Below are 72,089 nucleotides of genomic sequence, written 5' to 3'. Positions count from 1 at the left end.
CCCGAAGAACAGCACACACTTCGCGTTATTCTGCATCCAGCAGCGTAACGCTCACCGTTCCTGCAAGTCTGCATCCAGTCTTCTGCCACGCCCGCCTCGAGTCCAGAGCTCCTAGAAAAAGGGAGAAAGAAGGAGAAAACGTTAGAACAAGAGCAATACCTTACCTGAATTCCCGATCCATCGCGCCTTCGAGCTGGAAGAAAGTTATTTTATGCGTGTCGCCTCGCCTGCTGCAGCGCCGCACTCAACTCACCGGCCTTCGCAGATTCTTCACATTCCACCGCATCCTTCTGCATGTTCCCGCCGCACTCCGGCACCTAAGGGGAAGACAAGAACAGCAAGGTGAGTCAAGGGAATACACAGAGGCAATATTAGTTACCCCCATAGACTTACCTGATTTTACCACCGGGGGTACAATTCCTCTTCATGGGTCGGCGCAGCTTCCACTGCATCCTCGCCGAACCCCGGCCCCTAAGGGGAAACAAAAGGACAGCAAGGTGAAACAAAGGGTCAAACAAGGGGAAACCTCATCACCACAATAGATTTAATTGATTTTACCGCCGGAGGCATTATTCCCTGAGACTTCATACTTTATCTCAGTGCCTGAATAAGGGAGAAAGCAACAGGTTACATATTGACATTATTTTATCGAACTGTGTTGGATAATACAAATCCTCACCTGAATATTACCGGTTGCCACGAGGAACTCTTCGCTAGGGTCAAGCTGCAATCTGCAAGGAATCGGACAGAGTGAAAGTCAGACATTTGAACTCTTACGAACTACATACTTACGGGGTCTTGCCGGGAATCTCAGTGTCAATATTGTTCTGGAACTCACCAATTACTTCGAGCCAGTGAAGCAACTGGTTATCTACGCGCCCCTGCGCTCAATGCAGGATGAAGAGCTCATCTTTCAAAACCATCAGGTGAGACTATAAGAGGGGACATCAAAGGTGATCAGTGGGGAGTACAGCGGGAGTGGGGGGGGGTTAACGCTCAACTCCACGGGTGGTTAATTCCCTTTCTCCATGTGCAGAAGAATATTTCTACGGGCCAAGCAAACGAAGCAAGGTGGGCCAGTCCAGTCCGTCATCTCGCATCACATTGGTGGAGACCGCAGCTGTCCAGTTCACAGCTGCGGTCCTGTGGGACGCCCCTGTGGGAGCCAGGTGAGCGTAACAGAATGCAAAGCCTACCCACAAATTCCCACCCGGGTGTTATGGATACCTCAGAAACTGACCAATTGGCCCAATTACTAGCGGAACTGAGGGCTGAAGTGCATTCCGCCCGTCAAGAAACCAATGCTCTTAGGAGAGAACTGATTTTGTCAAAGGAGCAAACTGATGACCTTGCTAGGGAACTACTGCAAAGCCAGGCTGGAAAAGCACCCCTACCAGGTCCCGGGGGAAATCCAGCTCCTGTGTCATCGAGTAACCCTGTGCAAATAAACCTACCAGGAAATATTCCATTAGCTCTGCCCGAACGCTTTGCCGGAGATCCCAAAAGGTTTTCTTTGTTTATGAACCAATGCCGCTTGCACTTTTTATGCAGACCTGGAGCCTTCCCAAAAGATCAAGCCAAGGTAGCCTTCGTATTGTCATATCTCAGCGGCAGTGCAGCTGATTGGTCAATTCCACTAGTTACCCAGGATGACACAATTCTTCGGGATTTTCAGGGCTTTCAAACAAGCATGGAAAGACTATTTGCCCGGCACTCCCAAGGACAGGCCCTGGATTATGAACTTTTGTCCCTACGACAGGGTAACCAGGACCTTCTATCCAACATCGCGACCTTTAGTAAGTTGATAGTGGAAACTGGATGGCCTGAGGTAAAACGAATGACGTTATTTCATCGAGGGCTTCAAGGAGAACTCAAAGATGTCTTGGCTCAATTCGTGAACCCACCTCAAGACTGCGCTGAATATATAGACTTAGTGGTCCAGTTAGATCACAGACTTCAGAACAGAAAGGCTGATCGAGCCAAGTTTGAGAATCGGGTGTTGGTCAAAACCCACGCTAACCCCAAAGGAGCAGATGCTCAGAACCCATGCAAATCGGAGGGGTTAAAGGACCCTTAACCCAGAAGGAAAGAGAAAGGAGACAGCAAATGCAATTGTGTCTATATTGTGGAACTTCTGGGCATTTTCTACGGGATTGCCCTGTAAAACCACCCAAGAAGGTAGGAGCTGCTGATAAAAGCCATATGGAGTCAGACTCGGGAAATGACCACGCCCAACAAGCATAGCGGTCCGCTTTCCGAGCTTGAAGATGGATACTCAGACCTCGCATTTCATCATACCAATGGTCCTCGTAAATCCAAGGCAGCCATCACGTATGCACGCAGTAAGGGCATACATTGATAGCGGGGCCACAGGAAACTATGTGGACTATGAATTGGCTTTCAGGATGAATCTACCTCTCTGCCGAAAAACCACCGCAGATGTCATCACCACAGTCGATGGAACTGAAATTGCCTCTGGGCCTGTAACACATTCCACCGCAGAGATGACACTATTGGGTCAGGATGGGCATCGAGAAACTATTGTGTTTGATCTAATCAAAGACCCACAGTTCCAAATAATACTAGGGATACCTTGGTTAGAAACACATAATCCTTGTATTGATTGGTGAGAGAAGAGAATAACCTTCCCGGATTGTGCACAAACCTGTTACCCAAAGAAAAATCTGAACGTAGGCCTGGCCACAGTAACCACAGCAGTCGTGCAACTACCTCCAGAATACCAAAAATTCCAGGATGTCTTCCAAAAAGAACAGGCAAACACCTTACCACCTCACAGATCGTACGATTGTCAAATCTATCTCATACCCGGTGCACAACCCCCTTGTAGCAGGATCTATGCCCTTATGGAACCTGAGAACCTTCACCTACGACAATACATAGACCAGTACATTGCTAATGGCTTCATTCGCCCATCCAAGTCCCCTGCATCTTCAGCTTTGTTCTTTGTGCCCAAAAAGGAAGGTGACCTCAGAACGTGCATAGACTACCGCACATTGAACCAGATAACTGTTAAGAACCGATACCCATTGCCTCTGATCCCTGAACTACTAGACCAAGTGAAGGACGCTTGCATATACACTAAGTTGGATCTCTTGGGGGCATACCATCTGGTACGTGTAAAAGAGGGCGACGAATGGAAGACTGCTTTTCGCACTAAGTATGGGTTATTCGAATACCAGGTGATGCCATTCGGGTTGTGCAATGCACCAGCAGCCTTCCAATACTTCATGAACGATGTCCTTCGTGAACTCATTGACGTTTGTGTTGTCGTATATATCGATGATATTCTAGTATACTCCTCTTCAGAATCCGATCATGTGAAGCACGTCCGAGCAGTCCTTGAGAAATTGCGCCAGCACAAACTATATGTAAAACTGGAAAAATGTGTTTTTCATGCCACAGAAGTTGAATTCCTTGGGTTTATCCTGACCGAAAGAGGAGTCCAATTGGACTCACGAAAGGTGGACGCAATCCTTAAGTGGCCATCACCAAGTTCAGTTAAAGGAGTAGAAAGCATGCTCGGCTTTGCCAATTTCTACCGCAGATTCATCCCGGATTTTTCACATGTTGTACATCCCATCACAGCACTCTTGCGAACAAATAAACGCTTTATGTGGACTGAAGAAGCTGAAAATGCCTTCCAAGAGCTGAAAGCGAAATTCAGGTCTGCACCTGTATTAAAGCACCCGCGCCCTGAACTTCCATACATAGTGGAAACTGATGCATCCAGTCTAGCCATGGGAGCTGTCCTGTCTCAAAAGGACCCAGAAACTGGCCAGGTTCACCCAGTAACATTTTGGTCCAGAAAGTTCTTGGCACCCAAGTTAAACTATGCGTTTACCGACAAGGAGTTATTAGCCATTAAATCCGCCTTCAAGGCTTGGCGGCACCATCTTCTCGGTGCCAGGCATACCATTACTGTGATCACCGATCACCAGAACTTACAGTATTTAAAGACAGCCAAGGCCCAATCGTCACGCCAACTCCGATGGGCATTGTTCTTTGCCGAGTTCGATTTCGTGATAACCTATCGACCAGGTTGTAAGAATGGTAAAGCAGACGCCTTATCCCGAATAGGGATGGGAGAGGCAGAAGTGAACCCAGAACCAGTACCTATAATTTCCGAAAAAAGGATTCTTGGCATGACTACTCTACAGACACTTGAGGACATTCAGGTAAAGATCCAGCAACTCTTTGATCCTACAGCCCTGCAGGACTGGGTAAAGAAATACCCGGACTACTCTGTCACCAATGACCTGCCTTATTACCAAGGGTGGCTATTTCTGCCACACAAGGAACTACAAGAGCTAGTCATTTCCCGTTATCATGATACCCTAATGGAGGGGCACCCAGGTATTGCAAAAACTGAAGCTAAAATTAAGAGACAATTCTGGTAGCCCACCTGGCGAAAGGATATTAAATCATTTGTGATGTCTTGTGGCATTTGCGCCCAAAACAAAAGTCAAAAGAAAAAAACAGCTGGACTCTTACAACCTTTAGACATTCCGCCTACACCATGGCACACCTTATCGTTAGACTTTATTACTGATCTACCCCCATGCAATGGATTTAACACCATTCTAGTTATTGTGGATCTTTTTTCCAAGATGGCCCACTTTATTCCTTTAAAGGGATTACCTTCAGCTTCAATCCTGGCCAAGGAGTTCCTCGAAAACATTGTTCGCATACACAGATTTCCGTCCGTATTGGTCTCTGACCTGGGCAGTCAATTCATTTCACATTTTTGGAAAAAATGTTGTCAATTGGCGCAAATCGATGTGAGGTTATCGACCAGTCACCACCCCCAAACCGACGGTCAAACGGAGAGGACCAACCAGACTCTCGAACAATACCTGCGTTGTATGTTTCATCAGACTGAGAGTAATTGGAAAGACATGCTTTGGATCGCCGAATATGCATACAATAATTCAGTACATTCTGGAACTGGACAAATCCCCTTTTATACCTTATATGGGCATCATCCTTGAACCTCAGACCTTGACTCACCCCAACACGTAGAAATTCCCGCAGTGGACCATCTGCACGCTACGATTATACAAGCCTTTAAGGAAGCACTGCACATTTAAAACAGGGGAAAGAAAAATACAAGAAAGATGCTGATCGACATAGAAGTGATACTCCACAATACCAGATAGGGGACCAAGTATGGTTAGCCACAAAACATATACCTCTAAAGGGAACACTGACCTTTAACCCCAGATATTTGGGACCTTACTCCATTAAGGCCATTATCAACCCGGTGGCTGTCAAGTTGGACTTACCTGCTAATATGCAAATTCACCCCGTCTTTCTTGTGTCACTTTTGAAGCCAGTGCAACCAGGGACAAGACTAACCAAGCCACCAGACCCCATCCTTGTAGACGGGGAACCCGAATTTGAAGTGAAGAACATCCTGGACTCCAAGCTGATAAAATCAAAACTTTTTTATTTAATCGACTGGAAAGGTTACGGACCACAGGAAAGGTCATGGGAACCTAGTGACCACGTTCATGCACCCCGATTGGTGAAAAAATTCCACTGAAATTTCCCAGACAAACCGAAACCACACGGAAGAACGACTTTAGGAGGGGCCTCGGGGGGGAGTGCTATCATGATGCCTACCCCCGGGGACCCAGACCAAGTCCAGCAACCCCGGAAGCAGGCATCAAGTTATTCCAAGCAAGCCCAACAACCCCTGCTAGGGGCTATTTGGGTGCAGTCCTGGCGTCTTTGGCACCAGGCTCATAAGGAGAGTCAGTCCTGGTGCCATAGGCGCCAGACTCATAGATTAAAACTTACCTGATGCAGACCATGCTGCAAGCTTACCTGATGCAGACCATGCTGCAAGAGCTCCAAGCCAAAAGAGGCTTGGAAGGGACTACTTTACCTAGGGACTATTTTTTACTCGGGTGGGGCTGGGGAGGAATACTTACCTGGGACTACTTTGGGGGCTATTTAAACCACGCCCGAAGAGCAGCACACGCTTTGCGTTATTCTGCATCCAGCAGCGTAACGCTCACCATGCCTGCAAGTCTGCATCCAGTCTTCTGCCACGCCCGCCTCGAGTCCGGAGCTCCTAGAAAAAGGGAGAGAGAAGATGAAAAGGTTAGAACAAGAGCAATACCTTTGATCCTTACCTGAATTCCCGATCCATCGTGCCTTCGAGCTGGAAGAAAGAAGTTATTTTATGCGCGTCGCCTCGCAGCATCTTCACATTCCACCGCATCCTTCTGCATGTTCCGCCGCACTCTGGCACCTAAGGGGAAGACAAGAACAGCAAGGTGAGCCAAGGGAATACACAGAGGCATTATTAGTTACCCCCATAGATTTAACTGATTTTACCACCGGGGGTACTATTCCTCTTAACGGGTCGGCGCAGCTTACAATGCATCCTCGCCGAACCCCGTCCCCTAAGGGGAAACAAAAGGACAGCAAGGTGAAACAAAGGGACAAACAAGGGGAAACCTCATCACCACAATAGACTTACCTGATTTTCCCGCCGGAGGCATTATTCCCCGAGACTTCATACTTTCTCTCAGCGCCTGAATAAGGGAGAAAGCAACAGGTTACATATTGACATTATTTTATTGAACTGTGTTGGATAATACAAATTCTTACCTGAATATTACCAGTTGCCACGAGGAACTCTTTGCTAGTGTCAAGCTGCAACCTGCAAGGAATCGGACAGAGTGAAAGTCAGACATTTGAATTCTTACGAACTACATACTTACAGCGTCTTGCCGGGAATCTCAGAGTCAATATTGTTCTGGAACTCACCAATTCCTTCGAGCCAGTGAAGCAACTGGTTATCTAAGCGCCCCTGCGCTCAATGCAGGATGGAGAGCTCATCTTTCCAAACCATCAGGTGAGACTATAAGAGGGGACATGAAAGGTGATCAGTGGGGAGAACAGCGGAAGTGGGGGGGTTAACACTCAACTCCACGGGTGGTTAATTCCCTTTCTCCATTTGCAGAAGAATATTTCTACGGGCCAAGCAAACGAAGCTAGGTGGGCCAGTCCAGTCTGTCATCTCGGCACTACGCGTCACATTGGTGGAGACCGCAGCTTTCCAGTTCAGATCGACGCCCCTGTTGTAGCCAGGTGAGCGTAACAGCCAATGTATCCCACATGACATCAATTGAATCACAGGAATTGCTGTCACATGAGCCTTACACTTGATGATATCATATGTAAATGGAGCAATACCACTATACAGCAAAAATAAATTAGGTAAAAGGGTATTTTGTTAACCAACCATATATTAATTAGACTACTGTCTTGATATGTCCTGGGTGAAATCATTATATGCCAACAATGCACCCAGGAGACCAATCCAAGTTAAGGGGCACTGTCATCTTAAGCCATTCATTGCCTCATAGCAAATCTATATAGTCATCATATGCAAGGTGATACTTTACATGCTTTGGTACTGACATAATATGCAAAGTGTGCACCATTTGCACAGTTGAAGCCTGATGTTAACCTCAAGCCCATCTTATCTTTAGAGGCTTTTGACTAAATGTCTACTGCTCTGCGGTAGTTCATGGATGAGTAGTAGTTTCTAACTTCTTACTCAGCCCTACACTACTACAAACCAGCAGTGATCTCAATCATGAAGGTTAAACAGGTACAACAGGAATGATGATCCTTATAAAATCCATGATTTGCCGCAAGAGAACTGTAAGGAAATTGGGGCATGGAAGAGCCCATTAAGGCTGTTTTCAGGCCGCGGAACCCAGAAGACTTCAGTTCCCATTATTACATGGGGTTGTGGAGTGCAAGCGTGTGCACGTGGTCTTGCTCTATACAAACTCCTCCCCGGCCCCTACTGTTTGTTGGTCATTTTGGCACTCAAAGGCACAGGCCAGAGGAGAGCAGGACAGTGTACTAGAGGACCCGGGTGAGAGGAAGAGTGTGAGGTGTGAAGGAGGAGTCCCTGCTCTCATGGCAGGCATGGCAGGCATCAAAGAGACTGCGTATCGCCCCCCGTCAATGCAGGAACTTCACTACCTGGGGAGGTGGCATCCGGCCCTCCTAGGCCTCAGTTAAGTGCATTACTGGGCTTGTCTGTCAAAGGGAAGTCAGTTGGAAGTGAAACCACGGTGCTTACGCGCTGGGTGTGTGAGGAACGCTAATGCTATACAACAAATGCTGATCATTGAAAACTGTGTGGGGAGTATTGGGCGTTTTCCAGGTATACTCTGAGTGTGAACTTTGAGTTTCAGAGCACGCTATGTTTGTTTGTCATTGCTTGTACACGGCGGCTCATGGTAAGCCATACAGACCACGTGCCTAGTCTTTTGTATATCAAACTGTGGAAGCAACCCTTGGTTGAAAGCATTAGGAGTCTAAGGGAAGGAGGGGGTATGGGTAGAGGTACTATGAGGAAATATTCCTAATCAAGAAGGATGATGTTCTGTTGAGTAGGATTTCAGGTGGCAAAGAAGCCCAATTCAAGAGGGCTACTACTGTTGCTTATTGTTCATGTTGTTTTGTGCTTTTCCCTCTCAATCTCTGTATCCATCCATTTCACAAACCCTAACCCTCTCTCCGGTTAGCCTAAACACCCCCTTCCCTATCCACAACTTTTTCCTAACCCTCTTCGCCCCATTGGCTGCCTCGAGTTTACATGTTAGCACAAATTAGGAGCAGGTGCCAGCCAAGGCGGGAGGGGTCAACTACATTTGCGTTCTGTGTCCAGGAAGGAGTTGCGAGATACTCCAGGGTTGTTACAAGAACAGTAAAGGTGCAGGTGTGCTTTTATGAAAATGTGTACCTATACCAAATATCCCTTTTAATTTGCTCTTTGCTTGGTTTAGGTATTCAGGCAATAGTCATTCTAGTTGGTTGAGGAATATGCAACATTCTTCCAAAGTGAGATGCAGAGAGATATAGAAATCTACGTTTGGCTGCAGGCTTACATCAGTTAACTAACAATGTCCTCTTGTCCAATGTTTTGTGTGTTCCCAGAGCTGAAGTTGATACTGTGAGCTTGGTGAATGGATGTCCATTGGGCTCTGCTCTGAGTATGATCATAAAGTATGCACCCTTATCCAATGCATTGTAACTATGAATAATCTTTAGAATACACTACAAACTGATTCCTGTATCTACTGGCTCCAGTCTGGTCTCTCATGTTTGCTATTTTTCAATTCAATCATTTCCATTTGTGTATTGTAAGGGTGCAGAAGTAAGGAAGTAAGGCTAAGACCCAAAGGTGACATTGTGTTGGTTATGAACTTTGATCAACCAGGAAAAGGGTTAGAAAAACAGCCTCTATATCCCTAAAGCTAAGAGGGGTTTCCCTGACTCAAAGAAATATAATACAAATGTAAATATGTGAAAAACATTGTCAGTCACTGTCATGTGCAAACACCCTACTTCTGACCATAATAACTCAAATCTAATGTGCAAGGGTGGTATGTGCATAACTAAAGTGATAAAGACATTTCTTATCAACAGAACATTCCCAATGTCTCGGATTGTAAAAAAAACAAATGTTCCTTTTTCACATTGAAAAATTACAATGATTAGGGATTAGCCGATTTCCCCTGGATTTCCTTTTATCCTATTTGGTGAGCTAGGAGCTGCTTGTCTCGCCCTTATGTAGTTTCATTTACTTTAGATGCACAACAAATGTGAGGTCTTTGGAGGGCTGTCTGGTTATGTCAGGAAATGATAACGTATAGTCACTGTTAAACTTCACTTTTCCGCTTCTTGGGTCCCAGACCTCGGAGTTTCTGGAATGCTCTTCACTTTACTTTTAGACCTTCATATGGGTGTGAGTCTCAGACTCACAATGATGAATTATACCAGCTTGATGTACTATCCTGCTTAGCATATGGGTTCTTCTTGTTTATATCTTTTGCTTTCAGGGTCCCAGATGCTCTTTCCCTCTGACTCTCCTTCCCAGTATATATGCCCTTCTGGATTGTTTCTGTTTCTCTCAAGGTCTCTGACCCTCATATTCTCTGGCTCTCATATGGGTGTGGGTCCCGGACTTGCTATGCAGTCTCAAAATAGCTTGGTTTAATCTCCTGCCTAACATATATGTCCTTCTGGACAGTCTCAGTTTCTCTCAGAGTCCCAGACCCTCTTATTCTCTGGATCTCATATGGGTGTGGTTCCCAGACTCACAATGTTGTTTTGCAATAGCTGGGTTTACTGTACTGTCAAGCAAATATGTTCTTCTGGATTGTCAATGTTTCTCTCAGGTCCCCAGACATCTTATTCTCGGGATTTCATATGGGTGCTGGTCCCAGACTTGCACTAATGTTTCTGGCCGGCTAAGTCTACTCTCCTGCCAAGCATATACTTGTTTCTGTATCTGTCTGTATTTTCCAGGGACCCAGTCCTTCCTATATTGCATCCTGCACTTGTTCCCCGATTCCTCCCAGACCTCTAGCACCTCTCAGTCTGCCTGCATACCTGTTTGTGTGGTTTACATCTTCCGAGCTGCAGTGTTCAGCTGCAAGGTTCTGGTAGCGTTTTGGTGCTCTCTTGGGTCAGCGCGACTCCACCGGTCACTCATCCTTCCTCCAACCATGTTCAGGTAGCTCTTCCCCTTGTCAGCAGTGCTCTGCCAGTCAGTGGTTCATTGTTGAGCTGTAGTTCTTCTTTCCAGCAGCTCCACAGGCTTTGGGATTCCTGGAGGGTTACTCAGGCAGAAGACGAAGAAGCTCCTTCTCCATGGACTATCACTGTGCTCCCGTTCTCCACCTTGCTCTGTGTCGCCTGGTGTGCTCCATTGCTTGCCAGTCAGCGAGTCAACGGGTTTCCTTCTCAGAGGATGGCTCTCCCCATCTTGCTTTCCCTCTGCTATTTTGTATTCCCGTTGACCAATCAAATGCAGTGACAGACTAGATGGTTTTCTCTGGAGCACTAGCGTGTGCTTCATACTCCTAGTCATCTTCTTCTCAGTTCTTGCATTGGAACCATATAAAAAGCACATTGTGTTCTCTGACCCCATGGGAAAGTTCTCCACCTAGGGTAGAACGGAGGACATCATCAGATTCATCACAGTATTTATTAAGTATATTTGGTGCTTAAAGAAGCCAGCACACATCCAACACAATTAAGTCCTCTTTATTACCGAGAGGCCCTGCTGGTCTTCCACCGCCAATCCACCTCTTCTCTTTCACAACCCTCTCTCGTCAAACCCCGCTCCGCACCAAGCTCCCATATTCCAGCGTTGTACCTGATGGCAAGTGCAGGCAATAGCTACCACAGTATTCAAGGGAAAAAAAGGTTTGGAAAGCAAAGGAAAGGCACTAAGTATCTGTTTGTGTTTCTGTGTGTGGGGGCGGGGGGGCGTAGGGCTGTTTACAGCTACAAAATAGGCCAACAACTCTGTTAGATCATAATGTTAGTTCCACAGGAATATGGAAAGTAAAATTGAGCCATAGGGGAGCACACAATTACACTCACAAAGTTCAGGGTGGGGAGAAACATAGAAATAGATGTGATAAGGATGGGGCTATTTGAAGGTGATGAGTGATGTCTCTCCCAGAGTCCTTGAAAGGCTAACTAGATATAACGTGGAAATCCATTGACCTTGAGCAGTTTAGTGAGTCACAGGATCAAATATGCCATGGTTCAAGGATCCAAATACCGTTTTTGGGCAGACGAGCTAAATGCAGGTGTGGTACAAGGAAGGATAGCTAGATGGGAAGCAAGGGGATAGATGCACAAGCAGTGGTGCAAACGTCATTGCTGCCTAGTCACTTGCATACCACACCACATCCAACCAGGCATGGCAGCTTGTTGTCTCTGCAGCACCATGGGCTTTGTTGCTAGCCAAAAGGAAGAAGGAAGAGACATCTAAAATCGAGGTTTGCCTCCTGTAGTTCATGTTACTCTGGCCAGGGAAAATATTTCTAAAGTCCCATCTGGGTGGACTGGTTGTGCCCATGTGGACAATTAGAATATGTAAGGCAAATGTTATGTACATTCCCCCAATAAATGTCTTTGGTAACAAAACGCATGGAAGACTGTTACCTGCATCAATATACAGAATTATAGATGGATAGTTATAAACTGCGGTGATATATTCCACTGAGGGTTTCCAAGTGACATCTGATAGACAACCAGAGCTAAGCTCGATGTCAGTCAGAAAGCCAAGGTGACTTCCAACCCGTAGTAGAAAGCTATCAATCTATAGTGTTATGTTTGGGCCCCATGTGCTGCCCCTTTCACAACCACTGTGCTGTCCCTTATAAACCATAAATGCAAGAGGTTTAGACATTTAGAGGACAGGCCTGAGGGACTAAATACAATATGAAAATGATTGGGCCTCGTTACAAGTTTGACTGTGCTGGAAAGAAATGGCACAGTGATCCCATTACTTCCACTTTACCGTGTATTTCCAGTAATGCCACACTTTGGGTGTGAATGGAAGATTTACCTCATGTGGAAGTACCGCCAATGGCAAATACTCCAAATCTGCAGTGGAGTTTCATGAACTTCAGTAAGGGGCATCAACCCTGCCACCTCAGGCAGATTCACAGTGCAAGAAACAGTACATGAATGTGGCGGTTTTTCAACGGGGAAATACCGCCATTAATGAGGCCCACAGTTCTCTCCTCCCTCGTCTCAAAACAAATATATACTTCCTGGCAGAGATATGGAGTTTTAGGAAACCTATAACTCTATGGATATACGCAACTTTGTAATACGATTCAAGATAAGGAAAATAGAAATTAAAACAGCTGAACTTCAAGATCGGAGTGCTGTGACATCGGCCACGGCATCACCCTTTTATCAGAATGAAGGGTGTTCTAAGATACGGTTTTAAAGTCCAGCAACATTTCCTTGACAGTATTGTTCACTTTGCTTTACTCTTCTGCATTGGTAATTATGTATAGATAATGTTATCTGGGGTAAACCGTATCTGAGTGGTCAAAGTTTGCTCTGCACATTCGTTTTCCATTACATTCACACGACTGCAGTTAATTGTATCCTTGGCTTTAGCATGTATCCATGTGATTGGCTACAATGGAACATCAGTCTTCTATATTGTCCTGTCGCATGAATCGGTGTGCTCTTGCGATAAGACAGATTTAAATCGTGTTTAGTATTGATCTGTGTGTAATCAGCAGGTTTTAATAAGGGCCTCTTGCCAGTGAAATACAGGCCAGCACAATTGCAAATGAACCCATTAGATATATAGAATCAAAATATAATGGAACATATATGCTAGAATAATGACAGCATGTAAAACGCCATGTCCACTTGGAGGAGGCATAGATCATGGTGATCCGGCACACAATTAGGATTTAATTATACATGTACACATTTGAAAAATCAAGCCTAGTTTTAGGGTGTATTAATGTAATATTATTTAATTTGGTTTGATATCATTTGGCACTCTGCTGCATCTGAAACAGAGCATGGTAGCGTTGGTTAATAGGGAGAGAGGAACAATGCTAAATAGCTTTAATGTGTTGAACATGCAGTTCAGAAGCACCAAGGACCTGAGTGTGGGTGTCTTACTAGGTAGGTCATGTAAGGAGCACTTGTGGTACCTGTTTCCAGAAGGGATGTGTGTGTCTCCACAATGTGAGGATGCATTGTTTGGGACTGTGATATATTAGTTGGTTGGAGAGGTGTTGCACACCACAAAAACAACCCACCCTGTAAAGACACACATAGGACAGACAGTTTCACGAAGGAAAGGGATGCACTCTGGATAATGACAGGAAGGCAGTTGCTAAAGTAATCAGTCTTACTGTTCAAGGTTGCTTGGTTTCAGCACCAAGGGGGCAAAGGGTCGTAACTGTCTTTAGGGGCCTTCGGAGAAGGACCAGGCAGGCATAACCACAATGTACCTGGTGCTGAATAAGTTCTTGGTGCTTGACAGTGTCGGGGGGAAATTCTGCCGGGGTCGGCCGGGCCGTCCGCGGACCTCCAGGCAGGGAGGCCCCAACTCCTCCCGTGTATATCCCAGATGAGATGAGATAGAGTATGAGACGCACACAAGGAGCAAGGTGACTCTGCTGTTTATTAGACAAAACGGCAGGGATGGGTCAAGGAGCGTACGCGTTCGTCCTGACACACACACAATCGTGGGGCTCGCAGGCCCTTTTTACGGTATTATGACGCGCTACTTGCGTCACTTCAGAAAGTTAACAAAAAACCTATCGCCACTCTTAATTGGGTGTTCGAGTGGTAGGGTTAGTATAGCACACATATAGAAAATGATATTAGTGGACAAGGTGTAGTCAGGTGGTATATCTGGGTTGTCCCTACAATTAGATACATGAGAATTGTTACATGAAGACTCCTGAGGATTGGCTAAATTTGCTGGCGTCAGTGATAAGAGCCCCATGTTCTGATTGGTGCGCCCGTGAGCTTCCCAGCCTGGGACCACCGTCGTTCCCAGCTCTCGGTGTACCTGTAAGTTGTAACAATGTTTCACTATGGGTACATGCAGACAATGTGAGGACTTATTCATAGCTGGACGGGGGACCGCTCCCACTGTTGCAGATGTCCATTGAGCCTTTCAAGTGTATCTGCCAGTGTCTCGTAGCGAGGGATCCAGACGCCTCTGTTCTCCTGGGTTTGGCATCTCGTCAAGTTCGGCTTGGTCACGTGGGGAGGGACCGTGAAAGAGGCAGAATTCTGCACAATTAATATTGTTTTTCTACTGCGCGTCTGGTTTAATTTGTCGGGGTGACTTTAACGTTGGTGCGCGGAGTACGAGGTTGCAACATCGTGCCTTTGATGATTTGCTCTTGGAACGTAGGTTTGCAACATTGCAACCTTGGCTGGTTGCTTCGCCAAGCTCATTCTGCAGGATCAGCAACTGACTCTTGCCTTGTTAATGTCCACGGGAGCTCTTGTTTGAGGCCTCCTTGGGCCTGGTGCATAAGTTGTCCGTTTGGTGTACAGGTGCTTTAGGTTATAGGAGCATATAATTTCATGACCAGTATTGTCTTCATTATACTTCTCATGGCGATAACTGGTTTCAAGAGAAGCGTGAGCAAGCTAGTAGAAGAGTTCATGACGCGTCTTGCGTTTCTGCATTCTGAAAGCCTATGTAAAAATAATAAAGATGCACGTCCGTGAATATGCCTGTCGCCTACGTCATAGCACTGAGTATATTCTTCGTGTAGGTTGGTGTGGGAATGTCCAGTGTGTACATTTGTACAGATGTGCTTCCCGTTGTCTAGGTCGTCATGGCATCTCTAACGACGTGTAGATTTTAGTCTAGTTGATCCGTGCCGCAGGTGTCGGCATGGCCAGTGCGGGCTGCTGGGCAGGCAGATGGACACATCCGTATGTTCCTGTACCAGGGTATCTGGTCGTCTGGCAAATGGACAAACTCTTCTCGTGGCGGGTGTTTGGGTCGTGACCCTCTAGGCCAAGCGCGAGAGGCGAAGGACGGGAGCCTGGTCTTCCATTCTCCCACTTCAGTCCCCCCTCTGGTCGACTTGTCGACCACAAACATATCCTTCTCGTTATCTCCTCTTACTCGCCATATCTTAGTTATTCCTCCGAGATGTCCATAGTGGTTTACATGATCTTCAAAGGACCAATACATATATTCACAGGTACCTCCAGGAGTACAGTATACCCATCTTCCTATGTAGCTCCTGGGGTTTCTTGGGTTCTCGATCTTCACGGATGGTGGGTCTAGATGGTTGGTGATTATTTGGGTGCGCAGCTTCTCCCTCTCCTGTATTATTACACCTGTATGCTGGCCGTCATCTGTTGGCATCAAGGGGTGCATTCCCACCATTTCCAGCAACTCGTCAGTAGTGCGTGCCTTCCGTGCCTTTCAAAATCTAATTATGATCAGGGTAGCTCCAGCCAATATAGTACAGCCCACTATTATTTTCAGTCCATCTGACAGCCAAGATGGCATCCATGACCATAACAGTGAAAACCAGCTCTTATCCTTGTTCACACCGTTGCTTTCATCCATCATTTTGGAGTGCATCTGGGCCAATTGCGAAACTGCTTCTGTCAGTGTACCATTGTCAGCATCATTGGCAGGTATGAACGTGCAGCATGATTGTCCTATCTTTGCACAAACTCCTCCTTCCATTGCTGTGAGAAGGTCCAATACATATCTGTTCTGGAGTGCTACCATCCTTACAGCTCGCAGCTCCTCTTTTATTGCGTTGAACCCATTTACTGTAGAATTGATGGTCATCATTAGTTCCCATCTAGTTATTTGGAGCCATTTTGCGTTTGCGTAAGCCTGTAGTCCCGGGTGTATTATTGAGGAGAAGAACATTGCTGCTCTGCTAAATAGTCTGTGTTCTGGCGGTATTGATGTTAGTGCCGTTTCCGACCTTCCCCACAGGTAATTTCCTGCCAGCGGCTCTCCTTGTCTTTTTCTTCTATTTAGGACAGTGTCATTGCTGTTGGTCCTGTTCCCTTGCTCCTCCTGAAGTGGTGCAGATCTCTTTCTTCTCTTATCCCCTTCATCCATTCTAGGAAATTTCGCCACATTGACATGCTTCTTAGGTACCACTAGTGATGGCACATTGACGTGTACCATTGTGCACACACCATTCCACAGGGGAGGCAGCGTATGGTATGCCTTTTCTCCACAGGCCCAATAATGGTCCATTATTACTGCTGTTCCCACTCCCCCCTCAGGTAACTCCGTCACACTTGCACAATTGGTGTTATATCCTACGTCCACCTCTCCTTTATGCTGGTAGCATACCTTGGGCGCAGTCAACGGTAGTATCGTTATTGGGTCTTCATCTTCTTCTACCCACGTGAGCATTGGTACATACTTGATCCACGTCGTCCAACATCGGTGATTGTGTGTCTCGATGGTTGAGACAGTTTCTTTTGTTACCATGTTGCTGCCAATCACTCCTATCTCCCAGCTGTTGTCCAGATACACCTTTCCTGTTATCGTCAGTAGCGGCCTCTCCCAGCATCCTTGTTTACCCGGAACTTCAGTGGCGTACCAATCACATGGTAAATACTGCAGTGTTACTTTCTGTGTTTCTCCTTTTGCAGGGCCACTTGTTATATATTTGAATGCTTCAGCATGTAAACTGGTCTTGTGATAACTCAAGTAGGTCTTGAGGAAGTTGTTTTCATATGGGTATGAGTCTCGTGTTTTCCATGTCATGTGCACTACAGTTCCTTGGAATCTTCCTTTCGTCTGGAACAGTGCCAAGTATATTATGCACTGCGCTATCTTCTCATTTATTTCTGTGGCAACAAATGTTCGTGAAGCACTCATGGCGTATGGTATTAATGAGCAGACGTAGCAGCTATCCTCAGTTGTCTGCTTACCAATGCGGGTCATGTGTTGGTACCATATGTTGTTTGTGACGTGTGCTGAATCTTGTACATAATTATCAATACCTTTATTGTCTGAGTATGTGCTGCGTTTAACTCTATTTTGCTTGGGTGCAATGTTACTACTACCACCTGACGTAACACCTGTTGCAGCAAGGAACGGGGGTATATTAGGTTTGGGTGCAGCAATAAAATTGATAGCACAGCTGTACTGCCAGACAGAGGCAGCCAAAAATCCGGTGATCATCAAAATCCCTATTATTTTTATTACAACTGCTAATTTCACCGGCATTTTGCTCTTACCTTGCTGCAGTCCTGGCAGCGTATTCTTGCGACGTTAAAGTTGCCCGCCTAAAAATTCTCAGAAATGCTCGTTTTTAGATGTTAGTTTTGTTTTATTTAAGCTCTCCCTATCAAGTAGTCATTCAGTGCCCAGGCGAAGAGCTGCTCCCACGCTACTCTAAGTGATCGGTCTCTTAGGACCGGCAAGTATGGGCGGAGGTGAGGCATGTAATATTCTATGGCCAGGAGAAAGGCTGTGTAGTAGACACGTACCCTTCTTCTTTTTAGGTATGTTGGCCTTTTTATTTCGTATACAAATTGGTGTGACAATTCTTCTGGGTAATTATCGTCTGGGAGTACCATCTACGCCTGGACAGTGGATTTGTTCATTAGCTCTCTACTTAACAATACAATAATACGCAGTTCCTGTATGTGCGAGAGAAAAAAGAGAACATTCACGTGTTTACATGTGTATTTGTGCGGCCAGTGGCTTTCAGTTTAAGTTACAACTGTCCTTGGGAGTCAATGGGCGGGGGGGTTTTTTTGCGCTCAGATGGCGGAAGTATTTTTACTCTTTGAACGTGTGACCATGGGGTGGGCAGTGTAGGGATCACCCCTTTCTTCGTCAGTTGTTGTCTCTGGGGTGGCTGGGTAGTGAATTGGGTCGTTGTCTGTGGTAGAACTTCCTTCCGCCGTCGGGGATGTTGTTGCTGTTCTTCCAATGGACCTGTCGTTGGCGCTGGGGCGGGTCTGCAGTTTATATATCTTTACATCATGTAGGTGGTTCCAGGCATGCTTGTCCTTTAGTTTTACTGCTCTTGGTGATACGTCTTCTACCAGATGTGGGCCGGTGAACCTTTTGTCGTTCCACTTCCTATTGAAATTGCGAAGTAGCACGTGGTCACCTTTGGCAAGTTTGCACAAGTTCTCTTTTTCTAATTCTGTACTGGCGCCTTCTTCTTGATTTCTGGTGGACCCGCCCCGCTTGCGCTCGAGCTGTTGAGACACAAACACAACACTAGTAATCAAAGACGACACATATTGATACATTTCATCACCTAGTACACTCGCTGAACTTTCGTGGTCAGTGAATGCCCTTGACGTTGGCGTTAGGGGAAGGCGCATTTGACGTCCAGTAACCACCTCGTGTGGGGTGAGGTGGTGGTCGGACCCTGGCCTGTTCCTTAATTCGAATAAGGCTAACGGAAGGCAATACAACCAACTTTTCTTTGTTGTTTGTTGTATCTTTGCAACTGCCTCCTTCAATAAGCCATTCAGGCGTTCACATACACCGTTAGCCTGTGGGTGATATGCACATGCAAATTTGTGCTTTATGCTCAGCAGGGCTGTGATATGTTGGAACATTTCGTTTGCGAAATGCGGGCCGTTGTCTGATCTTAACACCTCGCACACTCCCCACCTGGGGAAGACCTCCCTTACTAGGAATTTGGCTGCTCTAAATGCATCTGGGTGTGAACAGGGCCCTGCTTCAATCCACCTAGAAAATGGGCATACTACTACAATCATATACCTATTACCTTGACATGTGTTGATCATATCAACATAGTCAATGTGAAGGTGCCGAAAAGGTCCTTCTGGCCGGGGTATGGTACCTCTTATCACTTTTAGGGTATGACCGGCCGTAAACTGTTGACATGTGAGACAATTGCTGATAAAATTTGACACATGACAATTCAACTCGGGACAGAACCAATCTTCTCTAATTCGTGCTGCAATTATTTCCTTGCCTGTATGGGCTGGGTGATGTAATTGGCTCAGGGCGGTATTTAAAAGTGCCAATGGTATTACAACTTTCCCAGTACCACCCTGGCGCCATAGTGCGTCGGTTGGTGACATTGTACATCCTCTTTTTACCCATATTTCCTTTTCGGTCATTGGTGCAGCCGCTTGTAATTCCATAATCTGTGTGGCTGGGAGATGGGTGTACCCTTCTCTTATTAACATCTCCCTAGCCATTCCCCTCCCTCTCCCTCTCTGTGAGTCTGTGGGGTTCCATATCTCACCAAAGTATGCAGCATATTTCGCATGTGCGTCTGCTGCTGCATTCCCTTTTGAGACGTGGTCTTCACCATTGGTGTGTGCGGTGCATTTTACTAGGGCTAGCTCTTGGGGGTCGTTTATTACTTCAATTAATTCAGCCAACAAGAGGGCATGTTGCACTGGAGTGCCATCAGCTCTCCTAAACCCTCTTCTTCTCCATTTTGATAGCCCTGAGTGGACAGTTGATGTAACATATGCACTGTCGGAATATATTGTTACACGTTTGTTAAAACTTTCCTTTAATGCTAATATTAGTGCAACTAGTTCTGCGGCTTGAGCAGAGTAATGCTGTGGTAACTGTACACACTTCATAGCCACACACACCGGCGCCTCCATCATTTTTACCACTGCTGCCCCAGTCCTCCGTATCCCATCTCCTTGATCAATAGTTGATGACCCATCAATAAACAAAAGCTCACCTCCCTCTAGTGCATTTTCTTCAACTTTTCTAGTACATGAATATATTTCATTTAGTTCGGTGCAGTCGTGGGCGTAATCTCCCTCCTCAATTATTTCTGCTAGGAACCTTGCAGGGTTAACAGTGCTACATCTAACAATCGCTAGTTCAGCCCTAGACAAAATGATCTCATAACCTGATGCCCTTTGTGTAGTTAGTGTGGACTTGGGTTTATTCAATATTGCAAATAGTGCATGTTCCACAAACAGTGTAGTTGGACACCCCATGGTTATCGCTGATGCTTTTTCTACTGCAAAAGCAGCTGCAGCGAGACCTTGTTCGCAAGGGAAGTGGCCTAACATCACGGGGTCTAAGTGACCGCTGTAAAAGGCTACTGGTTTATAGCCCATGCTTGTTTTTTGGGCCAATACTGCTTTCATTACTGCTGAGTCGCAATGTGAAAATATAAAAAAGCGTCGCTCATAGTCTGGGGATGCCAGTACTGGAGCTGTTGATATCGCGTCCTTCAATTCGTCAAATGCCTCCCTCATTTCCATAGTCCACCCCAACTTTTTCTCCCCTTTATTTGATTCCTTCAAACCCTCAAGCAGGGGTCCTATGTATGAACTGTAATCAAATACCCATGCTCTACAGTAGTTGCACAGCCCCAGAAATTGCTGCAGTTCTCTCACAGTCTGTGGCATGGGAGTGCTTGAGATGGCCTGTGCTCTTTGTGGTGCAATCTTTCTTCCATGTTGGGATATCAGTTGGTCAATGTAAAGTACCTGTTCCTGACAGTATTGTATTTTTTCCATGTCTACCTTGTACCCCTTTGCAGCCAATATAGTCAACATTTTTAAGGAGTCCTCTCTACATTTACTTTCATTTATACTGCAAATTATTATGTCATCCACATACTATAACACTGTGCTTTCCACCTCAACGTTACCTAAATCCATCTGTATTACTCTATTGAAAATTGAGGGTGATTCACAATACCCCTGTGGTAACCTGGTATGTTTCCATTTTGTATTTCGGTAAGTGAAACTTGTCAAATCTTGTGAGTCGGTGTGTAATGGTATTGAGAAAAATGCATTTTTAAGGTCTATTACTGTAAATCGTGATGCTTCTGCTGGGATTCCACACAATATTGTGGCCGGGTTTGCTGTTACTGGATATTCTGCTTCTACTATGTTGTTCAAGGGCCTGAGGTCCTGTATGAAGGGCCAAGACCCTCCTCTAGCCTTGCGCACTGGGTACACAGCCGTGTTACAAGGTGATTCTGAGGGGACCAATATGCCATTGTTTATAAGGGCCGTTATAGTTTCATATATGCCCTCATCTGCCTCTTTTGACAGTGGGTACTGCTTTACTCTTGGTAGTATGGCACCTTTTTTCAATTTTATCCGTACACCCCCTATGCTTTTTATGCATCCTACGTCATAAGGGCTAATGGTCCATAATGATTTGGGCACCTTTGACATATCCTCCTTAAAGAAAGGGACTGGGGTGCATGCAGGTGCCTCAAGTGCCATCGCAATTTTCTGTGCTATTTGTTTGTGAGCCACTCTTAGCCATATTTCTACACTCATCATGAACACCATTTCCCCCTCCTCCTTTTCTTCTGAGAACAGCTCCTCATCTGACACCTGGGTCAACCTACATCCTTCTGCTAGTGCTATCACTGCCCTCCATGCTCTTCCTTCTTTGTCTTGGGCGTGCACAGCAATATACTCAGCTGTTGCAATAATGCTCTCAATGTCCATTACAAACACCTTTCCTTCTTGTTCATTAACAGGTGTTTCTGGTCGGAACAGATAAGCTGCTGGCCTCCTACATATTTTCCCTTCTATCCCTGGCATCCATGCAAATGCCATGTCTGTTCCATACTGGAATAGCTCGCCATCTACTGGTTCCGCCCTAATCGCTGTCTGTCCGCAGTATGCTTGCATAATCTGTCGTGCTGCTAGCATGTTAATCCCTGGAGTAGAGCAAATTATACCATCCTCTGTAAAGGAGATTGTCATATTTAACCTATTCATTATGTCCCTCCCCAGTATATTTACTGGTGAGGCACTATAATACAAAAGTGGAACTGACAGATCATAATCTCCGATAGATAAAGGAACGTTATCAGTAAAAGGAACCAACCCTTTAGCCCCAGAAAATCCTTGGGTGTTCATGGCTTCGCCTGACATCTTAAATTTACCTTCCCTTATGCAAGACCGGGTTGCCCCGGTGTCAACAAGGAATGATAACTTTTTGTCACCTATCGTTACCTCTATGCGTGGCTCCTCCGCACTATTAGGTGTTACTGACAGGATGGGACACACCAAGGCCTTCTGTGGGCTGTCCTATTGGGGGTACAATGATTGGCCATTCCCTGTGTAAGGGTTGTGTCCCAAGACCGTCACCCTACCCAATTGCGTTTGTTCAGTTTGGGGTTGCTGTGTTAGCGCTACTTGTTGTTGTGGCAGTGAATATGTTTGTGGCTGTTGTTGCGTTATTTTTGTTGTTGTATGCCCTGCTGTTCTTGTGATGGCCTAGGTTGTGCCTGTTCATTCCATGCTGGTGTTCCTGGCCTGACCCTACACGTACGTGACATGTGTCCTAATAATCCACAACTCCAACACACGGGTGGTTCCCTACTCTGCCATGGGAAGCTCCCTGTGTTGTCCTGGTATACCGGTTGCCCTGTGGGGTAGGGATTTCGTCCCCCCACCTGCTGTTGGGTATTATATCCGTATCCTCTCCCTCTCATAAATCCTCCTCTCCCTCTGTTATAACTATAATACCCAGCTCCTTGCATTGGGTACCCTCCTCCCACGTTTGGTGCGTGTAATTGCAGTGGCGGCACTTGCTGTGTTATACTTTGTGGGGGTGCTATTTGAGCTGGATCTTGTGCAGCCACTACTTGTGTGGGGCTTTGGGCCATTGGTGTGGGCGTAGTTATTAGTGCCCCTTCCATAGTGTATTTAGTACGTTTTTTCTGTACTAGTTTGGCCTCTTCTGTTTTCCTGTCCTCTTCCTTTTGTTTCATTTTTCCTTGCCATATCCTGCAGTGATGTACTATAGTCAGCTGTATTTCTGGCCACGGTTTTGCTTCCATTCCCACTACTTTCTTTAGTTGTTTCTGAACTCCTTCTGGGAGCCCTTGTACTAGTATATGATAAAATATGGCTGGTGTTTTATCCCATTGTTCTCTAGTTTCCATGCGCCACTTCTCTTGAATATCCTGGATATAATCAACAGGATCCTCATTCTCACGCATCTTACGGGAAGTAATTGCTCCTATGTCTGATGTGTCTGGGTACTGTACTCTCAGTGCCTGCCATAGCGCATGCCTGCAGTTTGCAAATGGCGCCCCATCATGCGATGTGTTCGTTATTGTTACCCCATGGAATCCTGCTCTCTTCCAGATGTCGTCCGCTCTATCCCCTAATATTGATATTAACAGGCCCTTCACATCTCCTACTGCTAGTTTCTGTCCTGCGGTGTGTTTTTCCATTTCATATATCCACTTACCCGCACCTCCACTTAGTGATGGGAGCCTACATTTTATATTTTCTTTATCCGTATGCTTCCAAGGTACATACTGCGGTCTAACCCCTCCTCTCTCCAACAGTGGCATTAAGTTGTGTCTTGTGTCACCCTTTACTCTCCATAATATTGAGTCCTCACACCCCTCCTCTTCCCCCGTTTCCTTTACCACTTCAAATTCTTCCTTACTACCCCTGCTCCTACCTCCCTCTTCTTCCTTTCCCCTTTTTTCGTCATTTCCTGTGTTTAATATGGGTATGTTTATTTGTCTGTCTTGCCTGCGGCTAGGGAGGTCTCTAAGCCGACATGCATAGGGAGTCAATTCGTCCATGAAGGGCGCAAGCTTTATTGTGCGCAGCGAGCGTGTGGCGGTTGAGCATGTAGGGTGCGATGGGGGAGGGCGTGATGGAGATGGTGATAGTGTGGCTTCATGGGTTTGTTTTTCCACTAGTTGGTGCACCCTCTCCTCACTTCGTTCTAGCTCCTCCCTTCTCTTACTGATCCATGGCGAGTCTATGTTTGTTCTAGTGAGGTACAGCTTATCTAAGCTTTCCCTTTCACTCTTTCTTCCTCCCCTCTCTACTCCTTCTTCCTCAAAAATCAGTCATAAATGGTATCCCCCACTCTGCCTTTTTCCCTTTTACTGTTACTGTTTCTAAGTCTATTAGCTCCATTTCTCCTCTTCCTTTGTTACCAACTGCTCCCCCTGGTGTCGATGTTGTTGCTACTTCTCTACTTCTATATACATCCCCCCATTTTTCACTCTCCCTATTACTCCCTTCTCTTTCCCCTTCACTCCTCTCCTCCATCTCCCTACTATTTTCCTCTCTTTTCCTTTTTAGTTCCTCCATTACTTCGTTGCTCATCTGTTCCAATATTCTTTCATCCTCTTTCTTCCTTTCCCATTTCACCCTTTCTCTTTCTAGTTCTTTCCCCTCTTCATATTTCTTAGCTGCCTCTGATACTACCCTCCTCCTCCATATTTCCATTTCCCTTTCTTTATCTTCTTCTTCCTTCTTTTTTTCTCTCAACACTACTCTTGACACCCTGTCTGCTGCTGCTTTTACCCTTTCAGCTTCTATCCTTTGCTCCTCATTTCGTTCCCTTAATTTGTCCAATTCGTCTTTACCCTCTTTCTTTCTCCTCACTCTCTCCTTTTCCTCCTTCTCAAGCTGTTTTATTAATTCGTTCTGCTCATCCCTTAGCTTTGCCAATTTTTCCTCCAAAATCTCTTCTCTTTGTCGTAATAGCTCCTCCCCCTTCATCTCACTCTCCCTTGTACTATCCTCGTCTGTTCTCTTTACTGCCTCCCTCTCTTCTCCCGTTAGTGAGCCCCGTAATTTTAATAATATCTGTGCAGCTACCAACTCATCATGTCCTATCTCTACAATCTGCTCTTCTCCAATCCTCCCCTCCCCCACTGTCATCTTCCTATGAACCACATATGGTGGAGGGCTGTATGCCGGGTTCGAGTATCCTTCAGCCGCCCTTAACTGTCCTTCTATTTCTCCTAATTCTCTTAAAGGGTACAACCCTTCTCCCCCTGTTTTCACTCCCGGTGTTATGGGTATCTCGTTGCTCGGTTCCTTTTTTATGTTGTCTAATTCATCAATCTTTTCTCCTCCCTCTCCTTCATTCCCCGTATTCTTTGTCCTTTCACACCCCTTTTCCCCATCCGTTCCTTCTTTCTTAATCTCCTTTTCTTCCGGTGTTTCCCCCACAGTGAACATTCCATTTTGTCCTGGTCGGGACCCCTGGAACATCCTCCATAAGTTAAACACCTCCACATGGTTTGCCAACTTCTTCCCCTTGTATGTATTGTGCAGATGGTTTAGCAGTGAATGTTGGGCATATGGATCGAAACTACCATTAGGCGGCCATGGTGTTAACATTTTGTTGTCCGTCCCCTGGGTCCACTCTATGCTGTACTTAATTAATTTCTCCCTATGTGGTGGCAGTGTGGTGCATATGTGTTGTAGTGGGGTAGTGAGGGTGTTCCCCCACCCTCCCGATCCTCTCCCGTATGACATAGTGGCACTCCCCTTGTTACCCTTCCCTTTACTAGCAGTTACAATATACAACCTTGTATTGCTTACCTTGCCCCGCAAGTGTGGGGACTTACGACAATCCTTTGACAAATTATGCAATAATAATATAAAAAAAAATAATAATAATAAAAACAAATATATACGTATATATGTATGATGTTATATTATATTCCTTCCCCTACGGCCCCCTGCGGCCGAAGCGCACTCAGCCCCCCGCGGCTGCGTACCCCTTACGACGATCTTATACAGTCGTCCTGTTTCCCCGTTCTCCTCCCCCTTTTACACTTGCCGTGGCCGGCGTTCTCCGTGCGCAGCCACGCCCCTTTCCCCTTCTCCTCTTTCGATCCACTCGTTTATCGTTTATCTCCGTATCCGCTCCTTTATCATGTTTCTCTTCCCCATCACTCTCAAACCCAAAGTTCCTTGTGCTCGCGATATCCTATTAAATTCCTACTGGTGACGTCACCGATTTCTTCGAGCTACTGGTACATTCTTATTATGTTCTTTAAGTTCAATAATACACTTGCAATCTACCCCGCTAACCCTACAGCTGTCTTCCTGTCTCTCCTGGAACAAGGTAATCTCATCAATAATATAACCGGACTGCGCACGCTGCGTCGCCTCGCGTGTGATACGCCCCTCAACAGGAGGGCTTAACCAGCCAATTATCTTCCGTATTGGGCAACTATGTAACTAGCTACCGCCTACAGGGAAACGTCATCTACCTATCGAGTTTCTTGCTCGAACAATAGGGAACCTCGTCATCTACCTATCGAGTTTCTTGCTCGAACAATAGGGAACCTCATCTACTCATTGATCAATAAATGTCAAATCGTAGGAAACCACACACACCCACCCCTACACGTTAGTCGCGATTTAGGCCAATCAGTGTCTACGAGCGGCCACACGTGATGTTTTCGTGCTCCGCCCCCCTCTTTTTGCGTGACGTAGCCGACTGCTCTCGCACTCGTCTCATCACCTATTTATTCCATTAGCAACACTCAGTTGTTAAACCTTCACCGCGCATCTGTACGATACCTCCCTCCTCCCTTATTTACTCCCTCCCCCTCACAATTTCGCATTGCTCGTTGTGCGTGTCATGCTCACCAAGTTCTCTCGATGCAGGGCCGCTCGACTGCGTGCACCCCTCCAAGCGGCTCGCCACCTCCCCTCGTCTGGACCACGTCTGGACACTCGCCAACCGCGGGCGGGATACTTCTCAACCGGCTCCCGAAGGCCAATATCCGGATTGCGCTGTCCGGTCTTCTCGCAGCTCCGCGATGGTCCTGTAGTCCTCAGAAGGGGGCGGCGGCAGAGGGGGCCGCGCCGCCGGGCCTCCTCGCAACGGGAGTGCCTGGAAAAAGTAAAAATAAAAAGTCGATCTTAAACAGATCTCAGCAGTGCCTCCAACTTGTCGGGGGGAAATTCTGCCGGGGTCGGCCGGGCCGTCCGCGGACCTCCAGGCAGGGAGGCCCCAACTCCTCCCGTGTATATCCCAGATGAGATGAGATAGAGTATGAGACGCACACAAGGAGCAAGGTGACTCTGCTGTTTATTAGACAAAACGGCAGGGATGGGTCAAGGAGCGTACGCGTTCGTCCTGACACACACACAATCGTGGGGCTCGCAGGCCCTTTTTACGGTATTATGACGCGCTACTTGCGTCACTTCAGAAAGTTAACAAAAAACCTATCGCCACTCTTAATTGGGTGTTCGAGTGGTAGGGTTAGTATAGCACACATATAGAAAATGATATTAGTGGACAAGGTGTAGTCAGGTGGTATATCTGGGTTGTCCCTACAATTAGATACATGAGAATTGTTACATGAAGACTCCTGAGGATTGGCTAAATTTGCTGGCGTCAGTGATAAGAGCCCCATGTTCTGATTGGTGCGCCCGTGAGCTTCCCAGCCTGGGACCACCGTCGTTCCCAGCTCTCGGTGTACCTGTAAGTTGTAACAATGTTTCACTATGGGTACATGCAGACAATGTGAGGACTTATTCATAGCTGGACGGGGGACCGCTCCCACTGTTGCAGATGTCCATTGAGCCTTTCAAGTGTATCTGCCAGTGTCTCGTAGCGAGGGATCCAGACGCCTCTGTTCTCCTGGGTTTGGCATCTCGTCAAGTTCGGCTTGGTCACGTGGGGAGGGACCGTGAAAGAGGCAGAATTCTGCACAATTAATATTGTTTTTCTACTGCGCGTCTGGTTTAATTTGTCGGGGTGACTTTAACGTTGGTGCGCGGAGTACGAGGTTGCAACATCGTGCCTTTGATGATTTGCTCTTGGAACGTAGGTTTGCAACATTGCGACCTTGGCTGGTTGCTTCGCCAAGCTCATTCTGCAGGATCAGCAACTGACTCTTGCCTTGTTAATGTCCACGGGAGCTCTTGTTTGAGGCCTCCTTGGGCCTGGTGCATAAGTTGTCCGTTTGGTGTACAGGTGCTTTAGGTTATAGGAGCATATAATTTCATGACCAGTATTGTCTTCATTATACTTCTCATGGCGATAACTGGTTTCAAGAGAAGCGTGAGCAAGCTAGTAGAAGAGTTCATGACGCGTCTTGCGTTTCTGCATTCTGAAAGCCTATGTAAAAATAATAAAGATGCACGTCCGTGAATATGCCTGTCGCCTACGTCATAGCACTGAGTATATTCTTCGTGTAGGTTGGTGTGGGAATGTCCAGTGTGTACATTTGTACAGATGTGCTTCCCGTTGTCTAGGTCGTCATGGCATCTCTAACGACGTGTAGATTTTAGTCTAGTTGATCCGTGCCGCAGGTGTCGGCATGGCCAGTGCGGGCTGCTGGGCAGGCAGATGGACACATCCGTATGTTCCTGTACCAGGGTATCTGGTCGTCTGGCAAATGGACAAACTCTTCTCGTGGCGGGTGTTTGGGTTGTGACCCTCTAGGCCAAGCGCGAGAGGCGAAGGACGGGAGCCTGGTCTTCCATTCTCCCACTTCAACAGCGTCTAGGCAATTCCAGTCCTTGAAAGAGTTAGTGGCAGGAGACATTTGTGGGTACCAGGCGGCAGGCAGTTGGGCAAGCAAGGCTGGACAGACGTCTGCAGACTGTCTGGTGTGGCGGCTCAGGGTCAATAATCATTGTCTCTGTGCTGTTTGCCAGATCGAGAATGCTGGTCGAGGCGTCTCGGGCTGTTCTGATGACTGTGGCGTAAGCACAGTCAGCAGTGCAGCCGGATGCAGTTCGAGTGCTCGACTGTCCCTCGAAAATGTGCTTAAAAGATGGACGCTGGATGATGTTTGTGTGGCATTCCTCCCAGCTTCTTCACAGGGCTCATGTCCTATTAAGGCGGAAGGGCCAAAGCTCAGGAGTGTGGCAGTTCCCACCTAGGAAGCTTGCTGGCAGAACTTATCAGGCCACGCATTGTGCTGGCGGGGTACCGGTTCAGAAGCTGCTGGACAGGTCCTCTGAGTCCAATATGTCCCTCTGTTCCCTGGGAGATGTTTATGGGAGGGATCTTTGCAACCCTCTTGGAACTCCTGGCCTTCCTTCACTGGCGGAAGAGGTAAGGTAGACTGTACCTTTAGCTCGGGTCCAAATGAGTCCTTCTTACTCCTTTCAAATTCTTCAGATGATCTGCAAATTGAGGGGTTCAGCCCTCTTTTAAAGCCAAACGTTCCCCAGTGATTGGTGCAGGCTAAGCCTACCTTAATGAACCATTCATGGGCCCCCACCAACAATCTTCTGTTATGCATGAGATCAGGACCAGGGTGCTCTGCAACAGGACAGACAAGGGGTGACAACATATACCTAAGTCCCACCCATCTTCCTGTCTGTTGTAGATCAAAGTGTCTCTCTGGTTAACAGTCCTCTGTGACTCTTGATTAAAGTGCAGGTTTTCCCTTGAAGTATGTGGCGAGAGCAGACTTCTTGTCTCTCCCAAATCACATACTTCCCCCCTCTGAAAGGGGTCTGCTCTGCAGGGACACCTGTGGTAGCTGCTGGACCCAGACAGGCCCAGACAGAACTAGCTTCAAGTTGACACATTGCATACCAAAGGGTTGTTAGTCCCACCTTCCTGTAGTCTATCCGGCAACCAAGCTCCTTCAGACTTGCCTTAATTATCTCTCATTAGTATGCACTGTCACCAGCCGGAGGACAAAAGGAATGCAGAACCATAGAGCTTTTGATATTTAAATTAGGCTGCTCATGTTGGTCTCCCATCATTCAATTTCATTTATCTTAAAATCTGAAAGCCCAGGTGAGGGCACTCTCCCCGTGCTGATGGTTGAATTCCTCACCGGGACAGAGGAGATAGAATGTTGGAGTAGAGAAGCAGATGGAGGGAGAGAGAAGAGGAGACAGGAGGGAGTAAGAGGTGAGACTAGAAGATGGGAGAATAAAGAAGGGAAATTGGAGAGCGATAGAAGGAAGTGGGAGGAGAGAGGTATCATATTTGCAGAAAAACTGAATAGAGACTTATTATTTTTTTGGATAGGCTTTTCACATATAGGCTAGAGGCTATCTCCCACAAAGTGTGCAAGGAAGTAAGTTCTAACTCACTATGAATGATGGCTTCAACAGGGACCGACCCAGAAAGGCCAAGAGCAGGCACCAAAGTTTGCCCTCTATGAGATCTAATCAAGCTACATGCCTCTCTGGGAGGTTGTCCATGCCATAAAGTATACCTGCAATTATACTTCTCTTTTAAATCTTCAGAAGGCCCATCAATGTAGAAGCCACCCTTAGAGACTATGTAGCTCTTTATGGCTCTGAATTTGCAAAGATAGTTGGGTACCTTGCTGTTTTCCAAGAAAGCCCTTCAGGGATTTCTGTTGAGCGGAAACTCAAGATACAAATAAGAGTTAACAACTTCTACAGGCACATCATCAATTTTCCAAACAAAGTTCTTGGTACACTTTTTTCCACATCAATAATCAGTATTTTTGATTTTTAGGATCAGATTCCGCTTGTGTCTCACTTGTCATTGTAGGCAAAGCTTGATTATTTACAGGGGGGGGCAATCATTTGTAATCTTATTAATGGTTCCTTCCAAAGCACTATTACTTAAATACATTGTCTACAACTTTCCCCAAAGTATTAAGTATCTCCTCTTGTTCTTTAGAAATATCGGAGCAATGGGTAAACACAGTTTTAAGATTCTCAGCATAGAGCCTGTTCCTTCTGTGGCTCCAGAGATTTCAGATACACTAGTGATGTCAGCATCATTAAAGGAGCTGTGTAAGCCAACTGCCATTTTCCCCAGGTCAGGGGATTTGGGTTTAGTGAAAACCAATGATGTTACTAGTGGCTGCAGTACAGGGAATAGGTATACTGGTTGAGACAGCTGCAGACTCTGGGACACACACTTGATAGGGATTGGACTTCTGAATATTTGACTATTGGTTGTCCAAGCCAAGTATAAGGGCTATGTCATATTAATGTTCTAGTAACCTTTCCTCTTCTTTAGTATTTTACAGTAAATATGTTTTACTTGAGTTCATTTCTAAAGTAGTGAGCATATAGGGGAATATAGGTAAGGTGAGTCGGAGACACATTGGAACTCCTCAAAATTCTATTGTTAATAACGTTTCATTCAAGTAACAGACTTGGCTGAAATTTCGAAAGTGATTAAAACTCTGCAGGCCCCCACAGATTGCAAAGTTTTGTAAAGATTCATTAAAAAATCAAATAGTTGTTAAGCACAAAAATCTTTTTTTTTTCATGAAGGGAGGCATTCTTCCGATTCATTTTCCAATAGACAAAAAACATATATTGTTGCCAAAGTGCACAGCACAAACCACTGGACGGATTTGGACCTGGTCCAAAACAACTTGGGCACAAAGTGCTGTGGTAATTTTAAAATCTTACAAAGAAGGGAATGACCCCTTTTCAAAAGATTATAGTTATATCTCCCATGCAATACACGGATCATGGTTTTCAGAAACGAAACGACCGCCATCTTGTATTTCTCTCGATGCAAGAGCTAATCGCAGCTATAGCCGAGGTTATGGGAAAATGAAACACGGTAAAAAGCTATTTGCAGGTAAAAAAAATACAAATGCCGTCAGGGTAGTTGTGGGGGGATGGCTAGAAAGTACTCAGTGACATTTGGGGGTTGGTGGGGGTCCAGGAGCCGAGTTTGCAACACAAAGTTTTAGGTAGCCTCGGCTATAGCCGCAAGTAGCCGACATCTGAAAGCAAACTGCATCACGGAAGCAGCATGTGCTCTGGGGTGAAATGGAGAGGGCAGGGGAGGTGAGGATGAGGGGGGCACATGGAGTAGGTGCAGAGGGGAAGCATTGTTTTTCTGCCATTTTGCCGATATTCACGCCTATATCTGAGGCTGCATAAGACTACAGATAGCCGAAAGTATGTGTAGTACGGTATTTTGTATTTGTATTGTATTTATTAAATTTATAGAAAGCTTTACTCCAAAGCGCTTTACATGACAACAACATGATACAAAAAATTAGAAGCTTAAATGAAAAACATGAAACAAACCATCAAACCAATATGTAGAACAATTTTCCTACGTCGGTGGAGAGAAACAGAACAGTGGAAGAGGAAAAGAGAAGAAATGGGGTTAACAGGACGGGGAATGAAGAAGGTGGGATTTCAAGGAAGAACGGAAGGAGGGGTAGGAGGAAATATAGCGGATAGAAAGAGGGAGAGAGTTCCAGTGTAGGGGGGCAAGGATTTGAAAGGAACAGAAAATGGGACGGGGCACAAGGAGGTGGGGGGACAGTGAATAGGAAGAGGTCGGCAGATCAGAGGTGGTGGGAGGGAGAGTAGAATGTGAGGAGGGAGGAGAGGTAGTGGGTAGTCATGGCTATATAGTTTGGGGTGGCAGTGTTGTATATTTTTTTTTAAAGTACTTTGTCTAGGTATAGTGATGTTGGGGGTGGCAAATCACTGGCCATGGCCACAGGTATTAGAGGGTCTTTTTTACTTTGGATGTGTGTTTTCAGACTTTTGAGTATGTGAGACTTGGAGAATTATAAAAGAAAAAAGTATAACAAAATTGATATAAAAAGGAGAATTTGTAGTCTAGTTTTAGATGCACCACACAATATATTTTATGTTGTGTATTATCACTTATGGTATTATGTTGTGTGGGTGTGCAATGCTTGTCTATCTAGTTTACTGTTATGTTTTTTATTCATGATTCTTATTTTGCAGTTACTTTACATAAGTACATTAGTAGTGTATTTATCATTTGAGTAGGAGTGTAGTATAAAACGTGAAGTCAGTCCCCCTTTAACTGATTTTTGTAGCCGCGGCTATGGTAAAAGTCAATGAACTGTAGCTTTGGGGGTTATTATTTAGTGTATTTGGTGTATTTGTGTTCATGTATGATGAATAATCTTTAAAAAGACTCTTTTGGGGTACACTGAGTGTAGAACTTTAGGACATCACAAGTACCTTTTTGATATTATCGAGGAACACTGCATTTTCTTCATCGATTAGGTGTTCTCCTTCAGTTCTATGCAAATTGACCATGTAGAACTGTATATTGTTGTTCACAATCCATAATCGGTTGTGGTCTTTCATGAATACTGAAACTGCTTTATTAACATTTCTCTTAGATTTCTCAAGTTTACCATTGAATCTGGTGGGCCATCTCCGTTTCTGCCTCTGAGCGAGATTGAAAAAGATAAAATAAAGATGATGTGAGGAAATAATTCCATTAGTTTTTGCATGTCTTGTTTCATCATTAATGTAAGGGTTACTGTCGTACATTTCCCAAGTAATTGCCTCCACAGTGAATTAATATGACGCCTGGGTGCCCTGTACTTCTCAGACTTAACAATTTTTTAAAAACCTGGAACCAATGCATCCCCGCAATCCAAACCATTTCATTGTAAAATCTCTAAAACCAAGGTCCATGTTAATATTTAGTTTCTCAGAAAAAGCTAGCAATCAAAGCAGCCACACTGTTTTGCATGAACAATACATTATGTAATCAAGGACATAGATACGTTCTTTAACTTGGACCGCTAAAGTTTCTGGATCTGCGCATTGGACTTACCTTCATTTTCTATTATCCTGTTTCCAATCAGCCACACAATTTTCAAACCAGCCATGATATCTGCACTATTTCTCTGTTTCCAGGAAAATGATTCCTAGTTTGAATTTCTAGTAGTTTGTATGAGTAGGATATGTATGATCTGTGTGTGTTGTAATTTCTAATTGGTTGATGGTGCTACACCTCCCCCATTGTAACCGCGGCTATATTAGAGCAAGTGACAAGTTGTGTGTTTGTGGACGTGTGGTAGCCGCAACTACCTGGTGATTTGGATGGGGGTCGCATTTTATATGTATTGAGTGTTGTGTGGGATTATAAGAGACTAGGGAAGTGGAGGAGGACTCTGAGGTGCATGGGGGGCTGGTAGGCATGTTGGGGACAGTTTCTGGAGTTTGGTTAATAGGTAGATACATTATATGTGTTTGGTTACTGATATTTGCTAATTTAAATGTGATTTTTAGTCACATTTTACATGAATATATAGAATGTACTTACAAAACCCTGATTGTGGTGCATTTTCTTCTGGAGTATTGTTTTGAGTAAATTAACAAGGGGGGTCCTGGGAGTCCCTCTGCCAGACATTAGTCCTGGTTACGAGAGACTTACCCAGAGTCTTTAGCTCACTATCTTTCACAGAGAAGAAATATCCTAAACATATCAGTCTTTGTCCTGCTGGGGCAGTCCAGCACCGAAATGCTAGGCAATTCTCCTCTGAACAAGAGTACCAACAGAAACCCCTACTGATGAGGTCCAACCAGACCGAAACACGTGTCTGGGGTTTCTGTTGGTACTCTTGTTCAGAGGAGAATTGCCTCGCATTTCGGTGCTGGACTGCCCCAGGGCAGGACAAAGACTGATATGTTTGGGATATTTCTTCTCTGTGAAAGATAGTGAGCTAAAGACTCTGGGTAAGTCCCTTGTAACCAGGACTAATCTCTGGCAGAGGGACTCCCAGGACCCCCCTTGTTAAATCTGCATATTTAAGTAACTTTGGGTCTCACCCTAAGTTACTAGGGGAATCCAGACGTGGACCCCTTGCTCACTATTCTTAGAGAGGCACAGATCCACCCTACTGATGAGGTCCAACCAGACCGAAACACGTGTCTGGGGTTTCTGTTGGTACTCTTGTTCAGAGGAGAATTGCCTCGCATTTCGGTGCTGGACTGCCCCAGGGCAGGACAAAGACTGATATGTTTGGGATATTTCTTCTCTGTGAAAGATAGTGAGCTAAAGACTCTGGGTAAGTCCCTTGTAACCAGGACTAATGTCTGGCAGAGGGACTCCCAGGACCCCCCTTGTTAAATCTGCATATTTAAGTAACTTTGGGTCTCACCCTAAGTTACTAGGGGAATCCAGACGTGGACCCCTTGCTCACTATTCTTAGAGAGGCACAGATCCACCCTACTGATGAGGTCCAACCAGACCGAAACACGTGTCTGGGGTTTCTGTTGGTACTCTTGTTCAGAGGAGAATTGCCTCGCATTTCGGTGCTGGACTGCCCCAGGGCAGGACAAAGACTGATATGTTTGGGATATTTCTTCTCTGTGAAAGATAGTGAGCTAAAGACTCTGGGTAAGTCCCTTGTAACCAGGACTAATGTCTGGCAGAGGGACTCCCAGGACCCCCCTTGTTAAATCTGCATATTTAAGTAACTTTGGGTCTCACCCTAAGTTACTAGGGGAATCCAGACGTGGACCCCTTGCTCACTATTCTTAGAGAGGCACAGATCCACCCTACTGATGAGGTCCAACCAGACCGAAACACGTGTCTGGAGTTTCTGTTGGTACTCTTGTTCAGAGGAGAATTGCCTCGCATTTCGGTGCTGGACTGCCCCAGGGCAGGACAAAGACTGATATGTTTGGGATATTTCTTCTCTGTGAAAGATAGTGAGCTAAAGACTCTGGGTAAGTCCCTTGTAACCAGGACTAATGTCTGGCAGAGGGACTCCCAGGACCCCCCTTGTTAAATCTGCGTATTGTTTTGAGTGTCATCTTTTCTTTTTTTTTTCTTTTTTTGAACTCTTTATTTAGTCCAATAAAACAATTACAATTCAGAAAAGACAACCATAAGTTAAACAATCAGAGCATAACTGAGTACAAAATATAGTAATTATATTAAGTCAAATACGGAGAAAGATGAACAAAAAGCAAAATAACATATAGTCTCTGATTGCCAGTTCACTGATAATCAATTATCATAAAAAACACTTTTTCATCCTTCCAACAAAAATACAACATCAAAGACACCACAAACATCAACCCGCCCCTCCCACCACCCACCACTCAAAGAAAAATAAACAAAAGAAAAAGAAAAAACATTCTGACAGAGCATCAGGCATAAAACTCATTGAATTTACTCCATTGTTGATTATAGATCTCTTCTTTGTGTAATCTACCCAATTTCAATTTCTCAAAACGTGAAAGAATTTCACCTGAACTAGCCAATCTTCCACACATGGCTTTTTCCTAGTCTTCCAGACACACAATATTAGTCTGACAGCCACCAAGAGGACTTTATTAATCCAACACAACATCAGATATTCAAGATGCCGCACACTACTCAAAGATTTCATTTATCACTGCTAATGGATTTCTAGGAAAAGCAATCTCACATACCATATCAACCCTATCCAAAACCCACTACTTTCTCGCAATCCCATAACATGTGTAACATAGTACCCTTTTCCTTCAAACAACCCCAGCACCTATCAGTATAACCAAGTCCCAATTTACACATCCTATCCATCAATATCATAGTACTAAGGGAGTGTCTTTTTTTCTAATCTCTTCTTCTGTAGGGAAATTGTCCTACAGCCATTCCATGTATTGGTCCATTGTTCTAGTGGTACAGAGAAATACTTCTTGTCAGTTCAGAACGTTGTGATTGGTTGTTCATTGTCCGTGTTCTGGGTGGCTTTTTTTGTGGTGTTTATACATGCCAATTAAATTGTATATGGGTGAGGTGCACCCTTAGGAAACAGTGCTGGTTTTGGCATACATGTATTCTTGTATTTGATATTTGAAACATGGAGCCAATTCCAGAAAGAGAGGAAGATTGTAGATATTTCTGGGAGAATGGGCTTAATAGTGATGTTGAGTACATAATAGATGAATTCTCAAAGCATTGGCTTACATGTTTTTTTTGGTTTTATAATAATATATTAGATGAGGTGTTTGAAATGAGACATTTATGCAGTGATTGTGGAGTTTTGACTGGCAGCACAGATTTTTCTCTTTGGAAAAAGAAAATTAATTAATCATCTTAAGAAAGAGCACAGACAAGTTTGGCAAAATGTTTTGAATCATCATAGAGGTGAAGAGTGTTTCTCTGATTGAACATTTTGGTGATATGTTGGTAGAAGAACCCAAAGGCTCTTTTATGAGCCACCCAGAGAACTTTTTAAGTATATGGGAAAAGGAAAATACATTTGTTGCCCTTTTTGAAAATAGCCACAGCTATGATAACAACCAATGAAATGTTTTGCCCTATCATCCGTATTGCAGCCATGGGTACCGACTACAGGACAGTCTACAGTTGTCGGTAAGAGCAGGCAAATGGCACGGCATGTATTTTTGGCAGGTTATAACTGTTGCGCCCCAGCTGTGTGTATGAACACACCAATCAGATGCTGCGGTCCTTGAGAGCCATGGGTATGGGTATGCAAATGGCACGTCGTGTATTTTTGGTGGGTGCAGCCAAGGCTATAAGTGTTGCACTTTAGCCACAGATATGAACGCACCAATCGCGTTTTCAGTCTTTGATAGCCGTGAGTATAAACCACAGGATAATTGTGGGTACCGGCAGCCAAATGGCACATTGTGTATTTTTGGTGTTTGCTGCCGAAGCTATAACTGATGTGCCCGAGTTGCGGATATGAACGCACCATTCGCCGGTTGCTGTCTTTGGTAGCCATGGGTATGATCTGGCAAATGACACGTTATGTATTTTTTGGTGTGTGCAGCCGAGGCTAAAACTGTTGCACCTTAGCCGTGGGTATGAATGCACCAATTGCATGTTGTGGTCTTTGATAGCCATGGGTACAAGCAGGCAAATGGCACGTCGTGCCTTTTTGGCAGTTGCAGCTGCGAGTATCGCTATACCCATGACTACAACTGGTTGTATTTTGGTGCCGTTGTCCTATTATATTATGGATGTTTTAGCTCATATTTGTACATGTGTTTCTATTTGGGTGTTTGTCACCTAAAGGCTAATGTGAATTGATTTTGAAATTTTTGTGATATGTGTTTTTGAGCACATTAGAAAAATGTTTGTGTAGCCACGACCATAGGTGGGTTTTCGTTGTGTAACTGGTGTTATAGCTGCCGGTATGCCATTGGGAAAAATTAGGAAGAAAATAAAAGTTTTTATTGTAAATATTGTATAAAGTATTCTTTGAAGGATTGTGTTGGGGTTTATTGATTGATATAGCTTGTGATAGAAATGTGTTTGTCTTGTTTGCTTTCTACAGTCCTCGTTTTGTGCTATTGAAATGTGAAAGCTTTGAATGTGACATTTGTGTGAACTTTTAACAGTATGAGTTGATAACTCAGAGTGTGCACATGTTCTTTGTTTGGCTCTGGTGAAGATCTATTCATTATTTGGAGTAGCTGAAGGAGGTGAGTGATAGTGTGTTTTTATCTACTTTAGGTACAGTTTGAATTATTGTATTTGTAATATAACTGAAGTAAATGTAGGTGTCTCATTTGGTCAAGTTTATAAGTATTGTTTGCAAAGCAGGGTCTGCTATATTTTACGTCAGTGTTTTTAGGAGAGTGATGAAGCAGTATGACATGGTATGCTATGCTTTTGTTTACCAGAATATATATTTGCAAATAAAGTTTGTTTCTCAGTGAGCGAGGTCTATGAGTGAGAAGCAGAATGTGCAGTCATTCTACAGTCTTTCTGCTGTGTTTTTTTTGTGCTTGGAAGCGCTGCCTAATTTGCACATAATCCCTGCCACACCGCGGAGCTGGCCGCAGAGTGAGGTCTACGAGTGAGAAGCAGCCTGTGCAGTCTGTGCACGTCTGCCGTGACCGGGCTGATTTCTCGCTGTATCCTGTATCCTGTACCTGGCAAGGTAACACAAAAACTAGAAAGTTTATTGCCCGCATTTCTTTTGCTATTGCTCGTGTCCTTTATTCAATTTGGAACAGTCTATCTGTCATCGGTACTGCAGTATTGAGGGCAAATTGACTGTGACAATGGTAAGATTCCCTGCTCAAAGAGGTAAAACTCAATAGGGTCTACTTTGGAAAGCAACGTCTGTGGGCCTAGAGCCTTTGAGCCGTATGGACAACTGATTAATTCAACTTGTCTATTGTCCTTCGTCCTCAGTACTCCTTTCTTTGAAGAGCGGTGACTGCGGGCCTACGGCCTTTGAGCCGCATGATTCACTGATAAAACTAATCTGTTCTTTGTTCCTGGAACTTCTTTTATTGAAGCCTGGTGACGGTGGGCCCCGGGCCATCAAACTTTTTTTTATTGGATCCTGGACCCCCATACGTTTTCCATTCATAGTGCAGTGACTGCTGGCTCATTCCCTCAGAGCCTTTGAGCCGTACCATTACTTAGGGCATGTTTTACAGGATCTCGGAACTGCATTCTACACTCGAACTGCACTCTGGTCATTGAAGTATATCTGTGGCCTCAAATCTTGTTTTTGTGGGAATTATTTGCTAATTGACAAGAACCTTGCACTCTTCGCACCTGAGGTACTCAAGCATTCTGATTTTTCTCTACCAGAGTAGAACTACAGCGGGCATTGTTCTTATTTAGGACTCATCTTTAATTACATTTATATAGCTAACGTTTTATTTCATGTTATACTTGATTCTAGTCTTTAAAATGTTTCCATTCTAGGTGCACTGTTGTGTCGAACTATTTCTAAGTATGGACTAATTGGACTTTCATCGTGACCCTGTAGCTGTTACATTATAGTAGTCTGTCTAATTCGGGATTTAGGGGAACTGAAAGCGACACAGCTCTACCACGGCTTATCCCCTATATCTACCCACAAGGCTAACGACTTAGTTCTATTGCTACTGCCACATTTGTACTTTTGTGTATTTATACACGCTCACATCCGTTTTCCCTTTCTCCCTTTGTATTATTTTTCCTGTTTGGAGCTATGCCTTCTTAGAGGAGTGGTTTTGGTGCTGGCCAGGAACATGGTGCGAGTGAGTCGGACTCTGAGGGTAATTCATAGAATTCAGCGCACAAGTGGCGCACAGTGTGCGCGTGCGACTTTCTGCACCAACCCCGTGCGCTAAAATCCATTTCCGCGCACAGCGTATTCATGGATTTTAACATCCAAAACCAGCCACGGCGCAGAGTGGCGCATCGACCCTGCAGCAGCGCCAATTACGCCCCCAACCCCTCCCCGTGCGCCATGTACAGCTCACAAATTCCAGACATGGCGCACAGGCTCACAACCTCGAAAACGCCTGTCAAACTCCCTGCGCACCCTTCACGTACCCCGCGGGTAGTCTCACACACGATTGGCCCTGTGCGAGTGGGGCACTTGTATTACTGGGGTTCGCAGGAAGTGTCACACGTGATTGGCCCTGTGCGAGCGGGGTATGTGTATTACTGGGGTTCGCGGGAAGTTTCACACGCGATTGGCCCTGTGCGAGCAGGGTACGTATATTACTGGGGTTTGTGGGTAGTTTCACACGCGATTGGCTCTGTGTGAGCGGGGTACGTGTATTACTGGAGTTCGCGGGAAGTTTCACACGCGATTGGCTGTGTGCGAGCGGGGTACGTGTATTAGTGGGGTTTGCGGGAAGTTTCACACGCGATTTTGCTGTCAGAGCGGGGTACGTGTATCCAGTGTGGTGCACGGGGAGTCCTACACATGAATTGGCAGTGTGGGTCCTCCCAGGTGTCCCCTCTACCCCCTCCACGGCCCCTGCAGGCAGCCCACACCACAGGGGACTACCCTGCACCCCTGGTCATGTGCCGCAGACAGCCCATCCACCATGGGCATGCCCCCCAGCCAAGCCACATGTCACGTTGCAATATGATCACCAACTCATGTCCCCCAGCAACCCCACCCCCCAGCAGTGAGGGGCACCTGCCAGCGGGCCCCACTCATGTCCCACTCATGTCCCCCAGCACTCCCACCCCCCAGCAGTGAGGGGCACCTGCCAGCAGGCCCCCACTCATGTCCCCCTGCACCCTCACCCCCCAGCAGTGGGGGCACCTGCCAGCAGGCCCCCACTCATGTCCCACTCATGTCCCCCTGCACCCCCACCCCCCAGCAGTGAGGGGCACATGCCAGTAGGCCCCCACTCATGTCCCCTGCACCCCCACCCCCCAGCAGTGAGGGGCACCTGCCAGCAGGCCCCCACTCATGTCCCCCAACACCCCCACCCCCCAGTAGTGAGGGGCACCTGCCAGCAGGCCCCCACTCATGTTCCATTTATGTCCCCCTGCATCCCCACCCCCCAGCAGTGAGGGGCACCTGCCAGCAGGCCCCCACTCATGTCCCACTCATGTCCCCTGGCACCCCCACCCCCCAGCAGTGAGGGGCACCAGCCAGCAGGCCCCCACTCATGTCCCACTCATGTCCCCCTACACCCATACCCCCCAGCAGTGAGGGGCACCTGCCAGCAGGCCCCCACTCATGTCCCCCTGCACCCCCACACCCCAGCAGTGAGGAGCACCTGCCAGCAGGCCCCCACTCATGTCCCCCAACACCCCCACCCCCCAGCAGTGAGGGGCACCTGCCAGCAGGCCCCCACGCATGTCCCACTCATGTCCCCCTGCACCCCCACACCCCAGCAGTGAGGGGCACCTGCCAGCAGGCCCCCACTCATGTCCCACTCATGTCCCCCTGCACCCCCATCCCCCAGCAGTGAGGGGCACCTGCCAGCAGGCCCCCACTCATGTCCCCCTGCACCCCCACCCCCCAGCAGTGAGGGGCACCTGCCAGCAGGCCCCCTACTCATGTCCCCCAGCACCCCCACCCCCCAGCAGTGAGGGTCACCTGCCAGCAGGCTCCCACTCATGTCCCAATCATGTCCCCCTAAACCCCAACCCCCAGCAGTGAGGGCCTCCTGCCAGCAGGCCCCCACTCATGTCCCCCTGCACCCTCACACCCCAGCAGTGAGGGGCACCTGCCAACAGGCCCCCACTCATGTCCCCCAACACCCCCACCCTCAGCAGTGAGGGGCACCTGCCAGCAGGCCCCCACTCATGTCCTACTCATGTCCCCCTGCACCCCCACCCCCCAGCAGTGAGGGGCACCTGCCAGCAGGCCCCCACTCATGTCCCACTCATGTCCCCCTGCACCAACACCCCCCAGCTGTGAGGGCCACCTGCCAGCAGGCCCCCACTCATGTCCCCCAGCACCCCCAACCCCCAGCAGTGAGGGGCACCAGCCAGCAGGCCCCCACTCATGTCCCACTCATGTCCCCCTGCACCCCCACCCCCCAGCAGTGAGGGGCACCTGCCAGCAGGCCCCCACTCATTCCCCCCCCAACATGTCAACATGACCCACAATCATGGCCCTCATGGCCACCAAAATCCCACATCCCGCCACCCCTGCCCAAATAACCAACCAAACATAACATACACCCCACATTGAAATTCCCATTACATGAAACAACCCAAATGGCATGTATGTACATCAACACATGTCCGTCACACACACACAATGGGTGCCAGTGAATGTGAAAACCCACAGCGTGACATGCATGAAACCAATGAGAGAATACCACACATTGAAGTACGGGAACAAATGTATTGAACAAAAAATGTGGTGAAAGAAAATCAAATACCAAACAATGGACATAAGGAAAACAATGCAGAATGTCACTTAATGATAAAAAAAGGAAATCAGAATCCAAAATATATGAAATCAAAAATATCTCCAAAGTCTCCTTCCAACAAAGCAAATCCAAACAGAAATTAAAAATAAAATCCATTGCTCCATGGAAAAATCAAAAAAGAAAATGCCGACAAATCCACACTCCAACTATTTACAAGGATGAAATCCTGGGTCCATGAGCCCAACTGTCCAAATGAAACCTACAAAGATACACTAACTAATGAAGAACTATATACAAAAATGTGGGGTATTGTCCAAGCACCCCAAAAAAAAATGAAAACCAAAATGAAACCTAACACTAACTAACTAACGATTTACAATGGCAGCGGGCTAATCCGACGGCTCACTTTTGGACGGCCAGGGCATCATCGAACTCCCACTCAATGTCCTGGAGGCGGTCCTCTTCCATGGCCCAGAGGGTTCGCAGGGACGATGACATGTTGGCCTCCAACTCCCTGTGAATTGCCTCGAGGCACTCGGCCCACCTCAGTGCCCTCCGCATGGAGTTCTCCGCCCTGACCATTGTGAGCCATGCCTCTTCTGCCCGCTGCCGCTCCGCATCTATGGCGTGGCCCATCCGCTGCCACATGGAAGACACTTGCAATCCTGGGTCCTCCTGCCCTCTGGCCGATGCCTGCCCCTCCGATGTTGAAGGCCCGAGCCATCATTGCTCCCACCATGTTGCTGCTGCTGCTGTGCCTGTGCCTGCGCCCTGGCTCTTGCTGCCTGCACGTCCTCCTCCAGCTGGGGTGCAGTTGTCGTGGTGGCCACCCCTGCTGGACGTCCGACTCCCGACTGTGGCAGGGATGTGTCCTCCACTAGCCTGGCCGCTGGGTCAGAGGCAGCTCCACAGGGTACTCATGGGTGGGAAGATGGCATGGAGGACGACTGGCACGTAGGGGGTACAAGTGAGGATGGGGTCGCAAGAAGGTCCAGCACACGGAGGAATCCAGCACTGGTGACCCGTCCCAGTAGGTCTACGCGGTCAAAGAGACATCCGAGATGACGAACAGTGTCTTCACAAAAACACCACAGGTCACCTCGCATGCCCCGTTGACGCAACGCTATCCCAGCCAGGACAGGTTCAACACGGTCCCGGATAGCCAGTCATTGTGCGCCAATCCCCTCCCTGAAAACGGGTCTGTACGTAGGTATCCCTGCTGGTGCCGGATGATGCAGTCACAGGGTCAGGGACAGGATTACACACAGGCACCTCCGCAGCGGCCTGTGCTGCCTCCTGTCCCTGCCCCTGCACTGCACCACTGGCACCAGTGGAATCCCCACCGCCAGACCCTGTGTGTGTCCCTTCCACGGCCTCCTCCTCCTCCAAACCCCCCACCAACCTGGTTGACTCCATGCCATCTTCCTCCGTCAGACCCTGTGGGGTCTCAGCTGCCCCTTCTGCTGCCGAGGAGTCCATCTCCAACCTCCGCCTTTTGGACCTACCCTTGGCTGCTGCGGCCTGGGACGCGGCACCAGACTCCTCACTCCCAGAAGAGATGACAATCTGGGAGGGGAGCCGGGCCTTGCGTCTCCGGCTGGTGGTGCGATCCGTGCCACTTTGCTCCACAGCACCCTTTCTGCCCTCTTCATCAGTTGACGCTGCAGACAGGGAGAGATAGAACACAGGCATCAGGGCACTGTACAATAGTCTGATACACACATGACAGTTGTACATGAGTGGCAGTGTCAAACTTCAGACATGGCATCACACTCCCTAACACACATGTCATTTCTACTCACACACATGAGCAATTCCACAGCAATATTGCACCAGGCAGCACCATCCATACACATACAACAGCATCAGCATCCGAAGGTGAGCCTGACGTCACATGAAACACGGGGAGTACACAACACATGCACACACACCAACACACTTACATGCATGTGTGTATGTCCACCAACAGTCAGAGTGATGAGATTGCCATCCATGTCACATCTGGCATTCAGCCTTCTACATGTCAGTGCCACATGCATCCACGTTGCATCACAGTTGCACACTTGTCAAATACACACACATGCACATGTACACAGTGCAGATACATGCAGCTGGAACCAACATCCATGTGTGACACCACAACCATGCCAACGTACATACACAGTAATTCAAACATGTGTGCTCCCACATCTGCATTTGGCCTGCATGCTTACCCACACATACACCATCCATGTGTCTCACACATGAGAGGACTCGCATGTGTCAGCCTAACGCTCCTGTACATACACATCCATACATGGCCCTACAAAAACACATGTGCAACCTGCACACTACTGGCACGCCACGACACGCACAGCGTCCAATCAGTATGCATGTACACTTACTGCTCGACTCCAGGTGGGTCTGCCTCTCAAGGACCTGGACGTGGAGCGCTGGGCATATGCATTCCAGGACCCTCATTTGGTGGTCGGACAGGTGGCCCCAGCACCCCTTGGCATTCCCTGCCTTCAAGAGGCACCGGGCCTTGTCGAGGGTCCTGGACCTGAAGTCTTCCCAGCGCTTCTTGACATGTTTGATGTCGCGGACTGCCACCCCCTCCTCGTTGATGGCAGTCATGATGTCCATCCAGATCCTGGTCCGTCCTTCATAGTCGTCACGAGATCTTTCAAAGAGGGCATCATACTGCCCAAGGACTTGCTCCACCAAGACACCAACTTCCCTGGCACTGAAGCTGGTGGCCCTCTGCCTCTCTGGCTGGGGGTTGTCAGTGGTGCGAGATGGTTGTGTGCCCGACATGGCAACCCCAGAGGCAGGTGTGGGTGGGCAACTGGGTCCTGGGGCTTGGCTGTGGAGCGATGGTATCCCAGTCGGGAGTCTTCAGTTCCAGCAGGGGTGGTCACAACAACTGCACCCCTGCAGATGGATGATGTGCAGGCAGCAAATAGCAGGGCATGTGGGCAGCAGGCAGGCAGGCAGCAGCAGATGGCTGGTGGGAACGTGCTCGGGGTTCTGGGGGGCAGTAATTCGGCCTTCTGGGCAGGAGCGTGGTCTTCCGTGTGTTGTTGCGTGGCCAGCTTGATACAGAGTGATTTGGCACGTGAAAATCTTTCACATCTGCGTGTAATTCGAGGAAAGGCCCTTAGCGCGTAACCGCGTCTGTGACGTGACGCACGCAGGCGTTTCTCTCGTGACGTGGCCATAGTGGCTCATGGCGCATGAAAAAACTGCACGTCCGTGTGTGAATGCGTGTAATCTGAGGAAAGGGCCTACGCATCTGTGACGTGACGTGCGCGGGCATTTCTATCAACACGGGTGCATGTTCATCGTACACGTCCAAAAACTGCACGTCCGAGTGTCAGCTTGTGTAATTGGAGGAAAGGGCCTTAGCCGTACACGCGTAAGTGACGTTGTACGTGTGGGCCGCTTTAAAAGGTACGTGTAGGACCCTATTTCCTTGTACGTGCTTTTCGTGGAAAGCGAGTGGGAGAATTCTGTACTTCTTGTCGGTTCACACGCAATTACTTCACAGCGTTTCAAGTTCGTTCTCCCTGTTACCTCTGACAGCGTTCATTTTTTTTGTTGGGCCTGTTTCCTCAAACAGCGTTCACTTCTTCTTTTGTCCTGTCTACTCAGACAGCGTACAATTCTTCTTTTGGTGGGGGTGTTGCCAACGCGCACACGTGCGTTTTTTTCACGTTCTTTTTCCAGGCAGACGGTGAGTCGCGCATGCATTTACCAACTGTGCTTACCCAGTGTGTCGCGTACCCCTTCAGAGGTCATTGTAGGCTGTGTGTAACACGCGTACGCTTATTTTTGTGTTCCTGAGTGCCACAGCCTAGTGCGGGTTCATTATATTTTCATGCACATGGTCTACTAGGGGTTGCGTGCATGTTATTTTTTTTTTTTGGGGTGCCTGTGCGTTGCGTGACCCGTCATCTTCCCCCAGGGGTCACAGACAGCCTTGCTAGAGCACTAGGGTACGATTTCCATCTAGTACCCTACCCCTTTCACCCCCAATTGCCCAGGACAATCGGTCACTGCTACTCCCATACGCACAACAACATCAGTGCCATGGTTGGGAGGCGACCAAGCGGTAAGGGAGGCAAAGGTGGCCAACCTCCAAAAGGTGGGTGTGGTGGGCGCGGTAGGGGACGTGGCCAGGATTTTCAGGGTGCCCCTAGACCCCCATGTGTGGAGGACCAATCAGGGACACCCATGCCCCCCCCATGGTTGTCGGAAACATAGCTGATACCATCACAGCTCAGCCCTTGTTGGACCAGCCCATTAGGGCACCTGACCCGGCACAGGATGACTCCCAGGCTGACTTCCAGGTCAGCAAGTCTAAGACACGTGTGGTGGTGCAAGTTGGTGTCACCAGGCCACGTGGATCTGGGGCAGCGATGTCATCTGCTGCCCCAAGTAGGCAGGGTGGGGAGGCTGCAGGGGCAGCTGCAGCTCTATCCAATCCAGCTCTGAGTCTCCCAGCCGGGACAGTGTCGGTCCAGGTCGATCAAAATGACGTTTAACCCTGCCAACATCACACTTCAGCCAATGCCTGCACCAAGACCTATGGTCATTGTGCCTTCGCACACTCCCAGTACCCAGTCCACCGGCGCTTCTGCCCCTACTGACCAGAGCGGCGTTCGCCACTCAGACTCTGCTCCACCTTTGAAAAAGAGGAAGAAGGGTGCTCTGGCACTACAGGCTGAGACCCCAGACACGGCTACACAGTCCGGCACGCCAAAGAAGCCTAGCTTTAATGACGCCGAACTTGATGCACTTGTGACCTATGTGTCGGCACATAGCCACAAAATGGTGGTGACTGCAGGGTGCAAGACCACACCTGCTCAACGTAGGGCACACTGGCAGACCATCGCGGACCGCATAAGTGCCCTTGGATTTGTGAGGCGCACAGCTGATGATTGCTACAACCGGTGGAATGACCTGAAACGCAGAGCAAAGAACAAGCTGGCCTCAAATCATGCCGCTACTCTGGTGACTGGCGGTGGGTCTCCACCAGAGGACAATAAACTCACTGAACATGAGTCTGTTGCTGGGACCTTCGTCACAGAGAGGAACAGATCCAAGGCGTGGGAGAGCTACCTGATTACGACACATTGTCCGGTGAGTGCCCATGCATGTGTGTATAATCCATGTGTATGTTGTTTCGGTGGTGGGTTCTGATTGAGTGCCAGGTGAGGGTGTGTACTCCTGAGTGTTATGGGTCACCCATGTGCCTCCTCCAATACATTCACGTGCCTTTGATTTGGGTATGACAGTATCCCTTCTGCCCACAGTAGCCAATTAGCCCCACATTACTGCTGTTGCACTTGAACTATCATCAAGCAACAACATTGTTCTGATTTTTTCTGTATTCATTCAGGCTGATTGTTTAGATCATCCCATTTTTCATATGCGTTTTTCATTCCTAATGCCACATATGTGACATGCTTCTGTTGTTGTTTACACCCCACTTTGTGCCACTTTAGTTACCTGGTTATGTGAATGATTAGACGATTCAGGGCGAGGGAGTATTGGCCTGCTGAAATTTATTTTTAGGGCCCGTTTGCATGTGGAACATGATAGTTGTTTCCTGTCATGTTGAAGTGACCAACCATTGATGTGTACATCTACCTACAATCACTGTCTTATTGTACACTGGATGTGTTGCAGTGTGTGGCACATGCATATCTTGCAACACTATTCTGCATTAATCTTCTCATCATGGCCATGTGACATGGATGTGTGACAGTACTCATTCACTGACATATCGCTGTAGTTGTCTAATTTACAATGGCTATGCTACATGACATCTGTGTGCTGGCATGTGTCATGTATGTGTATTGGATATGCCACTCACAGGCTGATGTGCGATGCCAGTGCTATACAACATGCTGCGAATGTGTTGCTTTTCCATCTTGGTGTCCTCATTGTCTGCCTTTTTGACTCCCCTTCAAACTCATTGACAGTGCATGCATGCCAGGGTTATAGTCATGTGGGACATGTGTAAACCATGTACAGGATCTCTGTCTTGTCAGGCCTATGTGTGTGCTATGGTGCTCATGCCTGTTTCCATTTCTTGTATTTCATGTTTTTGCAGGTGACGACGCACTTGATGCTGGTGAGGTTCAGGAGATGGTGCAGACCCAGGAGGATTCTCAGCCACGACCGGGCACCAGTGGAGGACGTGGTGTGGTGGTGGGTGAAAACCCTTTGGTACTTCAGACCATACTGTCGAGGGGTGTCTCTAGGTGCAGCTCGCCAGACCTCTATTCAGGTGCTGAGTCGGATGATCAGACTTATGTGCTGTTGCAGGTCAGTGCTTCTGGCAGGGATTATGTTCTGTCCAACCCACCTGCACCAGGGGTAGAACTCTCTATGGTGATGTCAGTGTTGGTAGGTCCGCCTTTGGCGGTTTCGGATGCAGGATCACACTCCACAGCATCTGATCCTGTTCTTGGGCCAGCAGATCAGAGGGGGAATGCAGTCCTGCAGCCTCTGGCAGTGCCAGCACAGCAAAGTGCATATCGCCTTGCCCCAAACTGGTGTGGTGCCCGCCGACGCGGTGGCCGTGCGCCACCAGGCAATACTGTATGGGAAAACTCCATGTACGGTATGGCAACCCAACAGGCAGCATCAGAAGAAATGATGGCTCAGGCAATGGAGAGGATGGCCACTTCCATTATCTCCCCTGAAAGGCAGATGGAGCAACAACAGCAGGCAACAGACTCCATTTGCCAATCACACAGGGAAGACATGTTGGCGTCCAACAGGGACTGACGGGCGGCACTGGAGACTCTGCGTGAATCCATATCAATAGAGTCACAGGGCCACAGGGAAGCCCTGAGGGTAGAACTCCATAACCTCAGGCAGAGTCTGCTTGAACTTGAGGCTTCCCGAAATGTTAGGGCAGAACAGCAGCTGGAGCAGCTCACACGTTCGCTCTCAGCTGAGCTGCAGGCAACACGTGAGGAGATCCGGGCTTCCCGCGAGGCCATGCATGCAGAAGTGCAGGCAACCCGTGAGGTGCTGCATGGGGATCTCTGTACTTTAATCCTCCAGAATCAGACCTTCCAGACCCGCATGCTTGCTGACATGGCGGACCATACCAGGGCTTTTTCGTGGGCTGCCTCCCATAGTGCCACCACCTCCTGATGCAGCAGCAGAGGGTGAAGAGAGCGACAGCATTTCTCCCACAATGGCATATCCGTGCAGGCCATGAGCCCATGGAGGTATTATTTTTTTTTTCCGCAACATCCAAGCAGGTGGGTGTTGGTGTGCACCCTGTCCTCTAACCTCCTGGATGGCCTCCCCCCCACATGGCCATTTTTTTTTAAAATTTTTTTTTTTTACAGTGTGTGTTGCCTTGTGTAGCTCCTGTGGGCATCCACTGTATTCCGGCTGGGCACATGCAGGCTTGTCCTGAGTTTGGGTTAGATGCTTGGGTTCATGACACACACACCCCTCCTGCTTCCCGTTTCCATGGGTTTGCAAAGGGTGTGACCAAGTGACAGTGACTTACACAGTGACATTGGGCTCCCATGAGCTGTGTGGGCAGTCTGTATTCAATACTGTGTGGACATCCCTAGTGGGTATTGTTGTTGTATTGTACACTGCATGGTGTATGTATATGTGCTAGTGCATCCATGTCTTCCTCCTAATTTGAAGGTTCCTTCCTCATGTCTTCACAAGGCCGTCTCCTTTGCAGATGGAGTTCATGTTGTATGCAGTACACTGACACATTTGCGTGGCAGCAACACTCTACAGTTGGAAGGGGTTGAAGTGCTGGCTTAATCAGGTTGTAAGACTACCACTACTTTGACTTAGTACTGTCATGTTTTTGCAATGTTTCATGGTGTGTTGCTGTATTGTGTTGGTGGTAAGTATTTGTTCATGTGTGCTCTTTGTTATTGATTACTGGGATGATATTGTCTGTGGGCAGTTTCCATTTGGGACAGTGCACTTTGTGACACTTGTGTCAGGTCTTGTGCATTGCTTTGTTTGCTTTCACATTGCATGACATGCCATGGTGTGTTGGGTGGCGGAGCTGGGGAGGGGTTGGGTGACATGGTGCTGTTTTCATGTTGTATTTTGCAAGGGGGTTATCAATTTAGTAGCATAGATGTATGTCTAATAATGACACAGCATTGCTGGTGTTTCGGTAGGTAGGGATGCACACAATGTAACACTTCCAGGTGACCAATCTCAGGCTGGTATGGTTGTGACAGTTGACTGGCCCTTATGCCATCATCATTGATTGTCAGCTGGTATGTGCCAGGGCTGTGTGCACTCCACAGGGGTGTGATTTTAGGTGAAGTAATTAGCCACCAGCTGCGTACGGGCTGCCTCACCACGTGCCCTTTCCCCTCCCATGCGCAACGCCTTGCATGTGGTTGGGGATGTGTTGGCACCACCATGTCCCCCGGCAGGCGCCGGCGTGTTGCAATGTTGTGCAGGACACATGCTGCCATTATGATCCTGCACACTACTGGGTGAGTGTATAGCAGCTGCCCACCAGAGCGGTCAAGGGAGCGAAAGCGTGACTTGAGCACTCCAAATGTGCACTCCACTATGCCCCGGGTTGCAATATGGGCTGTGTTGTATCTTACCTCTGATGGTGCGGTGGGGTTCCGAATTGGCGTCATCATGTGGGTGCTCAGAGGGTAGGCACTGTCCCCTGAGGAGGTGGTGATGGTATCATTAGTGGGTTTGTGACATTACTCATTATATTACATCCATGCATGCATGTGCAGTGGCATTTATACTTACCAAGCAGCCATGTATCACCATGCTGCCCAGCTTCTAGGTCCCGGTTTAGGGTTGACATTCTGTAAATGAAACTGTCATGGGTGGACCCTGGATAGTTGGCATATACTGAGGTGATGATTCCCTTGACATCACATACTACCTGCACATTGATGGAATGCCAGTGCTTGCAGTTTCTATAGATGTGCTCCGTTGCCCTGGGGGGGATGTAGAGCCACATGGGTGCAATCAATGGCACCCTGCACTTTGGGGAATTGTGCCACCCCATAGAAATCCTGGACGGCAGCCTGCCTTTCTGCAGGTGTTCTGGGCAGGTATATGTGCCTGCGGACTGATGGGCGTGCAGTCATGATGGCTAACACCTTGTGAAGGCAGCGTGACTGCGTGGCCTGTGACACCCCCCCCCCCACTATAGCACTTGTCCGCTGAAATGATCCAGTGGCCAAGAAGTGCAGTACATTAAGCAACTTTTCAAGAGGGCTCAGTGCTTGGGAGCACAGGGTGGGTGATGTGAGGTTATCCTCCCACTCACTCACCAGGTCGAGTATTAAGTGAGGTAGAAACCTGTACCTTCCATACACCTGGTCATCAGGCATCCCAAAAAGGCTGGTTCTGGGTGTAAAAATTCTGGGCCTGACTATCCTCCTCCTCCTCCTGCGGTATCCCACGACCACTGCTGCAAGGAACGGTATATTCATCTTAGCGTCTGAGCTTGTTTGTTGTTTGCGCGCACATTTATGCTGCGCGGGTCCACATACGCCTGCTTCCTGCTGGCATATGTGTTTCCGGATTTGCGTGTCTTTTTTGGCGCACGTATTAGCCCCGTTCGATTCCATGAATACGTGTAGTGGGCGCCCGTGTGGGCGTTCCGCGCATTTGCCTCCTGTACTTCCCCCGTGACTCCCACATTTTCACATGTTGTTCCCCATTCTGCGTGTTACGCCCTGTGTTACGCCTACTTTTGTTGTGTGCGCTGCGATATGTGCGCTTTTGCTGTGCGTGTAGCGCACGCTGTTTGAAAACGTGTGCCAGCGTGCGCCACGCAGGTTTTTAGCACACATCCATGGATTTACAGCGCACAGACTTCCATGAATCAGTGTGCATGGGTTTCGCTGTGATTTTCACACTTGCGCTGCGATTCGCACGCTTTCGCATGCTTGCGAATAAATTTTCAGCGCACATTAATTCCATGAATCGGCCTGTCTGTCTCTATCCAGTTATCCAAAAAAAGGGTAAAAACGGCTTCTATTCTTGAGCAAACATTGGGGCATTTGTCTTCATCTCTAAGCCATTCTGTAATCTTAAATAACTTGTTGTCTGATGAAGGGGGAGTGAAGAGTTCAGACGGCAGACAGATGGTTTCAACAATTGCCTTGATTAATGCGATGTTCCCTGAAATTATACAGGGGGGGCTCTCTTCTGACACTCTGCTAACAAATACTGCAGTGTTGGAAACCTGGGTGAACGCTTCTATTATTCAGGGCACATTAGAGTTGACTGATGCTGAGTGTCTACAAGAAACTCATGTGGCTCCTCCCGTTCCCCATATAAGGAAAATAGTTAGGTTTCACGCATCTACACCACAGCAAGCCGTGAGACTAAGAAACAACAGAGAAGCGTAAGGAGCCCTATGTCTTAAAAAATCTGCACGATGTAAGAGCCATTGGTGGTTCTTTTAATGACTTGGGTGTTGCTAAAGCGGTTTCTTCATCTGATCTTTCGAACTTGTTTATTTTTGGTAAGTCTAGTGATGAATCCACGCCCAAGACTAGACCCTCACATTTGTTTGAAACATGAGGTTCTTTGGATCAGCATGGCCTTTGCTTTGAGAGTAAAAGAAAGGATACTCTAAAAGCAAATTCCCAAGAGCTGACCCAGGAAAGCTGTTTAGAGGATTCATTCCATATAGTTGCAAATGCCACAAGGGACCTACTTCGGGACACCATAGGCCTCAATAGACCTTCTAGCTTGGATGTACCAATCCATTCAAGGGGTAAAAGGAGTTTAAGCAAGGGTTTTTGTAAAGATATAAGGAGAAGTGGATGCCCGAATGGTGATTACGTGGGTACCAATGAGCAACAAACAGCAATATGGGAGTTACATGGGAAGTATGGGCAAGTTTTGTGTAACAAATGCATTGGCCCTAGGAGGCTACATGGAACTAATGACCAGTCAATGGGGTCGACACAGGATATTAAGGCAAGCCGGCACTACTCCCCCTCAGACTGGTCAGATAGTTGCGTTGAGTGTTCCTGGTGCTTCTATTGCAGGTTTGATTAGCAACTCTGGGGTGGGACTCAATACCCAGACTTGTACTGAAAACACAAAAGAGTCTAATGGCATGGGGTTTTGTGAGTTAATCACTCCCATTTTATCTAATCTACATACCAGCCTGAATTTAGCGCTTAAGGCTCTATGTGATATGCAAGAGAATTTGGTGCGGATTTTGGCAGGTCAAAAGACAGCATTTAATGAACTAATGGTACGCATGGCATTCTTCGAGGGACTTGCTAGGAGTATTGTTCCCGCTAGTGAAAATATTTCTTTGGGGAACCGCATGTTAGATTACTGCAACCAGAAATTGTCGAATCTGGATGCCAAAGTTTCAGTGATATTGCATGTTCTCTCATCTAGGGATATTCATACTTCCAAAAATAGTGGGGACCCTAGTGGGGATTCAGAACACAACTTGGAGACTATTCAGGAACAGTTACCTGGGAATCAGGCTGATACTGCTCATGATAGCCCATCGGCACTGGTGGAGGCTTTGGGTTTGCTGGATGAGCAGGAAGCCCAATAGGAGGCAACAGTGGTAGTTGACTTAACATCTCTACCAATGGGAGACAATGTTGATTTATATATATCGAGGAACCTAACACTGAGAGGGAAGAAGTGTAGGAAGAAGACCAAACATACTAAAAAAACGAAGACTATGCCTTCAGTTAAGGTTAAGGGGAGAAATTCAAACCTTAAAGCTCTACGGCAACTACCAGACCATGATAACAATACTGTTAATTTTATGAAGCATCACATGATGATGGAGGAGATGAAGTGAGAACGGCATCCCATGCTGTGCCACTGAGACGCTCAGGATGGTTCATCAACGTGAATATGGAATGCCCCAGCACTTTGTTGGGAGCACAGATGGGGGCTACAGGGGTGGGTTTGATTGAACACCCTCAAACAAAGCAGAGAAAGATGACAACAGGCCCACAGCAGATTAGTAATCTCTCTACCACTATAAAGCCTATTTTGTCCCCGGTGATTGATCTGAGTGGCCAGAGGAACAACCTAAGACCTGTAATCCATCAAATAATGGTGCTACTAGGGGGGTTACTCCTCATGCTGATGGGGCCACTATTGGTTACGTGCTTAATGTCAACTCTGCTAAAGGGACTAGGCTGAACAGGACAAGTCTATTGACCATCTTCAAGAAGATTCTGTTTCTTAGAACAATAACTTTAGATGATATAGATGCAATATATTTGCCTAGACTTGATGACTGCAGAATGGTTAGCAATTTTCATTCGGAAATTGCTGCCAGTATGGTGTGGGGACAACGGAAAAATCGTGATACCATGGGATTTGATTTGTTGGAATTGCAAAACCAAGCTGAAGCAAAAACATGTATTGCTTTTAAGGAACCTACTATCGTAATAGCAGAGGTACTGGCAAGGCCTACATCTGCGCCACCGAGCGACTCTGGCACTGTTTTGTCCCTTATCTCAAATCTTTTAGGTAATGATCAGGACTGGTCCTGGATTCAGCCGGCCCTTCAGACAGAGCATCAGGCAGGGTCCAGGGTATGCATGACAGCATTGAGATCAACATTGTTTTTTGGATCTCATGTGGAAGCATTCATATGTTTAAGTTTATGACAAAGTCTGCAGGTGATAGACTTCCTAAAATGTACTTGTTCCGAGAGACTATGCTTATGGCCAACCCCCTATTGGAAGGCTTTCATACTGTCTCATGTCCGGCAGTTAGTGGGTATGGGGGGTGACATAGGGGTGGTTTTACTATAGCCATTGATCGTAACCTGGGGTTCAAATGGGAAACCATATGTAGCAATGAATTGCTCCTGCCGATTAGCTTGAAGCTGGGGCCAGGCCTTCAACCTATCTTGCTACTAAATCTCAATTGGAACCCCATGAGGGTCACCTTTGAAACTATTGAACAAGGACTAGGCGATATCCTGTATGTTTGGTTTGAGAGGGGTTGTGGTAAGCGAATAATATAGGGAGGTTTTTTTAATTCCTTCTGCGCAGAGGGAGTTTTGTGGAATACAATGGGTGCCACTCCAACCTTTCAACATGGGAATATCAAATGAGGCATCCGCTGGGACCAGCTCTTGGGGGATTGGGACATGGCCTTGCTGGATCATTCTGCCTCTTCTCTCTCCTCTAGATATACTTGATATAGGGGGCCTCTGACTTCGAGGATTGACTTCATTGACATTTCCAATGGCATTAGGAACAGCTGTAGTTACTTGAACCATATCCCAACTGAGCTGGGTGACCATATACCCCTTTTTTCTCTTTGTCTATATCCATTCCTACCCTTCCGATAAGAGCAGGCCTGGCCAGTTTACCTACCAATAATAATGGGACGAATGTTTTGTGGAACAGAAAAACCATTCTCAAATTCAACCATTTCTTGTCTGCCTCTTTGAAGGGCTTGGTTCCAGGCCTTTCTACGAGCACATCGAGGGAGGGTTGTAGGGACTCATTGTACAACAACACTTTGGGCTGCATTCGACAAATCAGACACCAACACAATACAGCTAGTTCCAGGAAAAATACATACCTGAGTGATGATAGAATCCTTCAATCTAAAACTCAGATAAGAAGTGAACTTGTCGCTTTGGGAAGGCAGTGCTGGACGGCCTCTGAGTATGCTGCGTGCAAGCGCAACCTTTTTCAAAGACACAAGAACTTTGTAAAATCGCTTAAGATGGATGCTTTCCACAGGCTTCAGCAGATTATGCTGGAAAAAATGGACAAATGGACACATTTGGTCTACTGTTAAAAGGACCTTGGGCAATGCCAAAGGTGGCTTGGATTGTGCCTTTGAATCTGCTAACTGGGTGGAAAATTACACCAAAAAATATGCCTTACCTGTTAATTTTAGGGACACTGAGGGGCTTTACTTGGGTACCCCTGGGATCGGGAGGACATTGTGTAGGCAATTGGCCAACTTAAGCCGTCCCGGGCCCCCGGACTGGACGGCATACCTCCCTTTGTTTTTAAGGAGGACCAGGTCTATTGGGCTGAGCTCTTGACACCCATGTTTAACTATATTTTCCAGTCTCATACTGTCCCTACTTCATGGGTCCAATCTATTATTCACAAAAAAGGTGATAAACAAGATTTTAACAATTATAGACCTATTGCATTGATAGATGCTACGAGTAAGGTCTTTTCCATCCTTCTTTAAAGGGATCTCAATTGTGCAATCAAAAGGTGATAATCTTTTGAGCCAGTTCCAGGTGGGTTTCAGGGTAGAACTGGGTACCTCACTCAATGCAACCATCCTGGCCCACCATAGACATTATGTTCCTCATTCACAAGTGGGGGATGTGTATTTAGCATCACTGGATATGACCACTGCATTCGAAGGTGTCATAAGGTCTAGGCTCTGGCAGAAAATGCTTGCTATGAATATTCCTTGTAAGCTAGTCCAACTGATTGCCCTCCTATACACTCTCATACTACCATACGAGTTTGTCTCACAGAGGATGGGTTTCTTTCACCCGAGATATACATATACATTGGGGTTAAACAGGAGTGTACACTGGCACTATATACGTGTGTGACGTGGAGAGACTGTGGCAGGGTCCTTCTATAGCACCTGCTAGGCTGGGGAGTATTAGGTTGTAGTGGATGGCCTTCGCGGATGATTTTATTCTTCTTGACAGAACCCTGTGAGGCCTAAGAACATAAATGCAATTGGTATTTAAATATGCTTTGGAAAACAATATCCTGCCTAATGCTTCCAAGTCCAAGGTCTTGGTCTTTTCTCTGAGAACTAAGACTCATCACTGTGTTTTGACTATGGGATCGGACAATGAAGAACAGGTCAAGGCTGTTATCTATTTGGGCTATCATCTCTCCAATAGGGCTACCATTGAGTGCTGGAAAAACATACTATCTGATAAAGCAATAGAATTAACTGTACAACTGACATTTTTGAAACATACAGTTTGTAAATTCTCACTGCTACCCATGAGGCACTATTACCTAGCCAAATTTGAGACAATCATTTTATATGGCCTGCACCTTTGTATCCACAATATGGGACATATCTTAAAGATCATACACAAGAAGCTATGGAAGGAGGTATTAGGTCTCTCGATGGATATCCCTAATGTGGTCATAAGACACGAGTTGTGTCCTATCTCTTTAAAGGCCAGGTACGTCTGGAGGCAGCTCTCTATATATAGAAGAATAATTGACCCCCCAAAAAATTCCCTTTATGAGAATTTACATGCATGCTGGTACTGTCCCTTCTATCCAAGAATTTAGAGAAAGAATGAGCTCAGTATTGACTTAGAATGTGGTCTCTCAGGAGGATCTTGTGCAAAGACCAGGGAACATTAAAAAGTCTTTGTTTAGGACCGATTGGGCTGAGACAATTGACTGCATTTCCTCCTATACTACCTATGTGGCATATTCCAATTTTCCCCATTCTAGAGAGTTTATACCGTTGTATCTGCAACACTTCACTTGTCCTGTTATTCGCATGACTTATATGTGTTTTAGGCTCAGCCAATTGCCTGTTCTGGTGAGGATTAAGCGTTGGAGGGATTCCCCAATGTTGCTTAGTAACAACATATGCGAGAACAAATGCAGGTTTTATGAAGTTTTTGATTCCTTTGATTCCTTTGAAACCTTTGAAACCCTGAGACTTGGTTACTGTGTGTCCCCACTTTGAGGATGAACGTTTCAAAAGTTTCAAGGAAAAACATGCCGCTAACACTGAAGTGCCTAGGAATCTGTTTTGGTGCAGGTGCATGAGGGGTACAAGTATTTCTTTGGTTTTAGATTTGAATCTTTTTTTAACCTGGATCAATCTTGAACTGGATAAGAAAAATGTGGATAGTACATAATGACTTTATTGAGACAATAGAACTGTGGGAACTGTATTGAACTGAATGATCATTGCTTTTGTTTTTTGCAACTTTTTTTCTATGAATATGGATTCTGATTTTTATTTTGTGTTTTTTTACGTATGAACTGTGTCTATGTTGTCTAAGGTTCCTTGTAAACTATATATGCAACAATAAAAAAGTGTGTTTCTCAGTGACATTGGAAGATGTGATATGAATGATGGTGGTCAATGCCTTTCACCTCTTCCACCATTTTTGTATCCAGGTCTTACAAGGTTGCTATTGCTTCTCTGAGGGTCCCATTTTCCTAATCAGCGGCCAGTGTGTACATTCAGCAAGACAGACCAATTTTCGCACCCACGCCACCCTCCATTGTTGTTATGAGGTTGAGGACATACCAGTCACTGCTCTTTGAGAAGAGTAGGCTCGAATAAAAAGAGAATGCCGCCTCATCTCTACATTCATTTAAAAACCAGTAACAACGTTTAACCTGTTTCTCGAACACCATCATTTTATTCTTAATCATATTTAATTTCAAACTATACTTCCCAAAATACTTATTTGTGTATAACAGGGCCTGTTGGAGATTGGCATAAAGATGCATGCTATAAAATATACTCTTCAGAGAGGGTGGATTAACTTTCCTAAGAGAAGTACTAGAGTAAAGTCGGAAAGGAATACATTGGGGTCAACTAACATCCCTTTTTTCGCCTTTATTGGTTGGGAAAAACAATAAATAATTCCTTGATCTCCTTAATCGGACAGATTCTAAGATGTATGCGTTTCCCAGTTGGATAAGATTTAATACACCATTATGGACTACAACAAAATGTAAATTAACGCCACAAGATGTTTCTATCAATCAAATCAAATGCATTCTACACATCTGAAAAAAGCAAATAATCTCCCCCCATTAACCTTACAGTATTTTTCCATGATAGCACTCAGACTGAAGAAGTGGCCCACTGTACTAAGCCCTCCCCTGAAACCTGCTTGGGAGGGTGTCAAGATGTTGTTACTTTGAACCCACTCCTCCAGTCTGAGCATCAAACATTTGGAGAATATCTAACTTGCAATGTCCACTAATGAAATTGGCCTATAAATGTGGGGGAGGGTGCTGGTTGCCCAGGAACTACTTGTAATTGTTTATTTGTTTATTTTATTTATTTATACATTTTGTCCATGGAGATAGCATAACACCGGTCTTAACACATGATGTACGCGTAAAATAATTTGGAGTCATTTGAAAACGCTGCCTCGGTAAAAGATCCCATTGTTTCTCAATGAGCTCTTTTTAAAAGAAAATGTATATGCCGTTTTGCAACTATAAATCTGGCCAACCATGTACACACCACTCATTAAATCATGGCTCAAATTTCATGTCGAGGTTCTACATTCCACGAAAAAACCATGGGGCATTCCTTTCTATAACCTGGACCTCCTGTACTGGTGGATGCTGTTTGACAATAGTGCTGTCCTGGAAAGTTTCAACCATAGACTCAAACAAACTGACACTTTGTGGCTGCTGAATCACTTAACATTTATTTAAAAGAATATCTTTTAATTTCTTGTGAATAAGTGATTCTTTCCAACGCCTCCTTTTTGAGCTAATGTATTGCCAACCATCCTCTCCAGGTATCAGCAGTTTTTCTTTTTTTCGTTGGCCATTGGAATATGTACTCAAAGGAATTGTGTTCACTTTCTGTTCAATCAGAAATGCAACATTATGTATGACAGAAAAAACAGTCCACAATACAGTAATCAATGACTGAGGAGCAGTATTACTGGTTTTGTATGCTCATAAATGACCCATTTGCCATTTAAGATCCTGGAAAATCCCTGGGCAGAACCCCAATGTACACCTGAAAATCAGTGCTCCATTTGTGACTAATTTTACTATCCAAATATTTGCACTACATTTCTCAAAGATACTTTTCTAGAGAACCTGAAGCCCCTGGTAATTTTTATTTAGTCCTACTATCGTTTTAAACAACTTGGCCAGTCCTATCTCTCTAAAATTATTTTACTGACCACTCAATTTCCTCAACATTTCCTGTAATCAAACAATTAATGTCAGAGGAAGTTAAAGGCATTGAATATGTCCTTTACTAGAATTGCACATTGGCTATATAACTGTTAAGTATAGCAATTTTAAATGTTCTATTAGCAGTATTATGTTTATTACATTTCTAATTTGGGTTGCAATCATTTTTCCACCAACTGCGCACCGATATGTTCCATCAAAGAATGGATATTGCTCAACATTTCATTTGATATGCACATTTTGCTTATACACACACAAGGTTGGGAACCCCTGGCATAGGGCATGAGGGAACACACACAACAGCTCTCATCAGAAGTCTCCCTCACCACCCTGCTCATATGTTGGTACCACATGTTATTAGAGACATGAAGGGTTTTATCAAAATACGTGCTGAAGTCACTGTTGTCATCTGGCACACTTCTCTTAACTCTATTAATTAGTGTCTTTGCTTCAGGGAAAGATATTGGGAATTCTTCAGGTATCATTTGTCATTCTTGCAGTCACACCACTCAGGTTAGTTTCATAACTACTGGCTTCACTAAAATGTTAGTAACAAGTTTTATTTTACTGCAGTACATATTATAAAATACAAACAATAAAATAAGAAAAAGTGGCTGTAATCATGAGTGTGCACTCTTCTATGTGGTAAAAGGGAATATTTATGAGCCACATGTTTCTGCCAAAGGGAATATCTCTGTTCTTTGTTGAAAGAAAAACCTTGTTAAAAGTGAGAGCTAAACATCAGAACTGTAAGGAAAATGTTCGAGGCTCTGAAAAAGGAATCATTATTCAAGAAAAATAAAAAGACCAGAAACACATTAGATAGCTATTGGGAACATTTGATGCAATGGGAAAGGAAGTACAGTTCATTTTCAATCAATGCATTTGAACAATATTGAAAACATTTTCTTGGAGTAAGGAACCAATATGTCCACTTTATTCTGGTTGCTGCTGCTCCTGCTGCTGATTGGCTGTGGTCATTGTTCGTGCCTGGGGTCTTCTGATGTCTTCTTCACCATGAGCCTCTACATCATTGGACAAGGGGGTATCACAACAATACTTTATCATGTCGCTTAAATGGATCCAGGCCCTCCTTCCATCTATTTTGACAGCAGATGCTGTTATTGCTCCCATTATATAGGGTCTATTAAACTGGGGCTTCTGCCATCTACGGATGATATTTCAACACAGTACTTCATCCCTGGGGTACAACTGACAAGGCCATAATAGTTTTGCCCCATCAATATATTCACTTTCTTCTTCTGTTCCTCTCAATCCCCCGTGCCTTGTCTGCACCTGTGTGGAGATACATTTCAGAGATTTAGTCCTAACCATCAAATAGTTATATACATCGGCTGAAATCTCAGCATCAGTTTGAGCTGAGTGGGAGGAGCAACTGAGGCCATCATTCTGCATCCTGTCACCAGCTCATGAGGTATCAGGTGGTGGTCAGAGCCGGGCTGCTTGCATAAGGCAAACAATGCCTGGGGAAGACAATGCAGCCAACTCTTATGCAGAGTGTCTTTTATTTTTGCAAAGCATTTCTTCAAGAGGCCATTGAGGCGCTAACAAATCCTGTTTGCTTGCGGGTGGTGGGCAGATGAATATGTGTGTCTAATTCCCAATTGGGACATTATGTGCTCAAAAACTTTGTTTACAAAATGGGGTCCATTATCGGAGCATAGCACTTCGCACACGCCCCATCTCGGAAACAACTCTTGTACAAGTAATTTTGCAGACGAAATGGCATCTGGATGGGCACACAGACCTGCTTTGATACAGCAGAAAAAAGGGCATGCAACTATAATCATACATTTGTAGCAGTTGCAATTTTGAAGCACATCTACATAATCGATATGCCAATGCCAAATTGGTCCAGTAGGATGGCATATTGTGCCTCACACCATTGTTAGTGTGTAACCAGCAGTAAACTTCTGGCACGTTATTCAGTTTTTAATAACATTTGTCAAATGTTCACTAAGGTTCGGGATAAGCCAGTCGTTCGAAATGGCTGCTGCAAGACATTCTTTGGTGATGTGTGCTGGGTAATGTAGCTGTTCCAGTGCTACTGTGAGCAGCTCAATGGGCATAACAGGGTTTCCTGTGCTATCTTGGTGCCACACTAGTTCAGAAGGGGATAATGAATACCCTCTCTTTCACCATAAATTCAGCTCTCTTTGCGAAGCACGCCTCTGCATCTCCACAATCTGTTTTATAGGCAGAATGTTGAAACCTTCTGTCATCACCACATCATGTGTGCGTGTATATTTGTTTGGGGCAGTTGTAATGTCTAATGTCTCAGGAAAATATGCCGCCCTTTTGACTACTGCATCTGCAGCTATGTTGCTGCAAAAAATCATGTCTGTGCCTCTCGTATGTGCTGCAGATTTGACGACTGCTATTGCTGATAGACATTCAAGAGCTTCCAATATCCTTTCTAACAATGGCACATGTTGTACTGGTGTGCCATCTTGGTGCTGGAAGCCCCAACCTTTCCAAACGTGGCAGCCTGAATGTATTGTTTATCATCACATAGGCAGAGTCAGAGTACACTGTCACTGCCTCAACTTCATGCTCTTCAAGTGCTAAGATCAAGGCTAACAACTCTGCTGCCTATGCTGAAATAAGTGCTGGAAAAAGTTGTGCTTTTCACAACCTCAAACCTCCCATGGTCTGTTGCCTTCACCACTGCTGTCCCACCATGTCACAATCAATTTGTCTGGTCAATCATTGATGACCCATCAATGAAAACAATCATGCCCCCTCCTAGGGCCATTTGCTTTGATGTGGGGTACATCATCATTAAAATCAGTATAGGTAACACAACCATGTACATAATCCCCCTCTTTCACTGCTTCTGCTATGAATCTTGCTGGTTTCAGTGTGTCACCTACCAATTTTGATTGCTGGATTTGCGATTATGACCTCATAACACAATGCTCTCTGGGTTGTCAATGTGCTTTTAAGCTTTGGCATGGCACAAAGAGCATATTATACATATAAAGTTACTGAACCGCCCATTGTAATAGTTGCTTACTTCTAAATAGAGAAGGCTGCTGCAACCAATGCTTGTTCATATGGATAATAGCCTATCATTAATGAGTATAAGATCCAAATGTAATATGCCAGTGGTTTTTGTCCCAATGATGTTTTCTGTGTGACAACAGCCATCATCAAAAACTCCATTTGGATGGGCGAACAAGAAAAACCCTTCATATAATCTGGGATCCCTAACACGGAAGCGATGCTGATTGCTCATTTCAATTAATCAAATGCATTGATCATCTCACTTGTCCATGCGAAGTCTCTCCCCTCTGTCTGAGCTTCTTTTAGTTTGTCTAAAAGTAGCCCAACATGCATACTGTAGTCAAATACTGTCATGATGCCTACCCCCAGGCATCCGGACCAAGCCCATCAGCCCCGGGAGCAGGCATCTAGACATTTAGTAAAACCTGAGCAGCCCCGGCTAGGGGCTATCTGGGTTCAGTCTTGGTGCCTTAGGCGCCAGGTTCATAGTAGGAATCAGTCCTGGCGCCTAAGGCGCCAGGCTCATAGTCATTACTTACCTCAGGCAGACCATGCTGCAAATGACTCCAATCCAACATGAAGCCTGAAAGGGACTAATTTTCTACAGGGACTATTTTTTACTCGGGTGTGGTTCTAGGAACTTCTTACCTGGGACTACTTTTGAGGCTATTTAAACCACACCCGACCAGCAACACACACTTTGCGTTATTCTGCATCCAGCAGCGTAACACTCACCATGCCTGCAGCCTGCATCCAGTCTTCTGCCACGCCTGACTCGAATACGGTGCTCCTAAAACAAAGAGGAAAGAAAGGGACAAGGTTAGAAAACAAACTTATTTCTATTCCACAGCGGATTCTGGATCCATCTTGTCTCCGGACCTGTAAAGAACATCATTTCTGCACGCGCCGTACCTCGAGCTGCGGCGCCGCGCCATACTCACCAGTCTTCACAGCATCCTTCGGGTCGGCGCTGCCTCCATCATTTCTTCGCTGAACTTCGGCACCTAGGAGAAAAAAGAAAACCACAAGGTGAGTCGAGGGAACCAACAAATATAATTCTTACCACGATAGACTTACCTGATTTACCACCGGAGGCATCCTTTTGTGACTTGCCATATTTTCACATGCCGCATCTGTAAAGAGAGACAAAACAACACGTTTTCCTCGCGCAACATTTACCGGACAGCGCCGAGTAATACAGACTCTTACCTGAGTGCCACCAGCTGCCACAAGAGCATCTTTTCACGAGCCAGCTGCAAGACAAGAAAGGAAGGGGGGAACAAGAGTGAACATCAGACATATTGAACTCTATGAACTTAATACTTACTGGTCCTCACCAGGAACCTCAGAGTCAATACACTCCGGAACTCTCCCGACCCTTCAAACCAGTGAAGTAACTGGAATCTACGCGCCCCTGCAAATCCACGCAGGATGGAGAGCTCATCTTTCAAGAATACAAGGTGAGATTGCTGTGAGGGCATTTCGGAGGTGATTAGTTGGGGAGGACTGTGGGGGGTGCCATCACTTGAATCCACAAGTGGCTAAATTCATCTCTGCACTTCCAGGAGAATATTTCTATGGGTTAAGCAGCCAAGATTAGGAGGGCAGATCCAGTCAGTCATCGCTGCACTACGCATCATGTGGGTGGGGACCGCAGCTGTCCGGGTCCGACCAACGCCCCTGTGGGAGCCAGGTGAGCGTAAAAAATACCCACACCCTGCAATCATTGCAGAGTCCTAAAAACTGCTGCATCTCCTTTGCAGTATTTGGCCTAGCTGTCCTGCTGATTGCCTGTGGCTCTTTCAGGTGTCACCTTCCTCCCTTCTATTGAAATTATATGGCCTATGTACAAAACCTTTTCCTGGCAATGTTGCAATTTCCCTTGTCCAATTTGTATCCTTTCTTATCCAAATCTGTCAATATTTTAACTGAATCTTTCCTGCACTCTTCCTGTGTTGTGCTGAAAACTAATAAGTCATTCACATACTGTATGATCGTGCTGTCAGTTTAGACGTTTTCCAGGTTCATTTGCAGCACTCGATTAACGACACTGTGGGACTCACAGTAACCCTTTGGTAAACAGGAATGTTGTAATTGGATTCCGTGGTAAAAAAATGCCTACCAAACATTGTGAATCTTCATGCAAGGGAATGGACAAAAAGGCGTTTTTTAAATCAATCACTGTGAAATATTGGCCAGTGGACAGTATGTTACATAATATCATGCTGGTTTTGGCAATAGAGGAAACTGGGCCTCAACAATATTATTCATAGGGTGGAAATCTTGTTTAAATCTCCAAGACTCCTCTTGTGTCTTCTTTACGGGGTACAAGGCCGTGTTGCATGGTGATTCTGAAGGCACTAATATGCCCTGTCGAATCAAGGCAGTGATGGTTTCATAAATGCCCTCATCAGCTTTCTTGGACATGGGATACAGTTTTACACATGGTAAAATGGTATTTTTGTTCTGTTTTATTTGTACTGCTCCTACTCCTTTCTATAGGGCAATGTCATATGGACCAATGGTTCACAGGGAGCTCAGCACCTTTGACAAATCTTCTTTCATAAATGATGGTACTTTCCTTAGCAATGATATTAGTTAGGGACCCTCTTGGTGCTCGATTTGCAAATTACATATGTGGCAAATATCAAAAACAAATGTTACTTTGACATCAGAGTTGTCATCTTCAAATAAGCTTTCATCAGTCAGGTTCGTTAGTCTGTGTTTTGAGCCATGCGCTACTACATTGCGCCAGGTCACTCCTGCACCATCAACCCTGTGCAATATTACTCTGTATCATCTCACTATTACTGTTTCTAATTCAATTGCGATTATCTGCCCTTTGGAGGGGTCAGAAATGTGAGGTGGACAACTTTGTGAAGGTTTCTCAAAAGATGCCATTGTATTAAATTCAAAGATTTAAAACATGCCTTACTATCCCTACCCTTACTAGGATTTCCCTGCCTAAAATAAATTAAAGGAAACACTCTAACAAAGTATATCTGTCCCTCACACGTATACACAGAATACATAAATAAGGAAATGCATGGCAGTTCAAAACAATAGTGATTGACTTTGTAATGTAAGCACAGTCTCTCTTTATAACCTTGGCGAATTCCCCTTCCCCAGATTTAAGTGGGATTCTGCTTCACAGTTCAAGAAAAGCAAAATAGGAAATCCCGGTTTGCAATGAAGTTCCAGCACAGTTCTGTGCAACTTCAGCTTGTCAGAGTGTAGTGTTGGCTGAGTGTTCGGGAAGTCTGGCAATTACATTGTTTCAGCGAGACAAGTCTGTCTATGCTGTTTGCTACTGAAGGATGTTCCCTGCTTACTAATATTCTGTTCCACAGTGGAGCATGGCTGAGTGTTTGCTGACTGTTCCAGCGAGTCTGTCAGTTACATTGTTGCAGTGAGACGAGATTGTCTACTCTGTTTGATACTGAAGGAGGTTCCCTGCTCACTAATTTCCGTAACACAGCAGAGCGTGGCAGAATGTTTTTTGAGCGTTCTGGCGAGTCTGACGGTTACATTGTTGTAGCAAGATGAGTCTGTCTATGCTGTTTACTACTGAAGGATGTTCCCTGCTTACTAATATTCTGTTCCACAGTGGAGCATGGCTGAGTGTTCCAGTGTTCTGTGGGACTGCGGGATAGTGGGACTTTGTTTTATTGATTATCCTTGGCTCATTTAAATGTTTCTAGCAGAGGCGCTTTCTAGTATCATCATTGCCATACCTCCAGCTGCAACATTATACCGGGCGTGCACTGGCCGATGGTTTGTGCACTGCATTAGAGCACACAGAAAACAGGAAAACACTGTAAATGTTTCAGTGTCCTTTTTCTTTTTTTTTAAATTGAACTCATGAATATCTACTCCTTGAAGAGGATGCAGATCTAGTCATGCGACTGTGTCCAGGGGAGAACTGAACCACCGGCTGCTGTCAACCTTAGGCATTATGGGGGTAATACATAGAATTCAGCGCACAAGTGCAGCACGCGGCTGGCGCACAGTGTGTGCGTGCGATAGTCTGCGCCAGCCGCATGCGCCAAAATCCATTTAGGCGCACAGCGTATTCATGGATTTTAGCCACCAAAAGCAGCCACGGCGCAGAGTGGCGCAGCGACCCTGCAGCAGCGCAAGTAACGCCCCAAAGAATGCCCCTCGCGCAAGGAAAAGCCATCAAAATCCCCAATCCAGCGCAAAGGGCTGCGCTAACCCTGGAACAGTATACAGGGCCGCCACACAGCACATGACAAGCGGGGAACGTGTATTCCTGGGGTTCGCGGGAAGTTTCACTCGCGATTTCAGCAGGGTACGTGTATTCCTGGGGTGCGGGGAAGTCTAACAGGCGATTTCAGCAGGGTACGTTGTTAGGGAGAATTCTCTGTTTAGGCTGAATTTCCTAACCTAGTGAGTCCCCCAGCAGCTTTGCTGGATTTCTGGAGTTTGTTTTTTTCATCCTGCCAAGAGTGAGACTCTTTTTCTCCCACTCTTGGACATGAATGTGGTTGATTCCTTTGAATGTGAATGTGTTCTATGGGCTATGGGGTCTTTTACTACATAGGGCCTCATGTGTTTTGCTATGTGTGTTACACCGCACCCTCCGTGCCGTAGCACTGGGGTGACCTAGTGGATCCCCACCATAGACTCCATACCCTGGGACTGACTACTGTCTCCCAGGGCAGGTAAAGTCACCATTGGCTTTACTAGGCCTAAATTTACTAACAGAGCAAGTACAAACCATCCTATTGTGGACGTACTGGTAGGGATAATTTGATTACCCCTGGGTCTGTTATTTGAGGGGGCACTGTCCCGTCCCCCCTCGTCGAGTTTTGGCTGGTGGCAGTGGAAACTACTTTTTATATTCGACCCCAAATATATTCCTATGGGATTCTTCCCATTGTTGGAAGCTAATACTTTTTCACATTGGTCTCTAACATACCACCGGTTTATTTATCTTAAATAAATCGGCCGGTTGGTATTTTCTGCCAGAACTCGGTTTTTAAAACGGCGTATGTGTTTGCCTCTGTAACTCCGAACCAAAGTTAGAGCCCTTTGTTCCACTTTTGGCGGGCTTCTGCACAGAAGCCCTCCAGAGTGGTGCCATTCTGTCTGGGTACCAGAGGGGGTGTGGGAGGGGGTTTAGGCACCCTGGACTGAGTTGCCTTGCCAACTCGAGTCACACTCTGGTGTGATTGGCCCAAGAGGTGAGCCACCCCGCTCACCACTTAGCGTGTTTTGATTGACAGCTAGGCTGAATGAATGGGGGTTTTCTGCATAAAAGCAGGGCTTTTGGGACTGGATCTTCAGAAGTCACCACAGGACCTAAGAATCCGACGAGGGTAAAGCTGAGCCGACCTGCAACGACGACACCTCCGGTGGAGCCCTGCTGAACCGACTCACCACTTCCCAACGACAGAGGAGATCTCCCCTGCTGGAGAGTCTTCTTCCCCTGACTGGTGGGAACAACCAGTCCCTTTGCTTTTTCTTCGCTTCCATGGCGTAGTGGTCGAATTTCCCGTGCTGAGCACCCCGGCAACCGGATAGCCACTAGCCCGTACCACGACCAAAAGGTGGTGCCTTGTGACGGAACACTCCGCGGCTGGTCTCTTCCCTGGTGGTGCAACAATCTTCAACTTTCCTTCGACGACGAGACCATCTCATCTCTTGGCAAAGCCCCGACTTGCATCCACCACCAGGAACAACTGCCCCGCCGGAGCTGTCTCTTCACTTATAAGGTACTGTGTCCGCCTGGCTTCCCTTGTGACGGTTAGCGTGAGGTGTCTTAAATCCTTACCTTTCCATTGGGTCGCCTCCAGACCTTCTTAACTTTTTGTTCTAAACTGGTCCAACCTTTATGTGACAATTTGCTACCGAGACTCGAAGTGCATTTCCACTGTGATACTTTTTGGGACATATCGCCTTGCCTCTCTCCGAGTGGGCCTGGCCTCTGAATTTTGTGATCTACAGTAGACCCTGCCTTACTTGCCTTGCATTTGCTTCGTAAAAGTGTTGGTACCGATTTGGTTTCATACCCTGCCTTTTCTCTCCCGTTCTAACGAATATTAGCGTGCCATCTAGGTTAAAGCATTCACCTCTGTCTGCAAATAAGTGGTGCCGTTGAACCTAGACTTGTCGAAATATTTTTAGGGGATTGATATACTTATAGTAATTGTAATTGAAGTTGTTTGCCGTATTAGTGCCAGTGTGTTTTTCATAGATGTGTTTTTAAAATAAATAATTATATATCTTTACACCCAAGCTCTGTTCCGTGTCTGCTTGTTCTACTGTGTAAATCTTGTATACTCCACATACTGCCTAACTCATCTTGAGAGAAGTCTGACTGCTCAGCCACAGCTACCAGGTAAATCTGGATGGTACAGACTGCTACCAAGTGGGTTTACTGCTAACTCCTGTAGTCTTAAACTTTTTACAGTGGTCCCAGAGGGAACTGCACAGGTTTCTGCCTAACACTGGTGTACAGCGGTGGGATTTGTATCGAGTATACAGTTTAGTGTGCTTTTCGACACTTTAGGATAACTAACCACAAAGCTGAGCACTAAAAAGCAACTTTAAAAAAAAAAACATGTCTACTATGGAAGTTTACAGTCAAGAGTCCTTGTCAGGTGAAAATACTGAGAGTTTGAGAGCTCTCTGTAGGCAAGAGAATCTTTCTGTAAGAGGCAAGAAAGTAGAACTGATAGCAAGATTGCTGGAAAACCAAAGTCTGGGTACTGGTTCAGAGGAACCAACTTCTCCAGCAAATGTAGATAACGGTAATGGTGTTGATCTAAATCAAAGTTCTGATGATAGTGATGAAGAGGCTGAAGAGGAAGAAGAGGCTAATGAAACTGTCTCCCCTGCTCCTCTGTCTGCCTTACCAGCTGTACCTACTGGGCCTATAGCAGGTCCCACACTAAGTCCTCAAGTCCTTGAACTAGAAAAAATGAAAATAAACTTGGAATTCAGAAGGATTACTGCTCAAACTGAACAGAAACACCAAAAAATGCAACAAATTCTTAGGCTCAGAGAAATGGAGCTCAAGCATGAGTTAGAAATGAAAAAGTTGTCTGTCGAAACTGCTTCTGTCTCTGGCTCCTCTAGAAGTTCCAGTCCCAAAAGACCCCGGATGCCTAAGGAATTAATTGGTATGTATGAACCAAAGTTGGATATGTTGGATTGGCTGAGTTTGTTTGAGTACAATCATGGGCTCCAGAACATAAAAGGTAATGAGCTACTTACCTGGCTGTTCTCTAGGCTCCCCCCTGTTGCAACTGATGTGGTAATGGAGTTGGGGGAGGAGGATAGGAAAGAGTACGAAAGTGTGAAACTAGCTTTGATAGCTAGATTCGGGAAGACCCCTTCCCAGTATCTTAAGAGGTTTAGAACCCTCAAAAAACATGATGGTACCCCTTGGGCTACCTGGGTGAGTGAAGGGTTGAAAAACTGAGAGGGATGGATTAAGGGTTACAAAGTGAACACTTATGAGGGTATGAAGAATCTTTGTATGTTGGAGTCTATTGATGATGCCTGTTCTCCTGAGCTCAGACAGCACTTGGCAGATTCGAAGGAATTGGATTCCCGGAAGCTAGCTAAGGCTGCTGACTTGTGGGTTGCCAACAGGGCTACTCATAAGGATTCTGGGGCAACTCAGAAAAAGGATGAGGGAAAACAGCCTAAAAAAGACTCAAAAGAGAATTCCAATAACTCAAATTCCAAAGAGGGCCCCAAACAAAACCATAAGGGTAAGCCTCAAGGAAAACTGCAGCGGAATAGTGTACCTTCTGGTTCCAAACCAGAGGGAGGTCAGAACAAGCCACCCTTCCAGAAAGCATTCGGTAAATGCTTTGTTTGTGGCTCTACTGAGCATGTGAAAGGAGATCCCAGATGCAAGGGTAAACCTTCAGGGGTCCAGCTTGTCTCCTTAGCCTTCGCCCAGAGGAGGAAGTCCAAATGGCAAGTGGAAACTTTCTACTGCAGGCTGATGAACCCACTGGAGTCTCAGCCAGTGTTTCTTTAGTGTCTCTGGGTTTGTGGGAACAACAGAATTTAGATGTCTATAATTCTATCCCAGATAATACTAAAAAGTATTATAAGGACAGTGTCCAGGTGAATGGTCAGGAGACTAATGACATTAGGGACACTGGGGCCAGCATAACTGTGGTGGATAAATCTTTTTTTCAGGCTGAGGATGTTGCTAAGGCACCCAAACGTCTCACCAAGTTAGCTGGAGGGCCTGTGCAGATGCTTCCCCAATTACCAGTTCTCATCCAGTGTAACAACATGACTGTGAAGATACCTGTCAGCATACAGCGTGAGGTACCAGGACGAGTTCTGCTGGGTAACGATGTGAAAACTCTCAGAGTTGTGTCTCATACCCCCAGACCTCCTAGTAAACGGTTACAGGAGCTAACCAGATCTGCAGGGGAGAGAACCATGAGAGGTACTCCCCAGGAGATGATGAAGAAAGATATCACTCCTGCTCCACTGGAATTGTCAGCTGCTGTCTCAACGAAATCAGAAGCGAAAGGGAAACCTAAAATTTCTATACCGAAACCAGCAGCCAACAGTTCAGTGCAGCCAACAAGGACTTCCCCTCGGTTGTCCAAAGTTACACCCGTAACTCCCCCTCCAGCTGAGGCTGAGAGGGTGGTACAACCCTGTGTGGTAGAATCAGACTCTGAAGAAGAGCTAATGGAAGGCCAGGAACTCATTGGAGATCTGGATCCTGTTGACAATCCTGAGCTGCAGTCTTTA

This window comes from Ambystoma mexicanum, chromosome 2q (assembly GCF_040938575.1).
Source record: "Ambystoma mexicanum isolate Mex_15411 chromosome 2q, UKY_AmexF1_1, whole genome shotgun sequence".
Lineage (NCBI taxonomy): Eukaryota > Metazoa > Chordata > Amphibia > Caudata > Ambystomatidae > Ambystoma > Ambystoma mexicanum.
Note: the sequence above shows the minus strand (reverse complement) of the source record.